This window comes from Gobius niger, assembly GCF_951799975.1.
Source record: "Gobius niger genome assembly, contig: SCAFFOLD_50, whole genome shotgun sequence".
In the NCBI taxonomy this organism is placed as follows: Eukaryota; Metazoa; Chordata; class Actinopteri; order Gobiiformes; family Gobiidae; genus Gobius; species Gobius niger.
The window spans coordinates 46,020-116,717 of NW_027639073.1; the positions used below are offsets into that span (position 1 = coordinate 46,020).

At 48.5% G+C, this 70,698-nt stretch overlaps 3 protein-coding genes across 3 annotated transcripts in view; 2 read left to right on the forward strand and 1 right to left on the reverse strand.

The window, feature by feature from the left end:
- The window catches only part of LOC306982936 (dual specificity phosphatase 21), a gene marked incomplete at both ends in the record, with an annotated part of 807 nt that extends 560 nt beyond the window's left edge, over positions 1-247 (forward strand). Inside the window, one exon of the mRNA XM_079583381.1 lies at positions 1-247. This exon is cut by the window's left edge and continues 560 nt beyond it. Within this exon, the coding sequence (XP_079439507.1) occupies positions 1-247 (247 nt within the window).
- A 2,038-nt stretch (positions 248-2,285) lies between these two features.
- sft2d3 (SFT2 domain containing 3) lies at positions 2,286-7,957 on the forward strand (the record flags this gene model as incomplete). The annotated part of the gene is made up of 3 exons (XM_079583370.1): positions 2,286-2,553; positions 5,808-6,115; positions 7,832-7,957. Exons 1-3 carry the CDS (start codon positions 2,319-2,321, stop codon positions 7,955-7,957), a joined length of 669 nt encoding a protein of 222 aa, XP_079439496.1. The 5' UTR covers positions 2,286-2,318.
- A 3,657-nt stretch (positions 7,958-11,614) lies between these two features.
- On the reverse strand, positions 11,615-55,692 carry wdr33 (WD repeat domain 33). Its single transcript, XM_079583377.1, has 19 exons — positions 55,450-55,692; positions 32,549-32,617; positions 32,374-32,478; positions 32,210-32,305; positions 31,983-32,134; positions 29,466-29,563; positions 29,197-29,323; positions 28,966-29,120; positions 26,893-26,971; positions 24,335-24,445; positions 24,113-24,207; positions 23,951-24,037; positions 23,272-23,408; positions 21,314-21,463; positions 17,776-18,219; positions 17,250-17,322; positions 16,830-17,147; positions 15,580-15,720; positions 11,615-11,853 (listed from the first exon to the last, which is right to left on the reverse strand). The coding sequence occupies exons 1-19, from the start codon at positions 55,651-55,653 to the stop codon at positions 11,738-11,740; spliced, it is 2,757 nt and encodes a 918-aa protein (XP_079439503.1). The 5' UTR covers positions 55,654-55,692; the 3' UTR covers positions 11,615-11,737.
- Positions 55,693-70,698: the final 15,006 nt, after the last annotated feature.

The following is a 70,698-nucleotide window of genomic DNA, read 5'->3' on the forward strand; positions in this document are numbered from 1 at the left end:
AGGGCCGAGCTTCACACAGCCCCGCCCACAGACCGGCAACGGACCAATGAGAGGGCCGAGCTTCACACAGCCCCGCCCACAGACCGCTCCAGTGCCGCCGCTGACGCCCGCGCTCAGGAGGGCGGAGCCTAAAGACAACAGGAAGTGCCTGACTCAGGTCCCCAAGTCTCCGCTGACCAGACGCCGCGCCGCCGCAGTGCATTCTGGGAGCGCGGCCGGAGCTCGACACGTTTTAATCAGGAAGTGACTTCAGAATAAACGGAAACAAGTGTTTTTTCTACAGAGACTCAGGCTGTATCCGAATGTCCACACTATCCCCTAACCCCTCATTCACTACATAGGCCCGCACTATACAGTCACTATTTAGTCACTGATTCTGTTGGCGATTCGGACACAAGACACGACTTTCTCAGCGCTGCGTGACGTCACGCGCGCTGCGGCTGCAGATATGTTTTTGTTTTGTTTTTTTATCTGAATTTATTTATTGGCGTGAGCTCAGAGACCCGAAAGTAGGTCACAACCCGGTGTCTGAAGCGCCAGCAGATTGAGTGACTACATCTGCTAAAAGTTCGCGAAACTCCGGGAATAAAGTATTTCTACGATAAAAACCAAACAGACTCATGAGACAGTGGAATATTTATGATAAATATGAGTCAGATACGCTTTTACTTCACATGGATTTTACGTGAATGGCTTGGATTATTCCAGAGGAAGCTGTTGGTCATTTAACAGTTCAAGCTAAAGGTTAGCAGCTAACGTTAGCATGAAGCTGTCGGTCATTTAACAGCTCCAGCTAAAGGTTAGCAGCTAACGTTAGCATGAAGCTATCGGTCATTTAACAGCGCAAGCTAAAGGTAAGCAGCTAACGTTAGCATGAAGCTATCGGTCATTTAACAGCGCAAGCTAAAGGTTAGCAGCTAACGTTAGCATGAAGCTATCGGTCATTTAACAGCGCAAGCTAAAGGTAAGCAGCTAACGTTAGCATGAAGCTGTCAGTCATTTAACAGCTCCAGCTAAAGGTTAGCAGCTAACGTTAGCATGAAGCTATCGGTCATTTAACAGCGCAAGCTAAAGGTAAGCAGCTAACGTTAGCATCTTTTCACCGCAACCGGTTATATTTTGGTCGTTTATTCATGACAAATACGCAACACTCGACTGAAACAGCTGATTTACTTCAGTCGTGTTTAGTTCACAGACCTGTCTCTGTCAGGCTCTTTTCCGACTCTCGCAATGCATTGTGGGAAATATTGACCCGTTTAGTGACCATCGATGCTCACTACTTTTCCAGATGCATTGTGGGAAATTTCGAGTGCACTACTTTTTCTCTCTGGACATTCGGACACGCCTACAACATGTGACCACTATATAGTCACTATATAGGGAATAGTGTGGACATTCGGATACAGCCACAGTTACGGAGGAGGAGGCCATGTGATCCAGGCGAATTTCCGACTCTGAGATCATTACGTCACTCTGACACGTGTTTGAACAGTTAAGGCTCCGCCCTCCAGTGGCGGACAGTGGAACTGCTCATGACTGAACCTGTTTTTGTGACTTCATTAAGCATTTTTGTATAAAATCGATCACTTTAACGCCGTGTTCACGACTGATCTTTAATCCACTGTTTTATACCAGCGCCGTGAACGTCCAGCTGTTGTTATTATTATTATTATTATTATTATTATTATTATCATTATTCACGGCCCATGTTCTCGATGATCCGTCAAACACTAAAAGGAGAAACATTTACTTTTCACACGTAGCTCGTTTATTTATAATTTAAACAACATCTATAATCAAGTTAAATCTTCTGTTCTCTGTAGCTGAAGTGTCGAACGTTTCGCCTCCTCATCTAAAACACTTCATCTTAAAACGTTTATACAAAAACAAAATGACAGAAACTCAGATTTCTGTCAGTCTCTCTGTAAAAGGCCAGCAGGGGGCGGTGTGTCTCCCCAAACACAGGAAACTTGTGTAAAAGTTTCTTGGCCGCCGTGAAGAAGAGCCACTTCCGCCCCGTTAGCCTTTAGCTCTGGTTAGCCTGTTGTTTACATCGGTGGCGGAGTGGTTAGCGGCACATATCTGCTCCAAAACTCAACAGACCTGCCGTTAACCGCGGTCACAGGTTTGCTTTAGAGTCTGGGTCAGTTCCCGGGCTTTGGGAGAGTGGTTAGCCCATGTTAGCTCCCGTATTAGCCCCCGTTAGCCTCTGTTAGCTCCCCGTTAGCCTCTGTTAGCTCCCCGTTAGCCTGTTAGCTCCCCGTTAGCCTGTTAGCTCCCCGTTAGCCTCTGTTAGCTCCCCGTTAGCCTCCGCGGTGATGACGGAGCTGAACCGGCAGCTGCAGCAGTACTTGGCCCAGTCCAAGGCCGGCAGGAGCGCGGTGCCCTCGGGCTCCAGCACCGCCCTGGACCTCGGGGACGTGGGGGAAGAGGAGCCGGCCTCACGGGGCTGGTTCGGCCGCTGGTCCAGTCCCTTCAAGCGGCAGCAGGAGGCGCCGAGCTCCGCCGGATCCTCCTGGCTTTGGTCCTCAGACCCGGACCCGTGTTTAGGAGGTCAGTACTTCACTTTACTGCAGTACTTTATACTTCACTTTACTGTAGTACTTTATACTTCACTTTACTGTAGTATACTTCACTTTACTGCAGTACTTTATACTTCACTTTACTGCAGTACTTTATACTTCACTTTACTGTAGTATACTTCACTTTACTGTAGTACTTTATACTTCACTTTACTGTAGTATACTTCACTTTACTGTAGTACTTTATACTTCACTTTACTGTAGTATACTTCACTTTACTGTAGTATACTTCACTTTACTGTAGTACTTTATACTTCACTTTACTGTAGTATACTTCACTTTACTGTAGTACTTTATACTTCACTTTACTGTAGTATACTTCACTTTACTGTAGTATACTTCACTTTACTGTAGTACTTTATACTTCACTTTACTGTAGTACTTTATACTTCACTTTACTGTAGTATACTTAAGTTTACTGCAGTACTTTATATTTCACTTTACTGTAGTATACTTCACTTTACTGTAGTACTTTATACTTCACTTTACTGTAGTACTTTATACTTCACTTTACTGTAGTACTTTATACTTCACTTTACTGTAGTACTTTATACTTCACTTTACTGTAGTACTTTATACTTCACTTTACTGTAGTATACTTCACTTTACTGTAGTACTTTATACTTCACTTTACTGTAGTACTTTATACTTCACTTAACTGTAGTACTTTATACTTCACTTTACTGTAGTACTTTATACTTCACTTTACTGCAGTACTTTATACTTCACTTTACTGTAGTACTTTATACTTCACTTTACTGTAGTATACTTCACTTTACTGTAGTACTTTATACTTCACTTTACTGCAGTACTTTATACTTCACTTTACTGTAGTACTTTATACTTCACTTTACTGCAGTACTTTATACTTCACTTTACTGCAGTACTTTATACTTCACTTTACTGTAGTATACTTCACTTTACTGTAGTACTTTATACTTCACTTTACTGTAGTACTTTATACTTCACTTTACTGCAGTACTTTATACTTCACTTTACTGTAGTACTTTATACTTCACTTTACTGCAGTACTTTTTAGTACTTTACTGTCATGTTTTTAAAATACACTTTGTAACAAAAACTTATTCAAATATTTCAAATATGGAAACAGTGACGTCACGAATCGCCCGATGTCAGACACGTCCTGAGGGTACCTGTGTACTCTTACTGCAGTATTGTGTGTGTTCCAGGTCTGAGTCGGGGGCAGCGTCTCGCCGCCTGTGGCGTGTGCTCGCTCTTCTCCGTGTGTACTTGTGTGTACTTGTGTGTACTTGTGTGTACTTGTGTACTCTTACTGCAGTATTGTGTGTACTTGTGTACTCTTACTGCAGTATTGTGTGTATTCCAGGTCTGAGTCGGGGGCAGCGCCTCGCCGCCTGTGGCGTGTGCTCGCTCTTCTCCGTGTGTACCTGTGTACTCTTACTGCAGTATTGTGTGTACTTGTGTACTCTTACTGCAGTATTGTGTGTACTTGTGTACTCTTACTGCAGTATTGTGTGTACTTGTGTTCCAGGTCTGAGTCGGGGGCAGCGTCTCGCCGCCTGTGGCGTGTGCTCGCTCTTCTCCGTGTGTACCTGTGTACTCTTACTGCAGTATTGTGTGTACTTGTGTACTCTTACTGCAGTATTGTGTGTACTTGTGTACTCTTACTGCAGTATTGTGTGTACTTGTGTTCCAGGTCTGAGTCGGGGGCAGCGTCTGGCCGCCTGTGGCGTGTGCTCGCTCTTCTCCGTGTGTACTTGTGTACTCTTACTGCAGTACTTATGTGTACTTGTGTGTACTTGTGTTCCAGGTCTGAGTCGGGGGCAGCGTCTCGCCGCCTGTGGCGTGTGCTCGCTCTTCTCCGTGTGTACTTGTGTGTACTTGTGTACTCTTACTGTAGTACTTGTGTTCCAGGTCTGAGTCGGGGGCAGCGTCTCGCCGCCTGTGGCGTGTGCTCGCTCTTCTCCGTGTGTACTTGTGTACTCTTACTGCAGTATTGTGTGTACTTGTGTGTACTTGTATTGCAGGTCTGAGTCGGGGGCAGCGTCTCGCCGCCTGTGGCGTGTGCTCGCTCTTCTCCGTGTGTACTTGTGTGTACTTGTGTACTCTTACTGCAGTATTGTGTGTACCTGTGTACTCTTACTGCAGTACTTGTGTGTGTTCCAGGTCTGAGTCGGGGGCAGCGCCTCGCCGCCTGTGGCGTGTGCTCGCTCTTCTCCGTGTGTACTTGTGTACTCTTACTGCAGTACTTATGTGTACTTGTGTGTACTTGTATTCCAGGTCTGAGTCGGGGGCAGCGTCTGGCCGCCTGTGGCGTGTGCTCGCTCTTCTCCGTGTGTACTTGTGTACTCTTACTGCAGTATTGTGTGTACTTGTGTTCCAGGTCTGAGTCGGGGGCAGCGTCTCGCCGCCTGTGGCGTGTGCTCGCTCTTCTCCGTGTGTACTTGTGTGTACTTGTGTGTACTCTTCCTGCAGTAATGCAGTACTTGTGTGTACTTGTGTACTCTTACTGCAGTATTGTGTGTACTTGTGTTCCAGGTCTGAGTCGGGGGCAGCGTCTCGCCGCCTGTGGCGTGTGCTCGCTCTTCTCCCTGTGTACTTGTGTGTACTCTTACTGTAGTACTTGTATTATAGGTCTGAGTCGGGGGCAGCGCCTCGCCGCCTGTGGCGTGTGCTCGCTCTTCTCCGTGTGTACTTGTGTGTACTTGTGTGTACTCTTCCTGCAGTAATGCAGTACTTGTGTGTACTTGTGTACTCTTACTGCAGTATTGTGTGTGTTCCAGGTCTGAGTCGGGGGCAGCGTCTGGCCGCCTGTGGCGTGTGCTCGCTCTTCTCCCTGTGTACTTGTGTACTCTTACTGTAGTACTTGTGTTCCAGGTCTGAGTCGGGGGCAGCGTCTCGCCGCCTGTGGCGTGTGCTCGCTCTTCTCCGTGTGTACTTGTGTGTACTCTTACTGTAGTACTTGTGTTCCAGGTCTGAGTCGGGGGCAGCGTCTCGCCGCCTGTGGCGTGTGCTCGCTCTTCCTGCAGTAATGCAGTACTTGTGTGTACTTGTGTTCCAGGTCTGAGTCGGGGGCAGCGTCTCGCCGCCTGTGGCGTGTGCTCGCTCTTCCTGCAGTAATGCAGTACTTGTGTGTACTTGTGTTCCAGGTCTGAGTCGGGGGCAGCGTCTCGCCGCCTGTGGCGTGTGCTCGCTCTTCTCCGTGTGTACTTGTGTACTCTTACTGTAGTACTTGTGTTCCAGGTCTGAGTCGGGGGCAGCGTCTCGCCGCCTGTGGCGTGTGCTCGCTCTTCTCCGCCCTGTGCTTCGCGCTCGCGGCGCTTTACGCTCCGCTGCTGCTTCTTTACGCTCGGAAGTTCGCTCTGCTGTGGTCATTGGGTTCTGTGTTCGCCATCGCTGCCGTGGCGACGCTCAGAGGCCCCGTCAAACTGCTGTACGGCCTCCCCACGTCCCCCGCCGCCGCCGCCTACCTCACCGCGCTGTGTGGGACGCTGTACGCCGCCCTGAGCCTGCAGAGCACCGCCCTCACCGCGCTGGGGGCCGCCGTGCAGGTGAGTGACCCCAGGTGGACGGGCCGCCTCTGGCCCCCGGGCCGTAGTTCCTGGTAGAGCCCTGCACTCCCGCGGGACTCGCGGGACCCAACGCAAAACAGTGCGGCGCGGGACACATTTTTAAAGCTCATTGCGGGCGCGGGAGGGGGCGGGTGGGACGATAAACTGCTGTCCCGCAAACTAAATCATTTTTCATTTTCATTTCATTTGTTCATTCTATTTTGATAACGAGAGCGTTAGTACCGCAGAATCACTGTGTTCAGGCTCAACAGTGATACAGTTTTAGGCTCCAGTCACTGCGTAACACGGACAAGCGCAGACTGGATCTGTCAAACACATAACAACAAACGCACGCGCAATGAGTTAGTGCAACATGGCATTCAGCCAGACTTTACTGCACAGAATAAGCATAAAAACACTCACTGTGCACTCCATCTTCTGGGATCCGTCGTAGAACTTGCTGCTCTTCACCTTTTTATCCAATGATTCTCTCTTGTCGTGTCGTCATTAGCGCCATTTGGAAAAACTTCTTTTGCATAATCCACAAAACATCACCGCCATCACCGCTTGTTTTACATGTCAAAAGTTGTAAATAAGCCTTATTATCCCTGGTGTGGATCCTGTAACCACGCGCTGTTGTTGTTGTTGTGCGAGGCAGTGTGAGAGATGCGTTCAGGGACCGTAAGAAGTGCGCACTTCTGCCGCTGCTCCTCCGGTGCTGAAGTTTCTTTTCCTCCTCCTGTGGTCGTTCCTCCTGATGTTTGGGAGCCAGTCCCTGCCACCCCTATTGCCCCCCCTGCTGGAGAACCCCACTGTTATATATTTGTCCCGATTTCCCCCGCGTTTGTGGGGAAAAAGGGACCGTGAGAAGTGCGCCTTTCCCGCACTTCTCACGGTCCCTGAATGCATCTCCCACGCTGCCTCCACTGACCAAAACAACAGCGCGTGGTTACAGTAGCTTCATCATGGAGAAGTTCAGGCTTATTTACAACTTTTGACATGTGAAACAAGCGGCGATGGCAGGTGGAGACAGGCCTGTGTTTGTGGATTATAAAGTTTTTCCATCTGGAGCTGAGGACTGACCCAGAAGATCGAGTGCACAGTGAGTGTAGTGTTTTTATGTTTATTCTGTGGAGTAAAGTCGGCCCTTAATGTGCGGCTGTTACACTGACTTATCTGACATGAAGCGCGTGCGTTTGTTGGTGTGTTTGTCTTGGTAGATTCTGTGTTTGATGCTACACAGTGACAGGAGCATAGCTTAGTTTGGGGTTGAACTGGTGTGACTGTCCCATACACCGTGACAAACCTCTATTATACACAAGGCTGTATGGACAGGCCAGAGCTGATTTGCTTTTTGTGTAACCGGATTTGGCAAGAGCCCAATGAGTCAGGGGAGAGCAGGGCGGAGCGAGACGTCTCTGCTCTGCCCCGTGTGCCCGGCCCGAGGTCTGTCCACACGTCTTCCTGCACTGGTCATGACTCCTGCAGGGCAAACGTCCCCATTTTGCATACTGCGGGATTTTTGCGGGCGGGAGCGGGAATAAAAATTACAATCCTTTGCGGGATGCGGGCGGGAGCGGTACTGCACCATGCGGGGGCGGGACTGAAAAATCGGTACCGCGCAGACCTCTAGTTCCTGGTCGCTGTGACACCATGTGCAGACCCAGTGTAACGCCCCCTCTCTCCTGCAGGTGTAATACCTCCTCTCTCCTGCAGGTGGCGGTGATCCTCGGGGCTGTGGTGTCGCTGTTACCAGGAGGAGCCGCCGGGATGCGCTTCATGGGCGGGTTAGCGGCGTCGGCCTTAAAGAGGAGCGTCAGGGGCGGAGCCATGCCCATCTGAGGGGCGGAGCCATGCCCGTCTGAGGGGCGGAGCCATGGACCTGAGGCCGCGGCCGGACCATGAGCCTCTGGGGAAATGGGCGGAGCCAAAGGAGCTTTGTTAAAGTGAACATTTGGTGTCGGGGCATCTGGAGTAAATCAAGCTTTACTGACTCGAGTCTAACGATGTGAAGATGTAGTTTTAAATCAGAGTAATAATAATGACTGCCTGTAGGTGGCGCTGTTTGCACATTCCAGACCAATGTTTCTCTGTAGTTATGAAGCCGCTGAAACAGGTTTAAAGTGTGGCCCGCGGGCCCAGAGCGGCCGCACAGAGCACTTTTGGCTAGCTGCTAACTTCCTGTTGGCCAGTGAAGGGTAACGCCCACTTCCTGTTGGCCAGTGAAGGGTAACGCCCACTTCCTGTTGGCCAGTGAAGGGTAACGCCCACTTCCTGTCCACACGTGTCTCGTGGATCTGAAATTCGACGTAACATAAATCGTATTTAATGTTTCTAAAGTCCCGCCCTTTGTGGACTTCGACCAATGAGACAAGTTTCCTGTGAACCAGCTGGTCCAATCAGGAGGAGGGGGAGGAGTTAACAGTCCAGACGGTGGCGCCAAGTTTGAACATGTGACGGTTTCTTTCAGGTCGACTTCATTTGTGCCAAAACCAAGGCCTTAAATGTCTTTAAAGGGAAGTTCCCGTCATTGAGTTAAATCTAAAACATTTACATCAGTTTCACACATTTGTTTGAACAACTTTGAACAGAATCAGTTTGTCATGTTGGACTCTCCACAGGCCTGGACAGGAAGTGAGCGTTCCTGGACAGGAAGTGAGCGTTCTGTAGTTAAATCCTTTGGCCGATATTTTTACATCGGAGCCTCATTGAATAAATCAAAGTTTTGAAATGGTTTGTTTCAGCCTCGTTTGTTTGTGATGAAACTAAAGCCTCTTTATTAAAGGTTTTTACCCAAATCTCATTTGAAAGCCAAGACCTTTCATACCTTCTTTCTCACTTGTCATGTTTCGTGCTTTTTGTTGCTTTTAGATTTGGGTAAAGCTGAACTTCAGGTGAAAGAAGTTTCATTAAAGGTAAAGTTCAGTTTGACGTCACCTGGTCGTCACGGCAACAGTTAAAACGGTTTCTGTGTCACTTCCTGTCCGTGTGTCCAATAACAAGTGGAAACAAACTGTTAAATGTTTTGAAGCTGTCGCCTGGACTGAAGTGGGACAAAGAGTTTAGGATTAAATAAGACTCATCACTGTGGCCTGTAGCGCCCCCTGCAGGCGCATCTTTAACCTCTGACCTCCGCCTGAGCTCAGCACATTTTCTACAGTTCGTCTTTACCCAAATCTAGAAACTAAAACAGTCCAAAGAGCGACAGAGACGAGACTAAACCAGGATAAAAACGCCAAACGGTGTTTCTGCTTCATGGACTTTTCGGTGCAGTTTTAGTAACGAAAACGACGAAAAAGTTCAATCACGTGACCACGACGTGAAGTTACTCTGACCTTTTAGATTTGGGTAAAGCTGAACCGGGGACAATGCTCTGGGTTTAAGAGGTTAATAACAGAAAACCAGTGATGTTCATGAACGCGTTCACATTTCGGCCGAACGTGAACTTGAACGCACAGGATTACGGTCTGAAACCATGAACGTGTTCATCCTGTGTCTGTGAACGGCATTTCCCGTTCTTTTTACGGTCTTTCATTCTGGAGCCAGATTCTTATATCTGTGATTTAAGACCGTGGATCAGTGATTATAAAACCCCGACGAGCCGTCAAGTTTACCAGCGGTTCTAAACTCCGGGTCTATGGTGTAGCTCCGCCCCCGCGCCCACGGCCCGACTGTGTCCAGTTCTGTGGCGGTGACTCTGCTGTTTATGGCCCCGGCACAGGCCCTGGCACAGGCCCCGGCACAGGCCCTGGCACACAGGCCCCCACACAGGCCCCGGCACACAGGCCCCGGCACACAGGCCCTGGCACAGGCCCCGGCACAGGCCCCGGTACAGGCCCTGGCACAGGCCCTGGCACAGGCCCCGGTGCAGGCCCTGGCACACAGGCCCTGGCACACAGGCCCCCACACAGGCCCCGGCACACAGGCCCCGGCACACAGGCCCTGGCACAGGCCCCGGCACAGGCCCCGGTACAGGCCCTGGCACAGGCCCTGGCACAGGCCCCGGTGCAGGCCCTGGCACACAGGCCCTGGCACACAGGCCCCCACACAGGCCCCGGCACACAGGCCCCGGCACACAGGCCCTGGCACAGGCCCCGGCACAGGCCCTGGCACACAGGCCCTGGCACAGGCCCCGGTGCAGGCCCTGGCACACAGGCCCTGGCACACAGGCCCCCACACAGGCCCCGGCACACAGGCCCCGGCACACAGGCCCTGGCACAGGCCCCGGCACAGGCCCTGGCACACAGGCCCTGGCACAGGCCCCGGTGCAGGCCCTGGCACACAGGCCCTGGCACACAGGCCCCCACACAGGCCCTGGCACACAGGCCCGGGCACACCGGTCACCAGCAGCTCCTCACTGTGCCGCAGCAGCCAGTGTGAGGCTATGAAGCGAGTTTCTCTTGTGTAACGTCTGTCTCTGCTCCTCACGGTGCCGCTCATTTACATAAAGACACAATGTGGAGTTTTTTAACTAAAAATGAGCTCCTAAAACAATCTTATTCACATGATTCATTTACAAATTAACACAAATGCAATTGAATATCTGTAGCTTCATTTTCCACTAAGAATTTAGTAATAAAATAATAAAATAAAATAAAATATGATTAGCAAAGATTTCCAAAATCCACTCTGAAACAGTGACATAAAGAGCTTTAACACTAAGTGAGGCCGTGATGTGTTTGACTCGTGGCTGAACTTTCTCCAGCTCTGCCAAGGTCGGCAAGAATGCATCTCAAAATACCTCAGATTGTTGCTTTAAGACATGGAATATAAAGATATTTCCCTGAGAGGAGAAATAAACTTCTCACCTATTTCACCCTGACCCGTTTTCATGCCTGAATAACAGCTCACAGCAAAAAAAACAAAAAAACAACTATGAACGAACTATTAACTATAAACAATTATGAACAATGAATGAACTGGTTCATTTTGAAATGTGTGAACTGAACTTTGAACTAGTTCATGTAGAAAAACACTGCAGAAACTCACCTGTGACAAAACAAGACACGTTTGAATAAATCCATGTTTCCTGGATCTCTGCTCTGATTGGTCCACGGTCACAGCGGCTGAAAAAGGAGCTGCGCTGTGATTGGCTGCAGTGGGAGGGGCTGCGCTGTGATTGGCTGCGGTGGGAGGAGCTGCGCTGTGATTGGCTGCAGTGGGAGGAGCTGCGCTGTGATTGGCTGCGGTGGGAGGAGCTGCGCTGTGATTGGCTGCGGTGGGAGGAGCTGCGCTGTGATTGGCTGCAGTGGGAGGAGCTGCGCTGTGATTGGCTGCAGTGGGAGGAGCTGCGCTGTGATTGGCTGCGGTGGGAGGAGCTGCGCTGTGATTGGCTGCGGTGGGAGGAGCTGCGCTGTGATTGGCTGCGGTGGGAGGAGCTGCGCTGTGATTGGCTGCGGTGGGAGGGGCTGCACTGTGATTGGCTGCGGTGGGAGGGGCTGCACTGTGATTGGCTGCAGTGGGAGGAGCTGCGCTGTGATTGGCTGCAGGAGTCGCGTGTGGATCATGTGACACAGGTTTATTTTACAAAAAAAAAAACATCTAAACTTTACACGGTTCATTTCATGAGTCTCTGTTTCAGTCTCTGCTCAGTCACGGCCCCAGAGTCCGGGGCCCAGGGCACTACCGGCCCCGGCCTCTGGGGGGCCCTCTCATGGGGGGCCCTCCTCTGCCTCCTCTGGGGCCCCAACCGCGGCCTCGTCCCGGGGGCCCGAAGCCTCCGTCTTCTCTGGGGCGACCTGAGGAAACAGTTCAGCGTCAGAAACAACGACAAACCGGACACAGCAGAGGATTTAAGGATTTAAGGATTTTTAAGGGTTTTTAATGGTTTCTTTTCTTTGTCATGGATAAAGAACAGCTTCAACTTTACACAGAATCACCAGGTCTTCCACATGTCGATGGCCCATCATTAAAACCTCAAACATCTGGGCAAAGAAAGACCATTTCCTTCAAACACCGATATTCCAGAAACTATTCCCTTCTGATCTGCGTTGGAAAACATTCTCCGCTCAAACCTGAAGTTTAGTCGATGGATTTGAGTACGACATGTCGACGCTGCAGCGTTTCTCTGCCTGAAAACGGCTTTGTTTTCGTGGAGTGACTGGTTTTATGTGGATTCTCCTGCTCCATGTTACACATAGGAGAAAAGGGGCGGGACCAATTCATGGCGACGCCCACACGAACCTCTGGAATATTTATTTATTATTTTTTATCATTGACCCACTGAGATTAACCGGAGGAAACCTACACAGACACGGGGAGAACATGCAAACTCCACACAGAACGGCCCGTCCAGGTGGGAATCGAACCCGGGACCTTCTTGCTGTGAGGCGTGAGTGCTAACTGCTGCGCCACCGTGCCGCCCATAACAAGGTGAATAGTTCTTTGTTTTCCTGTAGTGACTGACTTTATCTGGACTCCAGACCCATAAAGGAACAGGGGACTGTTTCTCCAGACATGTTCTTACCTTAGACGAGTTCATGTGTACCTGTCTGGTCTTCACGCGTGTGCTCAGTCACGTAAACACAGACAGCGTTAGCATTTAGCCCCTGCTCCTCTATAGCGTTAGCATTTAGCCTCTGCTCCTCTATAGCGTTAGCATTAGCCTCTGCTCCTCTATAGCGTTAGCATTAGCCTCTGCTCCTCTATAGCGTTAGCGTTATCCTCTGCTCCTCTATAGCGTTAGCATTAGCCTCTCCCAGTATGTTCCTATGGCTCCAATACCAGGAGTAGTTCTACGTCCGCGCTGTAAAGTGAAGATATTACCGCGCAGACGTAGAACTACTCCTGTATTATTACGCCTTACAATATAGTTCCCCTTTTGGAAGAGCTCGGCAGCTTCTGTCTGCACCTGGTTTGGAGCCATAGGAATATACTGGGAGAGGCTAATGCTAACGCTAGAGAGGAGCAGAGGCTAACGCTAACGCTATAGAGGAGCAGAGGCTAATGGTAACGCTATAGAAGAGAGGTTAATGCTAACGCTATAGAGGAGCAGAGGCTAATGCTAACGCTATAGAGGAGCAGAGGCTAACGCTAACGCTATAGAGGAGCAGAGGCTAACGCTAACGCAATAGAGGAGCAGAGGCTAATGCTAATGCTATAGAGGAGCAGAGGCTAACGCTAACGCTATAGAGGAGCAGAGGCTAACGCTAACGCTATAGAGGAGCAGAGGCTAACGCTAACGCTATAGAGGAGCAGAGGCTAATGCTAACGCAATAGAGGAGCAGAGACTAACGCTAACGCTATAGAGGAGCAGAGGATAATGCTAACGCTATAGAGGAGCAGAGGCTAATGCTAACGCTATAGAGGAGCAGAGGCTAATGCTAACGCTATAGAGGAGCAGAGGCTAACGCTAACGCTATAGAGGAGCAGAGGATAATGCTAACGCTATAGAGGAGCAGAGGCTAACGCTAACGCTATAGAGGAGCAGAGGCTAACGCTAACGCTACAGAGGAGCAGAGGCTAACGCTAACGCTACAGAGGAGCAGAGGCTAACGCTAACGCTATAGAGGAGCAGAGGCTAATGCTAACGCTATAGAGGAGCAGAGGCTAACGCTATAGAGGAGCAGAGGCTAATGCTAACGCTATAGAGGAGCAGACGCTAACGCTAACGCTATAGAGGAGCAGAGGCTAATGCTAACGCTATAGAGGAGCAGAGGCTAACGCTATAGAGGAGCAGAGGCTAATGCTAACGCTATAGAGGAGCAGAGGCTAACGCTAACGCTATAGAGGAGCAGAGGCTAACGCTATAGAGGAGCAGAGGCTAACGCTAACGCTATAGAGGAGCAGAGGCTAACGCTATAGAGGAGCAGAGGCTAACGCTAACGCTATAGAGGAGCAGAGGCTAACGCTAACGCTATAGAGGAGCAGAGGATAATGCTAACGCTATAAAGGAGCAGAGGCTAACGCTAACGCTATAGAGGAGGAGAGGCTAATGCTAACGCTATAGAGGAGCAGAGGCTAATGCTAACGCTATAGAGGAGGAGAGGCTAATGCTAACGCTATAGAGGAGCAGAGGCTAATGCTAACGCTATAGAGGAGCAGAGGCTAACGCTAACGCTATAGAGGAGGAGAGGCTAACGCTAACGCTATAGAGGAGCAGAGGCTAACGCTAACGCTATAGAGGAGGAGAGGCTAACGCTAACGCTATAGAGGAGCAGAGGCTAATGCTAACGCTATAGAGGAGCAGAGGCTAATGCTAACGCTATAGAGGAGCAGAGGCTAATGCTAACGCTATAGAGGAGCAGAGGCTAACGCTAACGCTATAGAGGAGCAGAGGCTAACGCTAACGCTATAGAGGAGCAGAGGCTAACGCTAACGCTATAGAGGAGCAGAGGCTAATGCTAACGCTATAGAGGAGCAGAGGCTAATGCTAACGCTATAGAGGAGCAGAGGCTAACGCTAACGCTATAGAGGAGCAGAGGCTAACGCTAACGCTATAGAGGAGCAGAGGCTAACGCTAACGCTATAGAGGAGGAGAGGCTAATGCTAACGCTATAGAGGAGCAGAGGCTAACGCTAACGCTATAGAGGAGCAGAGGCTAACGCTAACGCTATAGAGGAGCAGAGGCTAACGCTAACGCTATAGAGGAGGAGAGGCTAACGCTAACGCTATAGAGGAGCAGAGGCTAACGCTATAGAGGAGCAGAGGCTAACGCTATAGAGGAGCAGAGGCTAACGCTAACGCTATAGAGGAGAGGCTAATGCTAACGCTATAGAGGAGCAGAGGCTAACGCTAACGCTATAGAGGAGCAGAGGCTAATATTAACGCTATAGAGGAGCAGAGGCTAATATTAACGCTATAGAGGAGCAGAGGCTAATGCTAACGCTATAGAGGAGCAGAGGCTAATGCTAACGCTATAGAGGAGCAGAGGCTAATGCTAACGCTATAGAGGAGCAGAGCCTAATACTAACGCTATAGAGGAGCAGAGGCTAATGCTAACGCTATAGAGGAGCAGAGGCTAATGCTAACGCTATAGAGGAGCAGAGGATAATGCTAACGCTATAGAGGAGCAGAGGCTAATGCTAACGCTATAGAGGAGCAGAGGCTAACGCTAACGCTATAGAGGAGCAGAGGCTAACGCTAACGCTATAGAGGAGCAGAGGCTAATATTAACGCTATAGAGGAGCAGAGGCTAACGCTAACGCTATAGAGGAGCAGAGGCTAATATTAACGCTATAGAGGAGCAGAGGCTAATGCTAACGCTATAGAGGAGCAGAGGCTAATGCTAACGCTGTCTGTGTTTCCGTGACTGAGGACACGCGTGAGGACCAGACAGGTAAGATCACATATGTAAAAATGCTGTTTTGTTTTCTGCCGTCACAAACACGTGTGCCGATACAGCCATTTTCCGATATATCGCCATATTTTGCGGGACGATACGATACTTTTGATGACATCATGCATATTAATGAGGCAGCAGAGCCCCCCCCCCTTAAATAACACAAACACACTGTGACATTCACCTTCAGGGCCCTCCATGGCCTCGTTCCCGGGGCCGTCCTGCCAGGGCCGTTTCCTGGGGGGCAGAGAGGCCATGTCCATGCCCTGTAGTGAGCCCCCTCGGCCCCCTCCGTCCATCATGGGCCCCTGGAAGCCCTCGTGCCCTGCAGACGCAGAGGTTAGTCTCTGACACATATACATAAGAGCTCTGAAGTTTACACACCCTGATCCTGGCCCCACCCACAGGAAAACACGGAGCCGGATCATGTTTATTCCTACAGTAAAACACGGAGCCGGATCATGCTTATTCCTACAGTAAAACACGGAGCCGGATCATGTTTACTCCCACAGTAAAACACGGAGCCGGATCATGTTTACTCCCACAGGAAAACACGGAGCCGGATCTGGCTTATTCCTACAGTAAAACACGGAGCCGGATCATGTTTATTCCTACAGTAAAACACGGAGCCGGATCATGTTTATTCCCACAGGAAAACACGGAGCCGGATCATGTTTATTCCCACAGGAAAACACGGAGCCGGATCATGTTTATTCCTACAGTAAAACACGGAGCCGGATCATGTTTATTCCTACAGGAAAACACGGAGCCGGATCATGTTTATTCCTACAGGAAAACACGGAGCCGGATCATGTTTATTCCCACAGTAAAACACGGAGCCGGATCATGTTTATTCCCACAGTAAAACACGGAGCCGGATCATGTTTATTCCTACAGGAAAACACGGAGCCGGATCATGTTTATTCCCACAGTAAAACACGGAGCCGGATCATGTTTATTCCTACAATAAAACACGGAGCCGGATCATGCTTATTCCTACAGTAAAACACGGAGCCGGATCATGCTTATTCCCACAGTAAAACACGGAGCCGGATCTGGCTTATTCCTACAGTAAAACACGGAGCCGGATCATGCTTATTCCTACAGTAAAACACGGAGCCGGATCTGGCTTATTCCTACAGTAAAACACGGAGCCGGATCATGTTTATTCCTACAGTAAAACACGGAGCCGGATCTGGCTTATTCCTACAGTAAAACACGGAGCCGGATCATGTTTATTCCTACAGTAAAACACGGAGCTGGATCATGCTTATTCCCACAGTAAAACACGGAGCCGGATCATGTTTACTGCCACAGTAAAACGCGGAGCCGGATCGTTGAACTTGACACAAACACTAACTGAGTGAAAATGGCCGACAAACTCAGGGTGTGTAAACTTTACAACTGTAAGTGCTACAGGGCCGTATCACTGACCTCCTCCTCTGGGGGGCCCGCCTCCTCTGGGGGGCCTCCCTCTGCTGTTGTCCCAGCCTCGGCCCATGTCCTCCGACCCGTCGTAACCTTCGTCCTGACCCCCGAAGTCCTCCTGAAAGCCTCTGTTGGGGCCCCCACCGCGGGGCCCTCCTCTGAAGCCGCGGTTCCCCCAGTTTCCGTTGCCCCTGTGGCCTCGGCCCCTGAAGCCGGGGCCCCCCCAGTTCTCCTGGAAGTCCTGGCCCCCGTCGTAGTCCTGGTTCTCCCAGTACTGATCCTGAGGGGGGCCCATGTGGTGGTTGGGCGGGGGGCCCCTGGGGTCTGCAACATGAGCCGGTTAGAACTTTACACTTAAAGAGACTGACGGTGCGTTCAGGAAACTGGGAACTTTACACGTTCTTTAAGAAAGTCACAGACTCTTACCTTTGTTAGGCCCCTGGGGGCCCATGTTTCCCTGGGGGCCCATTCCGTGCATTATGGGCCCCGAGTTCTGGCCCTGGAAGAGAAGGACAGTTATTAATGTGGGTTCAGTTTCTTCACAATAAAAGCTCCAGAATACAACTAAACAGGGATTTTCACAATAAAAGCACTATAATACCACACAAGGGGGATTTTCACAATAAAAGCACTATAATGCAACGTAAGGGGGATTTTCACAATAAAAGCACTATAATACAACGCAAGGGGGATTTTCACAATAAAAGCACTATAATACAACGCAAGGGGGATTTTCACAATAAAAGCACTATAATGCAACGTAAGGGGGATTTTCACAATAAAAGCACTATAATACAACGCAAGGGGGATTTTCACAATAAAAGCACTATAATACCACACAAGGGGGATTTTCACAATAAAAGCTCCAGAATACAACGTAAGGGGGATTTTCACAATAAAAGCACTATGATAATCCCTGCGGTCGATGAGATAAGACACAACACTGACTCACCTGGTGCATGAAGGGCCCCTGAGGGCCCATGTTTCCCTGAGGGCCCATGTTTCCCTGAGGCCCCATGTTTCCTTGGGGGCCCATGTTTCCGGGGGGGCCCTGCATGTAGTTGTTGGGGCCATGGTTCCTGGGGGGCCCCATCATGTTTCCCTGGGGGCCCATCTGGGGGTCGTGTGGGCCCATGCCTCTGGGAGGGTGGCCCATCATGCCCCTGGGGGGGCCCATGCCGTGCGGCCCCTGGGGGCCCATGCCCCTCGGTGGCCCGGGGTGGCGCTGCATGTCCGGGGGCCCCATCGGCCCTGGGCCCATGAAGGGAGGGCCCCCAGGGCCCATGTTGGGGTTGAAGCCCTGCGGAGGCCCCCCAGGACCAGGGCCTCCTGGAAACTGTCCCATGGGCCCCCCAGGGCCTGGAGGAGGCCCCATGTCCGGGTTCATCTTCATCTGCTGCAGAGACAGAGTGTTATGTTCACACAGAATTATGTTTTACAGAATTATGTTTTTACAGAATTATGTTTTTACAGATTTATGTTTTTACAGATTTATGTTTTTACTGAATTATGTTTTTACAGATTTATGTTTTTACAGATTTATGTTTTTACAGAATTATGTTTTTACTGATTTATGTTTTTACAGATTTATGTTTTTACAGATTTATGTTTTTACAGATTTATGTTTTTACAGATTTATGTTTTTACAGATTTATGTTTTTACAGAATTATGTTTTTACAGAAGTATGTTTTTACAGATTTATGTTTTTACAGATTTATGTTTTTACAGATTTATGTTTTTACAGAATTATGTTTTTACAGAAGTATGTTTTTTACAGAAGTATGTTTTTACAGAATTATGTTTTTACAGAATTATGTTTTTACAGAATTATGTTTTTACAGAATTCATCCACTTCAGTTCTGCTCAAAACTGTATTATATAAATACCAAAACATTAAAGTATTTTGATAAATATAAAATATTTAAAATTTTTATTCACAACATCAAAAACACAAAATGGCTCATTTTCCAAATCAGTGAGTTTGGGCAGAAACGTGATTCACATTTGAAAACGGTCAAACATCAGAAACTAGTTTGATTTAAAGAGTTTTTAGCTTTTTTGTTTTTCTCCCAAACGTCACGTTAGACTCACTACAAATAACCGGACTTTATCATCTCTGACGTCACCCTACAAATATACACACATATATATATATATATACATATACATGTACACATATATATATATGTATATGTATACATATATATATATATATACATATACATGTACACATATATATATATGTATATGTATACATATATATATATATATATACATATACATGTACACATATATATATATATATATGTATACATATATATATATATATACATATACATATACATGTACACATATATATGTATATATATGTATACATATACATATATATATGTGTACATGTATATGTATATATATATATATATGTATATACGTATATATATATATATGTGTGTATACATATATATATATATATATGTATACATATATATATATGTATACATGTATATGTATATATATATATGTATATACGTATATATATATATATGTGTGTATACATATATATATATATATATATGTATACATATATATGTATATATATGCAGTAGTACTGTAGTACCTGTAGTAGTCCTGGGTTCATGTACTGCAGAGATGCAGTAGTATTGTAGTACCTGTAGTAGTCCTGGGTTCGTGTACTGCAGAGATGCAGTAGTATTGTAGTACCTGTAGTAGTCCTGGGTTGGTGTACTGCAGAGATGCAGTAGTACTGTAGTACCTGTAGTAGTCCTGGGTTCATGTACTGCAGAGATGCAGTAGTACTGTAGTACCTGTAGTAGTCCTGGGTTCGTGTACTGCAGAGATGCAGTAGTACTGTAGTACCTGTAGTAGTCCTGGGTTGGTGTACTGCAGAGATGCAGTAGTACTGTAGTACCTGTAGTAGTCCTGGGTTGGTGTACTGCAGAGATGCAGTAGTACTGTAGTACCTGTAGTAGTCCTGGGTTGGTGTACTGCAGAGATGCAGTAGTATTGTAGTACCTGTAGTAGTCCTGGGTTCGTGTACTGCAGAGATGCAGTAGTACTGTAGTACCTGTAGTAGTCCTGGGTTGGTGTACTGCAGAGATGCAGTAGTACTGTAGTACCTGTAGTAGTCCTGGGTTGGTGTACTGCAGAGATGCAGTAGTACTGTAGTACCTGTAGTAGTCCTGGGTTGGTGTACTGCAGAGATGCAGTAGTACTGTAGCACCTGTAGTAGTCCTGGGTTGGTGTACTGCAGAGATGCAGTAGTACTGTAGTACCTGTAGTAGTCCTGGGTTCATGTACTGCAGAGATGCAGTAGTACTGTAGTACCTGTAGTAGTCCTGGGTTCGTGTACTGCAGAGATGCAGTAGTACTGTAGTACCTGTAGTAGTCCTGGGTTCATGTACTGCAGAGATGCAGTAGTACTGTAGTACCTGTAGTAGTCCTGGGTTGGTGTACTGCAGAGATGCAGTAGTACTGTAGTACCTGTAGTAGTCCTGGGTTCATGTACTGCAGAGATGCAGTAGTACTGTAGTACCTGTAGTAGTCCTGGGTTCGTGTACTGCAGAGATGCAGTAGTACTGTAGTACCTGTAGTAGTCCTGGGTTGGTGTACTGCAGAGATGCAGTAGTACTGTAGTACCTGTAGTAGTCCTGGGTTCATGTACTGCAGAGATGCAGTAGTACTGTAGTACCTGTAGTAGTCCTGGGTTCGTGTACTGCAGAGATGCAGTAGTACTGTAGTACCTGTAGTAGTCCTGGGTTCGTGTACTGCAGAGATGCAGTAGTACTGTAGTACCTGTAGTAGTCCTGGGTTGGTGTACTGCAGAGATGCAGTAGTACTGTAGTACCTGTAGTAGTCCTGGGTTGGTGTACTGCAGAGATGCAGTAGTACTGTAGTACCTGTAGTAGTCCTGGGTTCATGTACTGCAGAGATGCAGTAGTACTGTAGTACCTGTAGTAGTGCTGGGTTGGTGTACTGCAGAGATGCAGTAGTACTGTAGTACCTGTAGTAGTCCTGGGTTGGTGTACTGCAGAGATGCAGTAGTACTGTAGTACCTGTAGTAGTCCTGGGTTGGTGTACTGCAGAGATGCAGTAGTACTGTAGTACCTGTAGTAGTCCTGGGTTGGTGTACTGCAGAGATGCAGTAGTATTGTAGTACCTGTAGTAGTCCTGGGTTGGTGTACTGCAGAGATGCAGTAGTATTGTAGTACCTGTAGTAGTCCTGGGTTGGTGTACTGCAGAGATGCAGTAGTATTGTAGTACCTGTAGTAGTCCTGGGTTGGTGTACTGCAGAGATGCAGTAGTACTGTAGTACCTGTAGTAGTCCTGGGTTGGTGTACTGCAGAGATGCAGTAGTATTGTAGTACCTGTAGTAGTCCTGGGTTGGTGTACTGCAGAGATGCAGTAGTATTGTAGTACCTGTAGTAGTCCTGGGTTGGTGTACTGCAGAGATGCAGTAGTACTGTAGTACCTGTAGTAGTCCTGGGTTGGTGTACTGCAGAGATGCCATGTCCTGGTCGAGCTCTGATTGGTTCCTCTTGGGGCCCGGTCCTTGGTCCAGGGGCCGCTCCATGTTCATGTCTGAAGGGGGCGCCAGAGGGACTTTGTTCTCGGCCCAGGCCTGAGGGAGAGAGAGGTAACTATAGCAACGGGTTTCTGGTAAATCTGTCTGGCCCGCACTGTAGTCGACTATCACTAAAGGATCAGGAGAAACTGTTTGTAGAGACTGACCTGTAGGGGGTGGTTAGTAGAGACTGTCCTGTAGGGGGTGGTTAGTAGGGACTGTCCTGTAGGGGGTGGTTAGTAGGGACTGTCCTGCTGGGGGTGGTTAGTAGGGACTGACCTGTAGGGGGTGGTTAGTAGAGACTGTCCTGTAGGGGGTGGTTAGTAGAGACTGTCCTGTAGGGGGTGGTTAGTAGGGACTGTCCTGTAGGGGGTGGTTAGTAGAGACTGTCCTGTAGGGGGTGGTTAGTAGGGACTGTCCTGTAGGGGGTGGTTAGTAGGGACTGTCCTGTTGGGGGTGGTTAGTAGAGACTGTCCTGTTGGGGGTGGTTAGTAGGGACTGACCTGTAGGGGGTGGTTAGTAGAGACTGTCCTGTAGGGGGTGGTTAGTAGGGACTGACCTGTAGGGGGTGGTTAGTAGAGACTGTCCTGTAGGGGGTGGTTAGTAGGGACTGTCCTGTAGGGGGTGGTTAGTAGAGACTGTCCTGTTGGGGGTGGTTAGTAGGGACTGTCCTGTAGGGGGTGGTTAGTAGGGACTGTCCTGTTGGGGGTGGTTAGTAGAGACTGTCCTGTTGGGGGTGGTTAGTAGGGACTGTCCTGTAGGGGGTGGTTAGTAGGGACTGACCTGTAGGGGGTGGTTAGTAGAGACTGTCCTGTAGGGGGTGGTTAGTAGAGACTGTCCTGTAGGGGGTGGTTAGTAGGGACTGACCTGTAGGGGGTGGTTAGTAGAGACTGTCCTGTAGGGGGTGGTTAGTAGGGACTGTCCTGTTGGGGGTGGTTAGTAGAGACTGTCCTGTTGGGGGTGGTTAGTAGGGACTGTCCTGTAGGGGGTGGTTAGTAGAGACTGTCCTGTTGGGGGTGGTTAGTAGGGACTGTCCTGTAGGGGGTGGTTAGTAGGGACTGTCCTGTTGGGGGTGGTTAGTAGAGACTGTCCTGTTGGGGGTGGTTAGTAGGGACTGTCCTGTAGGGGGTGGTTAGTAGGGACTGACCTGTAGGGGGTGGTTAGTAGAGACTGTCCTGTAGGGGGTGGTTAGTAGAGACTGTCCTGTAGGGGGTGGTTAGTAGGGACTGACCTGTAGGGGGTGGTTAGTAGAGACTGTCCTGTAGGGGGTGGTTAGTAGAGACTGTCCTGTAGGGGGTGGTTAGTAGGGACTGTCCTGTAGGGGGTGGTTAGTAGAGACTGTCCTGTAGGGGGTGGTTAGTAGGGACTGTCCTGTAGGGGGTGGTTAGTAGAGACTGTCCTGTAGGGGGTGGTTAGTAGAGACTGTCCTGTAGGGGGTGGTTAGTAGGGACTGACCTGTAGGGGGTGGTTAGTAGGGACTGTCCTGTTGGGGGTGGTTAGTAGGGACTGACCTGTAGGGGGTGGTTAGTAGGGACTGTCCTGTAGGGGGTGGTTAGTAGGGACTGACCTGTAGGGGGTGGTTAGTAGGGACTGTCCTGTAGGGGGTGGTTAGTAGGGACTGACCTGTAGGGGGTGGTTAGTAGGGACTGTCCTGTAGGGGGTGGTTAGTAAGGACTGACCTGTAGGGGGTGGTTAGTAGGGACTGTCCTGTAGGGGGTGGTTAGTAGGGACTGTCCTGTAGGGGGTGGTTAGTAAGGACTGACCTGTAGGGGGTGGTTAGTAGGGACTGTCCTGTAGGGGGTGGTTAGTAGAGACTGTCCTGTAGGGGGTGGTTAGTAGGGCTTGTAGGGCTCGTAGGCACTGACCTGCTGGAACTGCGCGGGGATGGGTTTGGCGTACGGGACCTTCTTCATCGGGACTTTCTTGCAGTCTTTGCCCATGACCTCGTCCATGCCCCAGTCCAGGCCCGGGATGGACATCTCCAGATCCGCCTCGTCTTTATCTGACGGAGACACCACGCAGAGGTTTTTATTCTGTGCCCCTAGAGGCCATAAGCGCCACTGCAGGTGTCGTACATGTCGTGTTTTTTACTCATTTATTGTGAGTGAGAGTAAATCCTACGCTGACAGAAAAGACAAAGGGACAGAGGGATATTGTTCATCCAATGACACAATGGAGATGATTTGTTTCACTCAGCTGTAAATACTGTTAAAGTGGAGCTAGCTCGCAGTTAGCTTTGCCCGCTAGCCTGTTAGCTTCTTCGTGATTCCATTAGTGTGTATTGGTGACTCCGACTGGTGCAGGGAAAGCTGCATTTGTGTTTTTCTGAACAGAGACCCCAGGGGGAGAGGAAAGACCCCCAATCATCCCACTAACACTTGTATCACCCCCACAGGGACTATTCAAAAGCAAATGGGAAACAGTGGAGAACTTTAGAGCAAGAAAAAACCTGCAGCTGAATGACTTTGAGACCCTGATATTTGTATTTTTGACATGAGTATATAAGTATAGGTATGAGTAGGTCATTGGTCTGGGGAGACTCACTGCTCTGCTCCTGCTCCATGGCCGCCTTCAGCTGCTCTGGGATTCCCATCCCGGGGATCGCGGCCAAACTGTTGGGCTCCAGGTCGTCTGCACAAACACAAACACAGCAGTTCATTTACCCGCCTGAAGGTGGCGCCGCGGAGACCCTGACCCGAGGCTCACCGTACTCATTCCCGTCCTCAGACATCCCCGGCAGCAGGTTCAGGTTATAACGGTCCCTCATCTTATCACCTGGACGGTTCCGGGTCCAGAACTTACTGCAACGAGAACCAGAGGAAAACAAGACTAACACCAGACTAAAGCTGGAAGGGAACGAGACTTAAACTAAAGCGAAAGTCATGACAGAGACATGTGTGAATGTAGAAACGTGAGGATGAACCAGACCTGGTGTGGTCGTTGGAGCCTGAACACAGGATGTGTCCCAGAGGATGCCAGGCCAGACTCCAGATCATCCCCTCGTGAGCCATTTCCATACCGCCGACCTCCTTCTCCACCCTGAGGAGACACCGCTCAAACGTCATCCAAACATCGTCCAAACCTCGTCCAAACATCGTCTAAACATCGCCCAAACATCGTCTAAACATCGCCCGAACATCGTCCAAACATCGTCTAAACATCGTCTAAACATCGCCCGAACATCGTCTAAACATCGTCTAAACATCGTCCAAACATCGTCCAAACATCGTCCAAACATCGTCCAAACATCGCCCAAACATCGTCCAAACATCGTCCAAACATCGTCTAAACATCGTCCAAACATCGTCCAAACATCGTCCAAACATCGTCTAAACATCGTCCAAACATCGTCTAGACATCGTCCAAACATCGTCCAAACATCGTCCAAACATCGTCCAAACATCGTCTAAACATCGTCTAGACATCGTCTAGACATCGTCCAAACATCGTCCAAACATCGTCCAAACATCGTCCAAACATCGTCTAAACATCGTCTAAACATCGTCCAAACATCGTCTAGACATCGTCCAAACATCGTCCAAACATCGTCCAAACATCGTCAAAACATCGTCTAAACATCGTCAAAACATCGTCCAAACATCGGACAAGAATCGTCCAAACATCCTCTAAACATCGTCCAAACATCGTCTAAACATCCTCTAAACATCACCCGAACATCGTCTAAACATCGTCCAAACATCGTCTAAACATCGTCTAAACATCGTCTAAACATCGTCCAAACATCGTCCAAACATCGTCCAAACATCATCCAAACATCGTCTAAACATAGTCCAAACATCGTCCAAACATCGTCCAAACATCGTCCAAACATCGTCTAAACATCGTCCAAACATCGTCCAAACATCACCCGAACATCATCTAAACATCGTCTAAACATCGTCCAAACATCGTCCAAACATCGTCCAAACATCGTCTAAACATCGTCCAAACATCGTCCAAACATCACCCGAACATCATCTAAACATCGTCCAAACATCGTCCAAACATCGTCCAAACATCGTCTAAACATCGTCTAAACATCGTCTAAACATCGTCCAAACATCGTCCAAACATCACCCGAACATCGTCCAAACATCGTCCAAACATCGTCTAAACATCGTCCAAACATCGTCCAAACATCGTCCAAACATCGTCTAAACATCGTCTAAACATCGTCTAAACATCGTCCAAACATCGTCCGAACATCACCCGAACATCGTCCAAACATCGTCCAAACATCGTCTAAACATTGTCCAAACATCGTCCAAACATCGTCCAAACATCGTCTAAACATCGTCTAAACATCGTCCAAACATCGTCCGAACATCACCCGAACATCGTCCAAACATCGTCCAAACATCGTCCAAACATCGTCCAAACATCGTCCAAACATCGTCCGAACATCACCCGAACATCGTCTAAACATAGTCCAAACATCGTCTTAACATCGTCCAAACATCGTCTAAACATCGTCCAAACATCGTCTAAACATTGTCTAAACATCGTCTAAACATCGTCTAAACATCGTCTAAACATCGTCCAAACATCGTCTAAACATCGTCTAAACATCGTCTAAACATCGTCTAAACATCGTCTAAACATCGTCCAAACATCGTCTAAACATCGTCTAAACATCGTCCAAACATCGTCTAAACATCGTCTAAACATCGTCCAAACATCGTCCGAACATCGTCCGAACATCGTCCGAACATCGTCCGAACATCGTCCGAACATCGTCTAAACATCATCTAAACATCGTCTAAACATCGTCTAAACATCGTCCGAACATCGTCCGAACATCGTCTAAACATCGTCTAAACATCGTCCGAACATCGTCCGAACATCGTCCGAACATCGTCTAAACATCGTCTAAACATCATCTAAACATCGTCTAAACATCGTCTAAACATCGTCCGAACATCGTCTAAACATCGTCTAAACATCGTCCAAACATCGTCCAAACATCGTCCAAACATCGTCCAAACATCGTCCAAACATCATCCAAACATCGTCCAAACATCGTCCAAACATCGTCTAAACATCGTCTAAACATCGTCTAAACATCGTCTAAACATAGTCCAAACATCGTCTAAACATCGTCTAAACATCGTCTAAACATCGTCTAAACATCATCCAAACATCGTCCAAACATCGTCTAAACATCGTCCAAACATCGTCCAAACATCGTCCAAACATCGTCCAAACATCGTCTAAACATGGTCTAATTATCGTCTAATTATCGTCTAATTATCGTCCCCTTAATCACATGCAGATCATAATCTTCTTCTCGAGCTTCATCTTCAATCCGTTGCTTCAGACCTTTGAGCTTCTCTGAGCAGCAGGTTTGAAGACGGGCCGAGGTTTTCTATGGTTCATGACTGACTGTCCCGTGTTTCTGATATGGCTTTGTTTAATCAAACCCGTGTGTGACTAAGTGCTGGTTATATTCTGGATGTAAATGATCCTCCCCGGTCTCTCCGTCTTACCCAGTGTGCCAGAACAGCAGCGAGCCGTCAGAGCCTCCGCTGGCGAACAGACCCTCGTGCACCGGATGCCACGCCACAGCTGCACACACACACACACACACACACATCAGGGAATGAGGAGGTCAGTGCTGCCCTGTTACGGACAGGTTTCATGTACAGTTTTCTCTTTATGTAACAATATTTTACATTTCTGAAGTTTGTCATTGAGCTTTTTGGTCCAATCAGGAGGAAATTGATTGTTCATTTTCACATTTCCATCTCACTCTCTCCTACTCTGTGATATTACAGACCGTCACGTTAACTCTGTGTGGATGTTATAAATACATTTTACATATTCCGTTCTGAAATACATTTTCAAAGTGTCCCCCACAACCACAACGGGGCTGAAACGAGTCTCTAAAGACCACGCCACGATCTACTGTATGTACTCGCCTCGTCACGTATGGACTCTGCCCAGTACACGCGTGTGTTCCCACTACACAACTCTACCTCAGGTGTTGGGGGTGGCGCCCCCACGATGTGCCCTGTACAAGGCGTCATTAAAGGTTTTCAGATCTGCGGTGATCTGGGTTCATGAAATCAAATATGAGAGGAAGGAAGCTAAAATACAACTATGCAGGTAAGCTACATGCTAATGTTAAGCTAACACCAGCTAATGTCGTGCTAACACCAGCTAATGTCATGATAACACCAGCTAATGTCGTGCTAACACCAGCTAATGTCGTGCTAACACCAGCTAATGTCGTGCTAACACCAGCTAATGTCGTGCTAACACCAGCTAATGTCGTGATAACACCAGCTAATGTCATGATAACACCAGCTAATGTTGTGCTAACACTAGCTAATGTGCTAAAACCAACTAATGTTGTGCTAACACTAGCTAATGTGCTAAAACCAACTAATGTTGTGCTAACACTAGCTAATGTGCTAAAACCAGCTTAAGTTATGCTGAGACCATCTAACGTTTTTTTTGGCCCCTGTATTTACCTGTAGCCTCCATCTTGTGGCCCCTGTATTTACCTGTAGCCTCCATCTTGTGGCCCCTGTGTTTACCTGTAGCCTCCATCTTGTGGCCCCTGTGTTTACCTGTAGCCTCCTTCTTGTGGCCCCGGTGTTTACCTGTAGCCTCCATCTTGTGGCCCCTGTGTTTACCTGTAGCCTCCATCTTGTGGCCCCTGTATTTACCTGTAGCCTCCATCTTGTGGCCCCTGTGTTTACCTGTAGCCTCCATCTTGTGGCCCCTGTGTTTACCTGTAGCCTCCTTCTTGTGGCCCCGGTGTTTACCTGTAGCCTCCATCTTGTGGCCCCTGTGTTTACCTGTAGCCTTCTTGTGGCCCCTGTAGTTACCTGTAGCCTCCATCTTGTGGCCCCTGTGTTTACCTGTAGCCTCCTTCTTGTGGCCCCTGTAGTTACCTGTAGCCTCCATCTTGTGGCCCCTGTATTTACCTGTAGCCTCCATCTTGTGGCCCCTGTGTTTACCTGTAGCCTCCATCTTGTGGCCCCTGTGTTTACCTGTAGCCTCCTTCTTGTGGCCCCTGTGTTTACCTGTAGCCTCCATCTTGTGGCCCCTGTGTTTACCTGTAGCCTCCTTCTTGTGGCCCCTGTAGTTACCTGTAGCCTCCATCTTGTGGCCCCTGTATTTACCTGTAGCCTCCATCTTGTGGCCCCTGTGTTTACCTGTAGCCTCCATCTTGTGGCCCCTGTGTTTACCTGTAGCCTCCTTCTTGTGGCCCCTGTGTTTACCTGTAGCCTCCTTCTTGTGGCCCCGGTGTTTACCTGTAGCCTCCTTCTTGTGGCCCCTGTGTTTACCTGTAGCCTCCTTCTTGTGGCCCCGGTGTTTACCTGTAGCCTCCTTCTTGTGGCCCCTGTGTTTACCTGTAGCCTCCTTCTTGTGGCCCCGGTGTTTACCTGTAGCCTCCTTCTTGTGGCCCCTGTGTTTACCTGTAGCCTCCTTCTTGTGGCCCCGGTGTTTACCTGTAGCCTCCTTCTTGTGGCCCCTGTGTTTACCTGTAGCCTCCTTCTTGTGGCCCCTGTGTTTACCTGTAGCCTCCTTCTTGTGGCCCCTGTAGTTACCTGTAGCCTCCTTCTTGTGGCCCCGGAACACCTGCAGCTCCTCCTTCAGGTTGCGGATGTCGAAGAGTTTGCAGAGATGATCTCGAGACGCCGTGAGGAGCCAGTTCCCGTTCAGGTTCCACTTCACCTCCATCACCGTGTTCTTATGGGCGTGGCTAAGAAAACACACACTCATCATTTTCTCATTTTCTCCCCCTGACTCCTCCCCCTAACTCCTCCCCCGTCACTCACAGCGTGGCGAGGCTCTGGCCCGTTTTGGGGTCCCAAAACTTGATGGGCTGTTGGGAATCCTTACTGCCTGACACCACCAGGCCTTTGGTCGGGTGCCAGTCCACACACTTCACATCCGCGCCGTGACCTGGAGACAAGAGCCACACCCGTAACTACACCCGTAACCACACCTGTAACCACACCTGTAACCACACCTATATGTGGACGTTGTTGTTAGTCCTACACAGATATCACTATTGTCATTGTGGGTTCAGCTCAGCGTGACGTACCTCGGAGGATGCGCTCCTCGTGGCAGCGCAGGAAGTCCCAGATCCGGACGGTGCCGTCGTCAGAGCAGGTGGCGAACTTGTTATCAGTCGGAGAAAAGCTGCGGACACAGAACGAGGAGCTGAGGTCAGACACACGTACCTGACCTCTCTGATGACCTCTTTATAGACCTGTAAGGGTGTGAGACACGTACCTGACCTCTCTGATGGCCTCTTTATGCGCCTGTAAGGGTGTGAGACACGTACCTGACCTCTCTGATGGCCTCTTTATAGACCTGTATGGGTGTGAGACATGTACCTGACCTCTCTGATGGCCTCTTTATAGACCTGTATGGGTGTAACACACGTACCTGACCTCTCTGATGGCCTCTTTATAGACCTGTATGGGTGTGAGACATGTACCTGACCTCTCTGATGGCCTCTTTATAGACCTGTATGGGTGTAACACACGTACCTGACCTCTCTGATGGCCTCTTTATAGACCTGTATGGGTGTGAGACACGTACCTGACCTCTCTGATGACCTCTTTATAGACCTGTATGGGTGTGGGACACGTACCTGACCTCTCTGATGACCTCTTTATAGACCTGTATGGGTGTGAGACACGTACCTGACCTCTCTGATGGCCTCTTTATAGACCTGTATGGGTGTGAGACACGTACCTGACCTCTCTGATGGCCTCTTTATAGACCTGTAAGGGTGTGAGACACGTACCTGACCTCTCTGATGACCTCTTTATAGACCTGTAAGGGTGTGGGACACGTACCTGACCTCTCTGATGGCCTCTTTATAGACCTGTATGGGTGTGAGACACGTACCTGACCTCTTTATAGACCTGTATGGGTGTGAGACACGTACCTGACCTCTCTGATGGCCTCTTTATAGACCTGTAAGGGTGTGAGACACGTACCTGACCTCTCTGATGGACCTGTATGGGTGTGACACACGTACCTGACCTCTCTGATGGACCTGTATGGGTGTGAGACACGTACCTGACCTCTCTGATGGCCTCTTTATAGACCTGTATGGGTGTGAGACACGTACCTGACCTCTCTGATGGCCTCTTTATAGACCTGTATGGGTGTGGGACACGTACCTGACCTCTCTGATGGCCTCTTTATGGACCTGTATGGGTGTGAGACACGTACCTGACCTCTTTATAGACCTGTATGGGTGTGAGACACGTACCTGACCTCTCTGATGGCCTCTTTATAGACCTGTAAGGGTGTGAGACACGTACCTGACCTCTCTGATGGACCTGTATGGGTGTGACACACGTACCTGACCTCTCTGATGGACCTGTATGGGTGTGAGACACGTACCTGACCTCTCTGATGGCCTCTTTATAGACCTGTATGGGTGTGAGACACGTACCTGACCTCTCTGATGGCCTCTTTATAGACCTGTATGGGTGTGGGACACGTACCTGACCTCTCTGATGGCCTCTTTATGGACCTGTATGGGTGTGAGACACGTACCTGGCCTCTTTATAGACCTGTAAGGGTGTGAGACACGTACCTGACCTCTTTATAGACCTGTATGGGTGTGAGACACGTACCTGACCTCTCTGATGGCCTCTTTATGGACCTGTATGGGTGTGAGACACGTACCTGACCTCTCTGATGGCCTCTTTATGGACCTGTATGGGTGTGAGACACGTACCTGACCTCTTTATAGACCTGTATGGGTGTGAGACACGTACCTGACCTCTCTGATGGCCTCTTTATAGACCTGTATGGGTGTGAGACACGTACCTGACCTCTCTGATGGCCTCTTTATGGACCTGTATGGGTGTGAGACACGTACCTGACCTCTCTGATGGCCTCTTTATAGACCTGTAAGGGTGTGACACACGTACCTGACCTCTCTGATGGCCTCTTTATAGACCTGTAAGGGTGTGGGACACGTACCTGACCTCTCTGATGGCCTCTTTATAGACCTGTAAGGGTGTGACACACGTACCTGACCTCTCTGATGGCCTCTTTATAGACCTGTAAGGGTGTGAGACACGTACCTGACCTCTCTGATGGCCTCTTTATAGACCTGTATGGGTGTGAGACACGTACCTGACCTCTTTATAGACCTGTATGGGTGTGAGACACGTACCTGACCTCTCTGATGGCCTCTTTATGGACCTGTATGGGTGTGACACACGTACCTGACCTCTCTGATGGCCTCTTTATAGACCTGTAAGGGTGTGACACACGTACCTGACCTCTCTGATGGCCTCTTTATAGACCTGTATGGGTGTGAGACACGTACCTGACCTCTCTGATGGCCTCTTTATAGACCTGTAAGGGTGTGACACACGTACCTGACCTCTCTGATGGCCTCTTTATAGACCTGTATGGGTGTGGGACACGTACCTGACCTCTCTGATGGCCTCTTTATAGACCTGTATGGGTGTGAGACACGTACCTGACCTCTCTGATGGCCTCTTTATAGACCTGTAAGGGTGTGACACGTACCTGACCTCTCTGATGGCCTCTTTATAGACCTGTAAGGGTGTGACACACGTACCTGACCTCTCTGATGGCCTCTTTATGCGCCTGGAACATCTTCACGTTGTTCATGTTGCTCTGCCAGTACTTCACGTATCCTCCGTGATCCGCCGTCAGCATCCACATGTCGTTATGGGACCAGGTCATGGCTCGCACCGGGCTGTCGTGGGCCTAAAAACAAAACCGCACTGAGACCAGGTCCGCTGTCTTCTCTTAGATTTGGGTAAAGCGGTTAAGCGTCAGTACCTGCAGGATGGTCTCGAAGTTGAAGGTGAGGCCGTTCCACAGAGTGAACTCTCCGCTGGAGGCCCCCGTGACGAGGCGCCGGCCCTCGGGGGTCCACTAGGGGGCAGAGCGCGGTCAGTTTACAGAGGAGAGACTCTCAGCACAGGCGCAGAGGAGGCACTCACCCGGATGACGAACACCGGACACTTGACTTTGTTGGTGGAGGTGCGGACGAACTTGGTGGTGACGGCGTTCATGGGGTTACTGAGCATGCCCAGAGGCGGCACGAGCTGCAGGGGGCGCCAGAGTCACACCGGGAGTACATTACAGACATATACATACAAACACATGAAGACTGACCTCGTTGTAGCAGGCGGCGTCCGGCTGGATGGCCCGGTGGTCACGGTGGTCCCTCTGCCACAGGCGGTTCTGCAGGACAGAGGGAAGACACGCTCAGAACCTCCGGAGGATGTGTGGACTTAAATCAAGAGCTGTGGGGTTGTAGGTGGTTGTAGCGTGTTGTAGGAAGTGTGTTTCTCTTACCTCGAAGTAGGGGAGCACAGTAGGGTTGTAGGTAGCGTGTAGCGTGTTTACCTCGAGGTAGCGGATGACGGTGGGGTTGTAGGGAGCGTGTTGTAGGGAGCGTGTAGCATGTTTACCTCGAGGTAGCGGATCACAGTGGGGTTGTAGGGAGCGTGTAGCGTGTTTACCTCGAGGTAGCGGATGACGGTGGGGTTGTAGGTAGCGTGTAGCGTGTTGACCTCGAGGTAGCGGATGACAGTGGGGTTGTAGGGAGCGTGTAGCATGTTTACCTCTAAGTAGCGGATGACAGTGGGGTTGTAGGGAGCGTGTTGTAGGGAGCGTGTAGCGTGTTTACCTCGAGGTAGCGGATGACAGTGGGGTTGTAGGGAGCGTGTAGCGTGTTTACCTCGAGGTAGCGGATGACAGTGGGGTTGTAGGTAGCGTGTAGCATGTTTACCTCTAAGTAGCGGATCACAGTGGGGTTGTAGGTAGCGTGTAGCATGTTTACCTCGAGGTAGCGGATGACAGTGGGGTTGTAGGTGGCGTGTAGCGTGTTTACCTCGAGGTAGCGGATGACAGTGGGGTTGTAGGGAGCGTGTAGCGTGTTTACCTCTAAGTAGCGGATGACAGTGGGGTTGTAGGTAGCATGTAGCATGTTTACCTCGAGGTAGCGGATGACAGTGGGGTTGTAGGGAGCGTGTAGCATGTTTACCTCTAAGTAGCCGATGACAGTGGGGTTGTAGGTAGCATGTAGCATGTTTACCTCGAGGTAGCGGATGACAGTGGGGTTGTAGGGAGCGTGTAGCATGTTTACCTCTAAGTAGCGGATGACAGTGGGGTTGTAGTTAGCGTGTAGCATGTTTACCTCTAAGTAGCGGATCACAGTGGGGTTGTAGGGAGCGTGTAGCGTGTTTACCTCTAAGTAGCGGATGACAGTGGGGTTGTAGGGAGCGTGTAGCGTGTTTACCTCTAAGTAGCGGATGACAGTGGGGTTGTAGGGAGCGTGTAGCGTGTTTACCTCTAAGTAGTGGATCACAGTGGGGTTGTAGGGAGCGTGTAGCGTGTTTACCTCTAAGTAGTGGATGACAGTGGGGTTGTAGGGAGCGTGTAGCGTGTTTACCTCTAAGTAGCGGATGACGGTGGGGTTGTAGGGAGCGTGTAGCGTGTTTACCTCGAGGTAGCAGATGACAGTGGGGTTGTAGGTAGCGTGTAGCATGTTTACCTCTAAGTAGCGGATGACAGTGGGGTTGTAGGGAGCGTGTAGCATGTTTACCTCTAAGTAGCGGATGACAGTGGGGTTGTAGGGAGCGTGTAGCGTGTTTAACTCTAAGTAGCGGATGACAGTGGGGTTGTAGGTAGCGTGTAGCGTGTTTACCTCTAAGTAGCGGATGACAGTGGGGTTGTAGGGAGCGTGTAGCGTGTTTACCTCTAAGTAGCGGATGACAGTGGGGTTGTAGGGAGCGTGTAGCGTGTTTACCTCTAAGTAGCGGATGACAGTGGGGTTGTAGGTAGCGTGTAGCATGTTTACCTCTAAGTAGCGGATGACAGTGGGGTTGTAGGTAGCGTGTTTACCTCTAAGTAGCGGATGACGGTGGGGTTGTAGTTAGCGTGTAGCGTGTTTACCTCTAAGTAGCGGATGACAGTGGGGTTGTAGGGAGCGTGTAGCGTGTTTACCTCTAAGTAGCGGATGACAGTGGGGTTGTAGGGAGCGTGTAGCGTGTTTACCTCTAAGTAGCGGATGACGGTGGGGTTGTAGTTAGCGTGTAGCATGTTTACCTCTAAGTAGCGGATGACAGTGGGGTTGTAGTTAGCGTGTAGCGTGTTTACCTCTAAGTAGCGGATGACGGTCTGGTTGTAGGGAGCGTGTAGCGTGTTTACCTCTAAGTAGCGGATGACAGTGGGGTTGTAGGGAGCGTGTAGCGTGTTTACCTCTAAGTAGCGGATGACGGTGGGGTTGTAGTTAGCGTGTAGCGTGTTTACCTCTAAGTAGCGGATGACGGTCTGGTTGTAGGGAGCGTGTAGCGTGTTTACCTCTAAGTAGCGGATGACAGTGGGGTTGTAGGTAGCGTGTTTACCTCTAAGTAGCGGATGACGGTGGGGTTGTAGTTAGCGTGTAGCGTGTTTACCTCTAAGTAGCGGATGACGGTGGGGTTGTAGTTAGCGTGTAGCGTGTTTACCTCTAAGTAGCGGATGACGGTGGGGTTGTAGTTAGCGTGTAGCGTGTTTACCTCTAAGTAGCGGATGACGGTCTGGTTGTAGTTAGCGTGTAGCGTGTTTACCTCTAAGTAGCGGATGACGGTGGGGTTGTAGTTAGCGTGTAGCGTGTTTACCTCTAAGTAGCGGATGACGGTCTGGTTGTAGGGAGCGTGTAGCGTGTTTACCTCTAAGTAGCGGATGACAGTGGGGTTGTAGGTAGCGTGTAGCATGTTTACCTCTAAGTAGCGGATGACAGTGGGGTTGTAGGTAGCGTGTAGCGTGTTTACCTCTAAGTAGCGGATGAGAGTGGGGTTGTAGGTAGCGTGTAGCGTGTTTACCTCTAAGTAGCGGATGACAGTGGGGTTGTAGTTAGCGTGTAGCATGTTTACCTCTATGTAGCGGATGACAGTGGGGTTGTAGTTAGCGTGTAGCGTGTTTACCTCTAAGTAGCGGATGACGGTGGGGTTGTAGGGAGCGTGTAGCGTGTTTACCTCGAGGTAGCGGATGACAGTGGGGTTGTAGGTAGCGTGTAGCGTGTTTACCTCTAAGTAGCGGATGACAGTGGGGTTGTAGTTAGCGTGTAGCGTGTTTACCTCTAAGTAGCGGATGACAGTGGGGTTGTAGGTAGCGTGTAGCATGTTTACCTCTAAGTAGCGGATGACAGTGGGGTTGTAGGGAGCGTGTAGCATGTTTACCTCTAAGTAGCGGATGACAGTGGGGTTGTAGTTAGCGTGTAGCGTGTTTACCTCTAAGTAGCGGATGACAGTGGGGTTGTAGGGAGCGTGCAGCATGTTTACCTCTAAGTAGCGGATGACAGTGGGGTTGTAGTTAGCGTGTAGCATGTTTACCTCTAAGTAGCGGATGACAGTGGGGTTGTAGGGAGCGTGTAGCGTGTTTACCTCTAAGTAGCGGATGACAGTGGGGTTGTAGGGAGCGTGTAGCGTGTTTACCTCTAAGTAGCGGATGACAGTGGGGTTGTAGGGAGCATGTAGCGTGTTTACCTCTAAGTAGCGGATGACAGTGGGGTTGTAGTTAGCGTGTAGCATGTTTACCTCTAAGTAGCGGATGACAGTGGGGTTGTAGTTAGCGTGTAGCCTGTTTACCTCTAAGTAGCAGATGACAGTGGGGTTGTAGGTAGCGTGTAGCATGTTTACCTCTAAGTAGCGGATGACAGTGGGGTTGTAGTTAGCGTGTAGCGTGTTTACCTCTAAGTAGCGGATGACAGTGGGGTTGTAGTTAGCGTGTAGCGTGTTTACCTCTAAGTAGCGGATGACAGTGGGGTTGTAGGGAGCATGTAGCGCGTTTACCTCTAAGTAGCGGATGACAGTAGGGTTGTAGTTAGCGTGTAGCGTGTTTACCTCTAAGTAGCGGATGACAGTGGGGTTGTAGGGAGCATGTAGCGCGTTTACCTCTAAGTAGCGGATGACAGTGGGGTTGTAGGGAGCGTGTAGCGTGTTTACCTCTAAGTAGCGGATGACAGTGGGGTTGTAGGGAGCATGTAGCGTGTTTACCTCGAGGTAGCGGATGACAGTGGGGTTGTAGGTAGCATGTAGCGTGTTTACCTCTAAGTAGCGGATGACGGTGGGGTTGTAGGGAGCGTGTAGCGTGTTTACCTCTAAGTAGCGGATGACAGTGGGGTTGTAGGGAGCGTGTAGCGTGTTTACCTCTAAGTAGCAGATGACAGTGGGGTTGTAGGGAGCGTGTAGCGTGTTTACCTCTAAGTAGCGGATGACAGTGGGGTTGTAGGTGGCGTGTAGCGTGTTTACCTCTAAGTAGCGGATGACAGTGGGGTTGTAGGGAGCATGTAGCGTGTTTACCTCTAAGTAGCGGATGACAGTGGGGTTGTAGGGAGCGTGTAGCGTGTTTACCTCTAAGTAGCGGATGACAGTGGGGTTGTAGTTAGCGTGTAGCGTGTTTACCTCGAGGTAGCGGATGACAGTGGGGTTGTAGGGAGCGTGTAGCATGTTTACCTCTAAGTAGCGGATGACAGTGGGGTTGTAGGGAGCGTGTAGCGTGTTCACCTCGAGGTAGCGGATGACAGTGGGGTTGTAGGGAGCGTGTAGCATGTTTACCTCTAAGTAGCGGATGACAGTGGGGTTGTAGGGAGCGTGTAGCATGTTTACCTCTAAGTAGCGGATGACAGTGGGGTTGTAGGGAGCGTGTAGCGTGTTTACCTCTAAGTAGCGGATGACAGTGGGGTTGTAGGTGGCGTGTAGCGTGTTTACCTCGAGGTAGCGGATGACAGTGGGGTTGTAGGTAGCATGTAGCATGTTTACCTCGAGGTAGCGGATGACAGTGGGGTTGTAGGGAGCATGTAGCGTGTTTACCTCTAAGTAGCGGATGACAGTGGGGTTGTAGGTAGCGTGTAGCGTGTTTACCTCGAGGTAGCGGATGACAGTAGGGGTTGTAGGGAGCGTGTAGCGTGTTTACCTCTAAGTAGCGGATGACAGTGGGGTTGTAGGTAGCGTGTAGCGTGTTTACCTCGAGGTAGCGGATGACAGTAGGGGTTGTAGGGAGCGTGTAGCGTGTTTACCTCTAAGTAGCGGATGACAGTGGGGTTGTAGGTTGTAGGTAGCGTGTAGCATGTTTACCTCTAAGTAGCGGATGACAGTGGGGTTGTAGGGAGCGTGTAGCGTGTTTACCTCTAAGTAGCGGATGACAGTGGGGTTGTAGGTAGCGTGTAGCGTGTTTACCTCTAAGTAGCGGATGACAGTGGGGTTGTAGGGAGCGTGTAGCGTGTTTACCTCTAAGTAGCGGATGACGGTGGGGTTGTAGGGAGCGTGTAGCGTGTTTACCTCTAAGTAGCGGATGACAGTGGGGTTGTAGGGAGCGTGTAGCGTGTTTACCTCTAAGTAGCGGATGACAGTGGGGTTGTAGGGAGCGTGTAGCGTGTTTACCTCTAAGTAGCGGATGACAGTGGGGTTGTAGGGAGCGTGTAGCGTGTTTACCTCTAAGTAGCGGATGACGGTGGGGTTGTAGGGAGCGTGTAGCATGTTTACCTCTAAGTAGCGGATGACAGTGGGGTTGTAGGTAGCGTGTAGCATGTTTACCTCTAAGTAGCGGATGACAGTGGGGTTGTAGGGAGCGTGTAGCATGTTTACCTCTAAGTAGCGGATGACGGTGGGGTTGTAGGGAGCATGTAGCGTGTTTACCTCTAAGTAGCGGATGACAGTGGGGTTGTAGGTAGCGTGTAGCATGTTTACCTCTAAGTAGCGGATGACAGTGGGGTTGTAGGGAGCGTGTAGCATGTTTACCTCTAAGTAGCGGATGACAGTGGGGTTGTAGGGAGCGTGTAGCGTGTTTACCTCTAAGTAGCGGATGACAGTGGGGTTGTAGGGAGCGTGTAGCATGTTTACCTCTAAGTAGCGGATGACAGTGGGGTTGTAGGGAGCATGTAGCGTGTTTACCTCTAAGTAGCGGATGACAGTGGGGTTGTAGTTAGCGTGTAGCGTGTTTACCTCGAGGTAGCGGATGACAGTGGGGTTGTAGGTAGCGCGTAGCGTGTTTACCTCGAGGTAGCGGATGACGGTGGGGTTGTAGGTAGCGCGTAGCGTGTTTACCTCGAGGTAGCGGATGACGGTGGGGTTGTAGGTAGCGTGTAGCGTGTTTACCTCTAAGTAGCGGATGACAGTGGGGTTGTAGGGAGCGTGTAGCATGTTTACCTCTAAGTAGCGGATGACAGTGGGGTTGTAGGGAGCGTGTAGCATGTTTACCTCTAAGTAGCGGATGACAGTGGGGTTGTAGGGAGCGTGTAGCGTGTTTAACTCTAAGTAGCGGATGACAGTGGGGTTGTAGGTAGCGTGTAGCGTGTTTACCTCTAAGTAGCGGATGACAGTGGGGTTGTAGGGAGCGTGTAGCGTGTTTACCTCTAAGTAGCGGATGACAGTGGGGTTGTAGGTAGCGTGTAGCATGTTTACCTCTAAGTAGCGGATGACAGTGGGGTTGTAGGTAGCGTGTTTACCTCTAAGTAGCGGATGACGGTGGGGTTGTAGTTAGCGTGTAGCGTGTTTACCTCTAAGTAGCGGATGACAGTGGGGTTGTAGGGAGCGTGTAGCGTGTTTACCTCTAAGTAGCGGATGACAGTGGGGTTGTAGGGAGCGTGTAGCGTGTTTACCTCTAAGTAGCGGATGACGGTCTGGTTGTAGGGAGCGTGTAGCGTGTTTACCTCTAAGTAGCGGATGACGGTGGGGTTGTAGTTAGCGTGTAGCGTGTTTACCTCTAAGTAGCGGATGACGGTCTGGTTGTAGGGAGCGTGTAGCGTGTTTACCTCTAAGTAGCGGATGACAGTGGGGTTGTAGGTAGCGTGTTTACCTCTAAGTAGCGGATGACGGTGGGGTTGTAGTTAGCGTGTAGCGTGTTTACCTCTAAGTAGCGGATGACGGTGGGGTTGTAGTTAGCGTGTAGCGTGTTTACCTCTAAGTAGCGGATGACGGTGGGGTTGTAGTTAGCGTGTAGCGTGTTTACCTCTAAGTAGCGGATGACGGTCTGGTTGTAGTTAGCGTGTAGCGTGTTTACCTCTAAGTAGCGGATGACGGTGGGGTTGTAGTTAGCGTGTAGCGTGTTTACCTCTAAGTAGCGGATGACGGTCTGGTTGTAGGGAGCGTGTAGCGTGTTTACCTCTAAGTAGCGGATGACAGTGGGGTTGTAGGTAGCGTGTAGCATGTTTACCTCTAAGTAGCGGATGACAGTGGGGTTGTAGGGAGCGTGTAGCATGTTTACCTCTAAGTAGCGGATGACAGTGGGGTTGTAGGGAGCGTGTAGCGTGTTTACCTCTAAGTAGCGGATGAGAGTGGGGTTGTAGGTAGCGTGTAGCGTGTTTACCTCTAAGTAGCGGATGACAGTGGGGTTGTAGTTAGCGTGTAGCATGTTTACCTCTAAGTAGCGGATGACAGTGGGGTTGTAGTTAGCGTGTAGCGTGTTTAACTCTAAGTAGCGGATGACGGTGGGGTTGTAGGGAGCGTGTAGCGTGTTTACCTCGAGGTAGCGGATGACAGTGGGGTTGTAGGTAGCGTGTAGCGTGTTTACCTCTAAGTAGCGGATGACAGTGGGGTTGTAGTTAGCGTGTAGCGTGTTTACCTCTAAGTAGCGGATGACAGTGGGGTTGTAGGGAGCGTGTAGCATGTTTACCTCTAAGTAGCGGATGACAGTGGGGTTGTAGTTAGCGTGTAGCGTGTTTACCTCTAAGTAGCGGATGACAGTGGGGTTGTAGGGAGCGTGTAGCATGTTTACCTCTAAGTAGCGGATGACAGTGGGGTTGTAGTTAGCGTGTAGCATGTTTACCTCTAAGTAGCGGATGACAGTGGGGTTGTAGGGAGCGTGTAGCGTGTTTACCTCTAAGTAGCGGATGACAGTGGGGTTGTAGGGAGCGTGTAGCGTGTTTACCTCTAAGTAGCGGATGACAGTGGGGTTGTAGTTAGCGTGTAGCGTGTTTACCTCGAGGTAGCGGATGACAGTGGGGTTGTAGGGAGCGTGTAGCGTGTTTACCTCTAAGTAGCGGATGACAGTGGGGTTGTAGGGAGCGTGTAGCGTGTTTACCTCTAAGTAGCGGATGACAGTGGGGTTGTAGGGAGCGTGTAGCATGTTTACCTCTAAGTAGCGGATGACAGTGGGGTTGTAGTTAGCGTGTAGCATGTTTACCTCTAAGTAGCGGATGACAGTGGGGTTGTAGGGAGCGTGTAGCGTGTTTACCTCTAAGTAGCGGATGACAGTGGGGTTGTAGGGAGCGTGTAGCGTGTTTACCTCTAAGTAGCGGATGACAGTGGGGTTGTAGGGAGCATGTAGCGTGTTTACCTCTAAGTAGCGGATGACAGTGGGGTTGTAGTTAGCGTGTAGCCTGTTTACCTCTAAGTAGCAGATGACAGTGGGGTTGTAGGTAGCGTGTAGCATGTTTACCTCTAAGTAGCGGATGACAGTGGGGTTGTAGTTAGCGTGTAGCGTGTTTACCTCTAAGTAGCGGATGACAGTGGGGTTGTAGTTAGCGTGTAGCGTGTTTACCTCTAAGTAGCGGATGACAGTGGGGTTGTAGGGAGCATGTAGCGCGTTTACCTCTAAGTAGCGGATGACAGTGGGGTTGTAGGGAGCGTGTAGCGTGTTTACCTCTAAGTAGCGGATGACAGTGGGGTTGTAGGGAGCATGTAGCGTGTTTACCTCTAAGTAGCGGATGACAGTGGGGTTGTAGGTAGCGTGTAGCGTGTTTACCTCGAGGTAGCGGATGACAGTGGGGTTGTAGGTAGCATGTAGCGTGTTTACCTCTAAGTAGCGGATGACGGTGGGGTTGTAGGGAGCGTGTAGCGTGTTTACCTCTAAGTAGCGGATGACAGTGGGGTTGTAGTTAGCGTGTAGCATGTTTACCTCTAAGTAGCGGATGACAGTGGTGTTGTAGGGAGCGTGTAGCATGTTTACCTCTAAGTAGCGGATGACAGTGGTGTTGTAGGGAGCGTGTAGCGTGTTTACCTCTAAGTAGCGGATGACAGTGGGGTTGTAGGGAGCGTGTAGCATGTTTACCTCTAAGTAGCGGATGACAGTGGGGTTGTAGTTAGCGTGTAGCGTGTTTACCTCTAAGTAGCGGATGACAGTGGGGTTGTAGGGAGCGTGTAGCATGTTTACCTCTAAGTAGCGGATGACAGTGGTGTTGTAGGGAGCGTGTAGCATGTTTACCTCTAAGTAGCGGATGACAGTGGGGTTGTAGGGAGCGTGTAGCGTGTTTACCTCTAAGTAGCAGATGACAGTGGGGTTGTAGGGAGCGTGTAGCGTGTTTACCTCTAAGTAGCGGATGACAGTGGGGTTGTAGGTGGCGTGTAGCGTGTTTACCTCTAAGTAGCGGATGACAGTGGGGTTGTAGGGAGCATGTAGCGTGTTTACCTCTAAGTAGCGGATGACAGTGGGGTTGTAGGGAGCGTGTAGCGTGTTTACCTCTAAGTAGCGGATGACAGTGGGGTTGTAGGTGGCGTGTAGCGTGTTTACCTCGAGGTAGCGGATGACAGTGGGGTTGTAGGTAGCATGTAGCATGTTTACCTCGAGGTAGCGGATGACAGTGGGGTTGTAGGGAGCATGTAGCGTGTTTACCTCTAAGTAGCGGATGACAGTGGGGTTGTAGGTAGCGTGTAGCGTGTTTACCTCGAGGTAGCGGATGACAGTAGGGGTTGTAGGGAGCGTGTAGCGTGTTTACCTCTAAGTAGCGGATGACAGTGGGGTTGTAGGTAGCGTGTAGCGTGTTTACCTCGAGGTAGCGGATGACAGTAGGGGTTGTAGGGAGCGTGTAGCGTGTTTACCTCTAAGTAGCGGATGACAGTGGGGTTGTAGGTTGTAGGTAGCGTGTAGCATGTTTACCTCTAAGTAGCGGATGACAGTGGGTTGTAGGGAGCATGTAGCGTGTTTACCTCTAAGTAGCGGATGACAGTGGGGTTGTAGGTAGCGTGTAGCGTGTTTACCTCTAAGTAGCGGATGACAGTGGGGTTGTAGGGAGCGTGTAGCATGTTTACCTCTAAGTAGCGGATGACAGTGGTGTTGTAGTTAGCGTGTAGCATGTTTACCTCTAAGTAGCGGATGACGGTGGGGTTGTAGGTAGCGTGTAGCATGTTTACCTCTAAGTAGCGGATGACAGTGGGGTTGTAGGTAGCGTGTAGCGTGTTTACCTCTAAGTAGCGGATGACAGTGGGGTTGTAGGGAGCGTGTAGCATGTTTACCTCTAAGTAGCGGATGACAGTGGTGTTGTAGTTAGCGTGTAGCATGTTTACCTCTAAGTAGCGGATGACGGTGGGGTTGTAGGGAGCGTGTAGCATGTTTACCTCTAAGTAGCGGATGACGGTGGGGTTGTAGGTAGCGTGTAGCGTGTTTACCTCTAAGTAGCGGATGACAGTGGGGTTGTAGGGAGCATGTAGCGTGTTTACCTCTAAGTAGCGGATGACAGTGGGGTTGTAGTTAGCGTGTAGCGTGTTTACCTCGAGGTAGCGGATGACAGTGGGGTTGTAGGTAGCGCGTAGCGTGTTTACCTCGAGGTAGCGGATGACGGTGGGGTTGTAGGTAGCGCGTAGCGTGTTTACCTCGAGGTAGCGGATGACGGTGGGGTTGTAGGTAGCGTGTAGCGTGTTTACCTCTAAGTAGCGGATGACAGTGGGGTTGTAGGGAGCGTGTAGCATGTTTACCTCTAAGTAGCGGATGACGGTGGGGTTGTAGGTAGCGTGTAGCATGTTTACCTCTAAGTAGCGGATGACAGTGGGGTTGTAGGGAGCGTGTAGCATGTTTACCTCTAAGTAGCGGATGACGGTGGGGTTGTAGGTAGCGTGTAGCATGTTTACCTCTAAGTAGCAGATGACAGTGGGGTTGTAGGGAGCGTGTAGCATGTTTACCTCTAAGTAGCGGATGACGGTGGGGTTGTAGGTAGCGTGTAGCGTGTTTACCTCTAAGTAGCGGATGACAGTGGGGTTGTAGTTAGCGTGTAGCGTGTTTACCTCTAAGTAGCGGATGACAGTGGGGTTGTAGTTAGCGTGTAGCATGTTTACCTCTAAGTAGCGGATGACAGTGGGGTTGTAGGGAGCGTGTAGCGTGTTTACCTCTAAGTAGCGGATGACAGTGGGGTTGTAGGTAGCGTGTAGCATGTTTACCTCTAAGTAGCGGATGACAGTGGGGTTGTAGGGAGCGTGTAGCGTGTTTACCTCTAAGTAGCGGATGACAGTGGGGTTGTAGGGAGCGTGTAGCGTGTTTACCTCTAAGTAGCGGATGACAGTGGGGTTGTAGTTAGCGTGTAGCGTGTTTACCTCTAAGTAGCGGATGACAGTGGGGTTGTAGTTAGCGTGTAGCATGTTTACCTCTAAGTAGCGGATGACGGTGGGGTTGTAGGGAGCGTGTAGCGTGTTTACCTCTAAGTAGCGGATGACGGTGGGGTTGTAGGGAGCGTGTAGCGTGTTTACCTCTAAGTAGCAGATTACAGTGGGGTTGTAGTTAGCGTGTAGCATGTTTACCTCTAAGTAGCGGATGACGGTGGGGTTGTAGGGAGCGTGTAGCGTGTTTACCTCTAAGTAGCGGATGACAGTGGGGTTGTAGGGAGCGTGTAGCGTGTTTACCTCTAAGTAGCGGATGACGGTGGGGTTGTAGGGAGCGTGTAGCGTGTTTACCTCTAAGTAGCAGATGACAGTGGGGTTGTAGGTAGCGTGTAGCATGTTTACCTCTAAGTAGCGGATGACGGTGGGGTTGTAGTTAGCGTGTAGCATGTTTACCTCTAAGTAGCGGATGACAGTGGGGTTGTAGGTAGCGTGTAGCGTGTTTACCTCTAAGTAGCGGATGACAGTGGGGTTGTAGGGAGCGTGTAGCATGTTTACCTCTAAGTAGCGGATGACGGTGGGGTTGTAGGGAGCGTGTAGCGTGTTTACCTCTAAGTAGCGGATGACAGTGGGGTTGTAGTTAGCGTGTAGCGTGTTTACCTCTAAGTAGCGGATGACGGTGGGGTTGTAGTTAGCGTGTAGCATGTTTACCTCTAAGTAGCGGATGACAGTGGGGTTGTAGGGAGCGTGTAGCGTGTTTACCTCTAAGTAGCGGATGACAGTGGGGTTGTAGGGAGCGTGTAGCGTGTTTACCTCTAAGTAGCGGATGACAGTGGGGTTGTAGGGAGCGTGTAGCGTGTTTACCTCTAAGTAGCGGATGACGGTGGGGTTGTAGTTAGCGTGTAGCATGTTTACCTCTAAGTAGCGGATGACAGTGGGGTTGTAGGGAGCGTGTAGCATGTTTACCTCTAAGTAGCGGATGACAGTGGGGTTGTAGGGAGCGTGTAGCGTGTTTACCTCTAAGTAGCGGATGACAGTGGGGTTGTAGTTAGCGTGTAGCGTGTTTACCTCTAAGTAGCGGATGACAGTGGGGTTGTAGGGAGCGTGTAGCATGTTTACCTCTAAGTAGCGGATGACAGTGGGGTTGTAGTTAGCGTGTAGCATGTTTACCTCTAAGTAGCGGATGACGGTGGGGTTGTAGTTAGCGTGTAGCGTGTTTACCTCTAAGTAGCGGATGACAGTGGGGTTGTAGGGAGCGTGTAGCATGTTTACCTCGAGGTAGCGGATGACAGTGGGGTTGTAGGGAGCGTGTAGCATGTTTACCTCGAGGTAGCGGATGACAGTGGGGTTGTAGGGAGCGTGTAGCGTGTTTACCTCTAAGTAGCGGATGACAGTGGGGTTGTAGGGAGCGTGTAGCGTGTTTACCTCTAAGTAGTGGATGACAGTGGGGTTGTAGGGAGCGTGTAGCGTGTTTACCTCTAAGTAGCGGATGACAGTGGGGTTGTAGGGAGCGTGTAGCGTGTTTACCTCTAAGTAGCGGATGACAGTGGGGTTGTAGGGAGCGTGTAGCGTGTTTACCTCTAAGTAGCGGATGACAGTGGGGTTGTAGGGAGCGTGTAGCGTGTTTACCTCGAGGTAGCGGATGACAGTGGGGTTGTAGGTAGCGTGTAGCATGTTTACCTCTAAGTAGCGGATGACAGTGGGGTTGTAGGGAGCGTGTAGCATGTTTACCTCTAAGTAGCGGATGACAGTGGGGTTGTAGGGAGCGTGTAGCATGTTTACCTCTAAGTAGCGGATGACAGTGGGGTTGTAGGGAGCGTGTAGCGTGTTTACCTCTAAGTAGCGGATGACAGTGGGGTTGTAGGGAGCGTGTAGCGTGTTTACCTCTAAGTAGCGGATGACAGTGGGGTTGTAGGGAGCGTGTAGCGTGTTTACCTCGAGGTAGCAGATGACAGTGGGGTTGTAGGGAGCGTGTAGCATGTTTACCTCTAAGTAGCGGATGACAGTGGGGTTGTAGGTAGCGTGTAGCATGTTTACCTCGAGGTAGCGGATGACAGTGGGGTTGTAGGTAGCGTGTAGCGTGTTTACCTCTAAGTAGCGGATGACGGTGGGGTTGTAGGGAGCGTGTAGCATGTTTACCTCTAAGTAGCGGATGACAGTGGGGTTGTAGTTAGCGTGTAGCATGTTTACCTCTAAGTAGCGGATGACGGTGGGGTTGTAGGGAGCGTGTAGCGTGTTTACCTCTAAGTAGCGGATGACAGTGGGGTTGTAGGGAGCGTGTAGCGTGTTTACCTCTAAGTAGCGGATGACAGTGGGGTTGTAGTTAGCGTGTAGCATGTTTACCTCTAAGTAGCGGATGACGGTGGGGTTGTAGGGAGCGTGTAGCGTGTTTACCTCTAAGTAGCGGATGACAGTGGGGTTGTAGGGAGCGTGTAGCATGTTTACCTCGAGGTAGCGGATGACGGTGGGGTTGTAGGGAGCGTGTAGCGTGTTTACCTCTAAGTAGCGGATGACAGTGGGGTTGTAGGGAGCGTGTAGCGTGTTTACCTCTAAGTAGCGGATGACAGTGGGGTTGTAGGGAGCGTGTAGCGTGTTTACCTCTAAGTAGCGGATGAGAGTGGGGTTGTAGGGAGCGTGTAGCGTGTTTACCTCTAAGTAGCGGATGACAGTGGGGTTGTAGGGAGCGTGTAGCGTGTTTACCTCTAAGTAGCGGATGACAGTGGGGTTGTAGGGAGCGTGTAGCGTGTTTACCTCTAAGTAGCGGATGACAGTGGGGTTGTAGGGAGCGTGTAGCATGTTTACCTCGAGGTAGCGGATGACAGTGGGGTTGTAGTTAGCGTGTAGCATGTTTACCTCGAGGTAGCGGATGACAGTGGGGTTGTAGTTAGCGTGTAGCGTGTTTACCTCTAAGTAGTGGATGACGGTGGGGTTGTAGTTAGCGTGTAGCGTGTTTACCTCTAAGTAGCGGATGACAGTGGGGTTGTAGGTAGCGTGTAGCATGTTTACCTCTAAGTAGCGGATGACAGTGGGGTTGTAGTTAGCGTGTAGCATGTTTACCTCTAAGTAGTGGATGACGGTGGGGTTGTAGTTAGCGTGTAGCGTGTTTACCTCTAAGTAGCGGATGACAGTGGGGTTGTAGGTAGCGTGTAGCATGTTTACCTCTAAGTAGCGGATGACAGTGGGGTTGTAGTTAGCGTGTAGCATGTTTACCTCTAAGTAGCAGATGACAGTGGGGTTGTAGGTAGCGTGTAGCATGTTTACCTCTAAGTAGCGGATGACAGTGGGGTTGTAGTTAGCGTGTAGCATGTTTACCTCTAAGTAGCGGATGACAGTGGGGTTGTAGTTAGCGTGTAGCGTGTTTACCTCGAGGTAGCGGATGACAGTGGGGTTGTAGGGAGCGTGTAGCATGTTTACCTCTAAGTAGCGGATGACGGTGGGGTTGTAGGGAGCGTGTAGCATGTTTACCTCTAAGTAGCGGATGACGGTGGGGTTGTAGGGAGCGTGTAGCGTGTTTACCTCTAAGTAGCGGATGACAGTGGGGTTGTAGGGAGCGTGTAGCGTGTTTACCTCTAAGTAGCGGATGACAGTGGGGTTGTAGGGAGCGTGTAGCATGTTTACCTCTAAGTAGCGGATGACGGTGGGGTTGTAGGGAGCGTGTAGCGTGTTTACCTCTAAGTAGCGGATGACAGTGGGGTTGTAGGGAGCGTGTAGCGTGTTTACCTCTAAGTAGCGGATGACAGTGGGGTTGTAGGGAGCGTGTAGCGTGTTTACCTCTAAGTAGCGGATGACGGTGGGGTTTTAGGGAGCGTGTAGCATGTTTACCTCGAGGTAGCGGATGACAGTGGGGTTGTAGGGAGCGTGTAGCGTGTTTACCTCTAAGTAGCGGATGACAGTGGGGTTGTAGGTAGCGTGTAGCGTGTTTACCTTGAGGTAGCGGATGACAGTGGGGTTGTAGGTAGCGTGTAGCATGTTTACCTCTAAGTAGCGGATGACAGTGGGGTTGTAGGTAGCGTGTAGCGTGTTTACCTTGAGGTAGCGGATGACAGTGGGGTTGTAGGGAGCGTGTAGCGTGTTTACCTCTAAGTAGCGGATGACAGTGGGGTTGTAGTTAGCGTGTAGCATGTTTACCTCTAAGTAGCGGATGACAGTGGGGTTGTAGTTAGCGTGTAGCATGTTTACCTCTAAGTAGTGGATGACAGTGGGGTTGTAGGGAGCGTGTAGCGTGTTTACCTCGAGGTAGCGGATGACAGTGGGGTTGTAGGGAGCGTGTAGCGTGTTTACCTCTAAGTAGCGGATGACAGTGGGGTTGTAGTTAGCGTGTAGCATGTTTACCTCTAAGTAGCGGATGACAGTGGGGTTGTAGGGAGCGTGTAGCGTGTTTACCTCTAAGTAGCGGATGACAGTGGGGTTGTAGGGAGCGTGTAGCGTGTTTACCTCTAAGTAGCGGATGACAGTGGGGTTGTAGGGAGCGTGTAGCATGTTTACCTCTAAGTAGCGGATGACAGTGGGGTTGTAGGGAGCGTGTAGCGTGTTTACCTCTAAGTAGCGGATGACAGTGGGGTTGTAGGGAGCGTGTAGCATGTTTACCTCGAGGTAGCGGATGACAGTGGGGTTGTAGGTGGCGTGTAGCGTGTTTACCTCGAGGTAGCGGATGACAGTGGGGTTGTAGGTAGCGTGTAGCGTGTTTACCTCTAAGTAGCGGATGACAGTGGGGTTGTAGGTAGCGTGTAGCATGTTTACCTCTAAGTAGCGGATGACAGTGGGGTTGTAGGGAGCGTGTAGCGTGTTTACCTCTAAGTAGCGGATGACAGTGGGGTTGTAGGGAGCGTGTAGCATGTTTACCTCTAAGTAGCGGATGACAGTGGGGTTGTAGGGAGCGTGTAGCGTGTTTACCTCTAAGTAGCGGATGACGGTGGGGTTGTAGGTAGCGTGTAGCGTGTTTACCTCTAAGTAGCGGATGACAGTGGGGTTGTAGGGAGCGTGTAGCATGTTTACCTCTAAGTAGCGGATGACAGTGGGGTTGTAGGGAGCGTGTAGCATGTTTACCTCTAAGTAGCGGATGACAGTGGGGTTGTAGGGAGCGTGTAGCGTGTTTACCTCTAAGTAGCGGATGACAGTGGGGTTGTAGGGAGCGTGTAGCGTGTTTACCTCTAAGTAGCGGATGACAGTGGGGTTGTAGGGAGCGTGTAGCGTGTTTACCTCGAGGTAGCGGATGACAGTGGGGTTGTAGGTAGCGTGTAGCATGTTTACCTCTAAGTAGCGGATGACAGTGGGGTTGTAGGGAGCGTGTAGCATGTTTACCTCTAAGTAGCGGATGACAGTGGGGTTGTAGGGAGCGTGTAGCATGTTTACCTCTAAGTAGCGGATGACAGTGGGGTTGTAGGGAGCGTGTAGCGTGTTTACCTCTAAGTAGCGGATGACAGTGGGGTTGTAGGGAGCGTGTAGCGTGTTTACCTCTAAGTAGCGGATGACAGTGGGGTTGTAGGGAGCGTGTAGCGTGTTTACCTCGAGGTAGCAGATGACAGTGGGGTTGTAGGGAGCGTGTAGCATGTTTACCTCTAAGTAGCGGATGACAGTGGGGTTGTAGGTAGCGTGTAGCATGTTTACCTCGAGGTAGCGGATGACAGTGGGGTTGTAGGTAGCGTGTAGCGTGTTTACCTCTAAGTAGCGGATGACGGTGGGGTTGTAGGGAGCGTGTAGCATGTTTACCTCTAAGTAGCGGATGACAGTGGGGTTGTAGTTAGCGTGTAGCATGTTTACCTCTAAGTAGCGGATGACGGTGGGGTTGTAGGGAGCGTGTAGCGTGTTTACCTCTAAGTAGCGGATGACAGTGGGGTTGTAGGGAGCGTGTAGCGTGTTTACCTCTAAGTAGCGGATGACAGTGGGGTTGTAGTTAGCGTGTAGCATGTTTACCTCTAAGTAGCGGATGACGGTGGGGTTGTAGGGAGCGTGTAGCGTGTTTACCTCTAAGTAGCGGATGACAGTGGGGTTGTAGGGAGCGTGTAGCATGTTTACCTCGAGGTAGCGGATGACGGTGGGGTTGTAGGGAGCGTGTAGCGTGTTTACCTCTAAGTAGCGGATGACAGTGGGGTTGTAGGGAGCGTGTAGCGTGTTTACCTCTAAGTAGCGGATGACAGTGGGGTTGTAGGGAGCGTGTAGCGTGTTTACCTCTAAGTAGCGGATGAGAGTGGGGTTGTAGGGAGCGTGTAGCGTGTTTACCTCTAAGTAGCGGATGACAGTGGGGTTGTAGGGAGCGTGTAGCGTGTTTACCTCTAAGTAGCGGATGACAGTGGGGTTGTAGGGAGCGTGTAGCGTGTTTACCTCTAAGTAGCGGATGACAGTGGGGTTGTAGGGAGCGTGTAGCATGTTTACCTCGAGGTAGCGGATGACAGTGGGGTTGTAGTTAGCGTGTAGCATGTTTACCTCGAGGTAGCGGATGACAGTGGGGTTGTAGTTAGCGTGTAGCGTGTTTACCTCTAAGTAGTGGATGACGGTGGGGTTGTAGTTAGCGTGTAGCGTGTTTACCTCTAAGTAGCGGATGACAGTGGGGTTGTAGGTAGCGTGTAGCATGTTTACCTCTAAGTAGCGGATGACAGTGGGGTTGTAGTTAGCGTGTAGCATGTTTACCTCTAAGTAGTGGATGACGGTGGGGTTGTAGTTAGCGTGTAGCGTGTTTACCTCTAAGTAGCGGATGACAGTGGGGTTGTAGGTAGCGTGTAGCATGTTTACCTCTAAGTAGCGGATGACAGTGGGGTTGTAGTTAGCGTGTAGCATGTTTACCTCTAAGTAGCAGATGACAGTGGGGTTGTAGGTAGCGTGTAGCATGTTTACCTCTAAGTAGCGGATGACAGTGGGGTTGTAGTTAGCGTGTAGCATGTTTACCTCTAAGTAGCGGATGACAGTGGGGTTGTAGTTAGCGTGTAGCGTGTTTACCTCGAGGTAGCGGATGACAGTGGGGTTGTAGGGAGCGTGTAGCATGTTTACCTCTAAGTAGCGGATGACGGTGGGGTTGTAGGGAGCGTGTAGCATGTTTACCTCTAAGTAGCGGATGACGGTGGGGTTGTAGGGAGCGTGTAGCGTGTTTACCTCTAAGTAGCGGATGACAGTGGGGTTGTAGGGAGCGTGTAGCGTGTTTACCTCTAAGTAGCGGATGACAGTGGGGTTGTAGGGAGCGTGTAGCATGTTTACCTCTAAGTAGCGGATGACGGTGGGGTTGTAGGGAGCGTGTAGCGTGTTTACCTCTAAGTAGCGGATGACAGTGGGGTTGTAGGGAGCGTGTAGCGTGTTTACCTCTAAGTAGCGGATGACAGTGGGGTTGTAGGGAGCGTGTAGCGTGTTTACCTCTAAGTAGCGGATGACGGTGGGGTTTTAGGGAGCGTGTAGCATGTTTACCTCGAGGTAGCGGATGACAGTGGGGTTGTAGGGAGCGTGTAGCGTGTTTACCTCTAAGTAGCGGATGACAGTGGGGTTGTAGGTAGCGTGTAGCGTGTTTACCTTGAGGTAGCGGATGACAGTGGGGTTGTAGGTAGCGTGTAGCATGTTTACCTCTAAGTAGCGGATGACAGTGGGGTTGTAGGTAGCGTGTAGCGTGTTTACCTTGAGGTAGCGGATGACAGTGGGGTTGTAGGGAGCGTGTAGCGTGTTTACCTCTAAGTAGCGGATGACAGTGGGGTTGTAGTTAGCGTGTAGCATGTTTACCTCTAAGTAGCGGATGACAGTGGGGTTGTAGTTAGCGTGTAGCATGTTTACCTCTAAGTAGTGGATGACAGTGGGGTTGTAGGGAGCGTGTAGCGTGTTTACCTCGAGGTAGCGGATGACAGTGGGGTTGTAGGGAGCGTGTAGCGTGTTTACCTCTAAGTAGCGGATGACAGTGGGGTTGTAGTTAGCGTGTAGCATGTTTACCTCTAAGTAGCGGATGACAGTGGGGTTGTAGGGAGCGTGTAGCGTGTTTACCTCTAAGTAGCGGATGACAGTGGGGTTGTAGGGAGCGTGTAGCGTGTTTACCTCTAAGTAGCGGATGACAGTGGGGTTGTAGGGAGCGTGTAGCATGTTTACCTCTAAGTAGCGGATGACAGTGGGGTTGTAGGGAGCGTGTAGCGTGTTTACCTCTAAGTAGCGGATGACAGTGGGGTTGTAGGGAGCGTGTAGCATGTTTACCTCGAGGTAGCGGATGACAGTGGGGTTGTAGGTGGCGTGTAGCGTGTTTACCTCGAGGTAGCGGATGACAGTGGGGTTGTAGGTAGCGTGTAGCGTGTTTACCTCTAAGTAGCGGATGACAGTGGGGTTGTAGGTAGCGTGTAGCATGTTTACCTCGAGGTAGCGGATGACAGTGGGGTTGTAGGGAGCGTGTAGCGTGTTTACCTCGAGGTAGCGGATGACAGTGGGGTTGTAGGTAGCGTGTAGCGTGTTTACCTCTAAGTAGCGGATGACAGTGGGGTTGTAGGGAGCGTGTAGCGTGTTTACCTCTAAGTAGCGGATGACAGTGGGGTTGTAGGGAGCGTGTAGCATGTTTACCTCTAAGTAGCGGATGACAGTGGGGTTGTAGGGAGCGTGTAGCATGTTTACCTCTAAGTAGCGGATCACAGTGGGGTTGTAGTTAGCGTGTAGCGTGTTTACCTCTAAGTAGCGGATGACAGTGGGGTTGTAGGGAGCGTGTAGCGTGTTTACCTCTAAGTAGCGGATGACGGTGGGGTTGTAGGTAGCGTGTAGCGTGTTTACCTCTAAGTAGCGGATGACGGTGGGGTTGTAGGTAGCGTGTAGCGTGTTTACCTCTAAGTAGCGGATGACAGTGGGGTTGTAGGGAGCGTGTAGCGTGTTTACCTCTAAGTAGCGGATGACAGTGGGGTTGTAGGGAGCGTGTAGCATGTTTACCTCTAAGTAGCGGATGACAGTGGGGTTGTAGGGAGCGTGTAGCATGTTTACCTCTAAGTAGCGGATGACAGTGGGGTTGTAGGTAGCATGTTTACCTCTAAGTAGCGGATGACAGTGGGGTTGTAGGTAGCGTGTAGCATGTTTACCTCTAAGTAGCGGATGACAGTGGGGTTGTAGGGAGCGTGTAGCGCGTTTACCTCTAAGTAGCGGATGACAGTGGGGTTGTAGGGAGCGTGTAGCGTGTTTACCTCTAAGTAGCGGATGACAGTGGGGTTGTAGGGAGTGTGTAGCGTGTTTACCTCTAAGTAGCGGATGACAGTGGGGTTGTAGGGAGCGTGTAGCATGTTTACCTCTAAGTAGCGGATGACGGTGGGGTTGTAGTTAGCGTGTAGCATGTTTACCTCTAAGTAGCGGATGACAGTGGGGTTGTAGGTAGCGTGTTGTAGGTGGCGTGTAGCGTGTTTACCTCGAGGTAGCGGATGACGGTGGGGTTGTAGGGAGCGTGTAGCGTGTTTACCTCGAGGTAGCGGATGACAGTGGGGTTGTAGGTAGCGTGTTGTAGGTGGCGTGTAGCGTGTTTACCTCTAAGTAGCGGATGACAGTGGGGTTGTAGGGAGCGTGTAGCGTGTTTACCTCGAGGTAGCGGATGACAGTGGGGTTGTAGGTAGCGTGTAGCGTGTTTACCTCTAAGTAGCGGATGACGGTGGGGTTGTAGGGAGCGTGTAGCGTGTTTACCTCCAAGTAGCGGATGACAGTGGGGTTGTAGGGAGCGTGTAGCATGTTTACCTCTAAGTAGCGGATGACAGTGGGGTTGTAGGGAGCGTGTAGCGTGTTTACCTCGAGGTAGCGGATGACAGTGGGGTTGTAGGGAGCGTGTAGCGTGTTTACCTCGAGGTAGCGGATGACGGTGGGGTTGTAGGGAGCGTGTAGCGTGTTTACCTCTAAGTAGCGGATGACGGTGGGGTTGTAGGGAGCGTGTAGCGTGTTTACCTCTAAGTAGCGGATGACGGTGGGGTTGTAGTTAGCGTGTAGCATGTTTACCTCTAAGTAGCGGATGACGGTGGGGTTGTAGGTAGCGTGTAGCGTGTTGTAGGTGGCGTGTAGCATGTTTACCTCGAGGTAGCGGATGACAGTGGGGTTGTAGTTAGCGTGTAGCATGTTTACCTCTAAGTAGCGGATGACAGTGGGGTTGTAGGTAGCGTGTAGCGTGTTGTAGGTGGCGTGTAGCATGTTTACCTCTAAGTAGCGGATGACAGTGGGGTTGTAGTTAGCGTGTAGCGTGTTTACCTCTAAGTAGCGGATGACAGTGGGGTTGTAGGTAGCGTGTAGCGTGTTGTAGGGAGCGTGTAGCGTGTTTACCTCTAAGTAGCGGATGACAGTGGGGTTGTAGTTAGCGTGTAGCGTGTTTACCTCTAAGTAGCGGATGACAGTGGGGTTGTAGGGAGCGTGCAGCGTGTTTACCTCTAAGTAGCGGATGACAGTGGGGTTGTAGTTAGCGTGTAGCGTGTTTACCTCTAAGTAGCGGATGACAGTGGGGTTGTAGTTAGCGTGTAGCGTGTTTACCTCTAAGTAGCGGATGACAGTGGGGTTGTAGTTAGCGTGTAGCATGTTTACCTCTAAGTAGCGGATGACAGTGGGGTTGTAGGTAGCGTGTAGCGTGTTGTAGGTGGCGTGTAGCATGTTTACCTCTAAGTAGCGGATGACAGTGGGGTTGTAGTTAGCGTGTAGCGTGTTTACCTCTAAGTAGCGGATGACAGTGGGGTTGTAGGTAGCGTGTAGCGTGTTGTAGGGAGCGTGTAGCGTGTTTACCTCTAAGTAGCGGATGACAGTGGGGTTGTAGTTAGCGTGTAGCGTGTTTACCTCTAAGTAGCGGATGACAGTGGGGTTGTAGGTAGCGTGTAGCGTGTTGTAGGTGGCGTGTAGCATGTTTACCTCGAGGTAGCGGATGACGGTGGGGTTGTAGTTAGCGTGTAGCATGTTTACCTCGAGGTAGCGGATGACGGTGGGGTTGTAGTCGATGGTCTTCCTGTTCACCGCCTTCCTCATGCGCTTGCCGTCGAAGGTCAGCTGCTGCATGGCTGTGTAGTGTGTGGGGCTGTAGGTAGCGTGTTGTAGGTGGCGTGTAGCGTGTTTACCTCGAGGTAGCGGATGACGGTGGGGTTGTAGGGAGCGTGTAGCGTGTTTACCTCTAAGTAGCGGATGACAGTGGGGTTGTAGGTAGCGTGTAGCGTGTTTACCTCTAAGTAGCGGATGACAGTGGGGTTGTAGGTTGCGTGTAGCGTGTTTACCTCTAAGTAGCGGATGACAGTGGGGTTGTAGTTAGCGTGTAGCGTGTTTACCTCTAAGTAGCGGATGACAGTGGTGTTGTAGTTAGCGTGTAGCGTGTTTACCTCTAAGTAGCGGATGACAGTGGTGTTGTAGTTAGCGTGTAGCGTGTTTACCTCGAGGTAGCGGATGACAGTGGGGTTGTAGTCGATGGTCTTCCTGTTCACCGCCTTCCTCATGCGCTTGCCGTCGAAGGTCAGCTGCTGCATGGCTGTGTAGTGTGTGGGGTTGTAGGTAGCGTGTTGTAGGTGGCGTGTAGCGTGTTTACCTCGAGGTAGCGGATGACGGTGGGGTTGTAGGTAGCGTGTTGTAGGTGGCGTGTAGCGTGTTTACCTCGAGGTAGCGGATGACAGTGGGGTTGTAGGGAGCGTGTAGCATGTTTACCTCGAGGTAGCGGATGACAGTGGGGTTGTAGGGAGCGTGTAGCATGTTTACCTCGAGGTAGCGGATGACAGTGGGGTTGTAGGGAGCGTGTAGCATGTTTACCTCGAGGTAGCGGATGACAGTGGGGTTGTAGGGAGCGTGTAGCATGTTTACCTCTAAGTAGCGGATGACAGTGGGGTTGTAGGTAGCGTGTAGCGTGTTTACCTCGAGGTAGCGGATGACGGTGGGGTTGTAGTCGATGGTCTTCCTGTTCACCGCCTTCCTCATGCGCTTGCCGTCGAAGGTCAGCTGCTGCATGGCCTGCTGCTGAGCGAAGTCGGGCCGTTTGTAGAAGACCTGCCGCGGCGCCTGGTGCTGGAAACGCGGCATGTGGAAGAACCGCTGCGGCGAGCCCAGGTCGGACGCCATGGCGACCGTGGGGAGGGGGCGGGGTCAGCGGCGGCGAGGGGGCGGGACCCGTTACACCTGCAGAGACACGGACGCTTTATTCAAAAACATGTTCATTAAAGTGACACTTCTAGTTTTATCTTCCTGGATAAACCCTGACCCGTTATTTATCGGTTTAAAGCAGCACAAACCGGACCGGAGTCACCAATACACACTAATGGAATCAGGAAGAAGAAGCTAACATGCTAACTGTGGGCTAGCTCCACTTAAACAGTATTTACAGATAATAAATGATCTGCATTGTGTAACTGGATGAACGATATCCCTCTGACCCTTTGAGAACAAACATGTACACTAGGGGAACAAACATGTACACTAGGGGACCAAACATGTACACTAGGGGACCAAACATGTACACTAGGGGACCAAACATGTACACTAGGAGAACAAACATGTACACTAGGGGAACAAACATGTACACTAGGGGAACAAACATGTACACTAGGGGAACAAACATGTACACTAGAGGACCAAACATGTACACTAGGGGAACAAACATGTACACTAGGAGAACAAACATGTACACTAGGGGAACAAACATGTACACTAGGGGAACACACATGTACACTAGGAGACCAAACATGTACACTAGGGGAACAAACATGTACACTAGGGGAACACACATGTACACTAGGGGAACACACATGTACACTAGGGGACCAAACATGTACACTAGGGGACCAAACATGTACACTAGGGGAACAAACATGTACACTAGGGGACCAAACATGTACACTAGGGGAACAAACATGTACACTAGGGGAACAAACATGTACACTAGGGGAACAAACATGTACACTAGGGGACCAAACATGTACACTAGGGTTTGTGCTCATTAGTGCAGCAGCACCGTCGGCCTCTGGGGGCAAAAAAACACTCATTCAAAATAAGAAATAAATTAAAAAATCTAAAAAAAAAATATTTCCAAAAAATCAATAAAAATTCTTAAATAAAAATTCTTAATAAAATAAAATAAAATTGGATTTGACCGACTAACTCGGTTTTTCCGCAGCCCAAACGAGTGCAGATCCATCACCGGCCGATATTTGCCGATATTCGAGCTGCAAGATATTGAAGTAACTGCGATATTCGATACGGCGGTGAAGTAACGATATTACTGCGATATTTCACGAGTAAACCTGAAGGACATGTTTGACCTCTGACCCCAGCGCGTTTCCTCCAGCTCGGCTTTACCCAAATCTAAAACGCAACAAAGCAGGCGGAAAACATGACAACGAGAAAGTGACGATAACGAGAGGGAAACAGATCAGGCCTTAGCTTTCAAATCTGGCGTCACACTGGCCTGTGGGCGGAGCTTTGTAGATTTGGGTACAATATATATTTACTATATTAATATAGTGATTACAGTGATTATAGTGAATATAGTGAATATAGTGATTATAGTGATTATAGTGATTATAGTGAATATAGTGATTATAGTGAATATAGTGAATATAGTGATTATAGTTAATATAGTGATTATAGTGAATATAGTGATTATAGAGAATATAGTGATTATAGTGATAATAGTGATAATAGTGATTATAGAGAATATAGTGATTATAGTGATAATAGTGATAATAGTGATTATAGTGATAATAGTGAATATAGTGATTATAGTGTATATAGTGAATATAGTGATTATAGTGAATATAGTGATTATAGTGATTATAGTGAATATAGTGATTATAGTGATTATAGTGAATATAGTGATTATAGAGATTATAGTGAATATAGTGATTATAGTGATTATAGTGAATATAGTGATTATAGTGAATATAGTGATTATAGTGATTATAGTGAATATAGTGATTATAGTGAATATAGTGATTATAGTGATTATAGTGATTATAGTGATTATAGTGAATATAGTGATTATAGTGATTATAGTGATTATAGTGATTATAGTGAATATAGTGATTATAGTGAATATAGTGAATATAGTGATTATAGTGATTATAGTGTTTATAGTGATAATAGTGAATATAGCGAATATAGTGATTATAGTGAATATAGTGATTATAGCGAATATAGTGATTATAGTGAATATAGTGATTATAGCGAATATAGTGATTATAGCGAATATAGTGATTATAGCGAATATAGTGATTATAGAGAATATAGTGATTATAGTGAATATAGTGATTATAGTGAATATAGTGATTATAGCGAATATAGTGATTATAGTGAATATAGTGATTACAGTGTTTATAGTTAATATAGTGATTATAGTGAATATAGTGATTATAGTGAATATAGTGATTATAGCGAATATAGTGATTATAGTGAATATAGTGATTATAGTGAATATAGTGATTATAGTGAATATAGTGATTACAGTGTTTATAGTTAATATAGTGTTTATAGTTAATATAGTGAATAAAGGGAATATAGTGAATATAGAGAATATAGTGATAATAGTGAATATAGTGATTATAGTGAATATAGTGATTATAGAGAATATAGTGATTATAGTGATTATAGCGAATATAGTGAATAAAGGGAATATAGTGAATATAGAGAATATAGTGATAATAGTGAATATAGTGATTATAGTGAATATAGTGATTATAGTGTATATAGAGATTATAGTGATTATAGTGAATACAGTGAATATAGTGATTATAGTGAGCAAACATGTACACTAGGGGAACAAACATGTACACTAGGGGAACAAACATGTACACTAGGGGAACAAACATGTACACTAGGGGTTATCACTTTAAATCAAAAGGTCAGAAAAACATTGTCATTGCACTAAATCTGTAAACATTTAAAGAGTAAATTCATAAATATAAATATAATCATGTATTGGCCAAAGTGCAGAATACTGTGAGTTATTTAAACTATAAATATGTGAAGAGTCACCTGTGTCTGTGAGGTCTTTAATAACTTCATCATCAACACTACAGGACGTCACACACTGCCCCCTACAGGCTACAACAAGCTCCATCTGTGAGAAACCCACAGGCCAGAGGCAGCAGAGACCTGATCCCCCCCCAGACCCACTGCCGTCACACAGTGTACTTCATTCAGTACAATGTAATGAGCTCTGTAACCATGTGTAATGACCCTGTGTAATAACCATGTGTAATAACTTGTACCTGTGGGTCTATCTTGACCTGTTTTGGAGCTATAGAGGAGAGAGGGAGAGGCTAAATGCTAACGCCGTCTGCGCTGTGTTTACGTGACTGAAGATCAGACAGGTCCTAAAGAACTCGTCACAGCTCAGGTAAGAACATATCTCAGTATGTGGAAAAACACTGGCCTGTTCCTTTAAGGCCGTGTAAAGTCATTGTACTTCTTAGAGTAGGTTTTAGATACAGTACTTTATACTCCTACTTGAGTCAAACGATAATGAAGCCTCTGTTATTTACTCGAGACTTTTTCAGGTTTTGAGCTAAATTCTAACATTAAACTTTCAGCTGGAAACAAATCCCTGAACTTCACAAAAGCCGAGAAATCAAGACCAAATCATGATTCTGTCACTGGTTCAAGTTTCACACATTTATTTGGGAAACTTTTATTTCAAGAACCGTTTTCTCCAAAAGCTTTTCTCTCAGACTTTACCCGGTCGTCTCTGTTCTCAGAGGAATGCGAGGAAACATATCGTCCCAGACTCGTTTCTAGCTCTCAGACCCTCCTGTGTTCAGAATGTTCAAAGACTGTAATAACGTTTGACAGCCGTGAATACAGCAGTGAGGGGGGGGGGGGCGTGAGGGGGGGGCTGTGTTTACATCACACTCTGACGTGGTAAAAACACATGTTTACTACAACAACAAAACATCAGCTTCAACATTCAAGTTTTCAATTTAAAAAAACAACAACAAATGTGAATAATGAACATGTTTAAACTGAACCAGATCCAAATCCAACATAAAACATTTAGACCTGGCTCTGAACATGTAACACAAACATGTGACACGTGTAACACGTTTGTCTCGTGTTCATGTCTCTGCAGCTTCAGTCTGACCACTCCCTGTTTACAGGAACACGTATGTTCAATCCTCTGAACACGGGTGACACGTGTCAGGTCGGACATATTAACGACAGAATAATAATAATGAGTTAAAGACACGGGTCAGTCGTGTTCGTTGCGTGAGCTGCATGTATGATTTAAAGTGAAGCTCCTTTACCGTGTTCATGTATGACTTGTATGTTTAGAATCATCTGTAAACGCCCAAACCCACATAAATCAACTTTAAAACAGACGCCGTCAACAATGATTTACTCTCAGTACTCGAGTAACATGTCCGAGGTAATGGGACCGGGTTTAGGTCTGGGCGATATATCGATATTTAAGATGATATAATATATTGTTGGATATGGAGTCAGACCGTATGGTGCAGATCTGGATGTTTCAAATGCAGATGAGCTGTTAAGTTAACAAAAAGAAACGGCTCATCTGGTTTATCTTTATTTAGTTTTCTCTTATATGTAAATGCTGCCTCAGAAAAAGATTGACCTGTTTTAGTATTTGTTTATTTGGCTTTGTTACACAGCAGGGATGTGACCTTCTACATCTCTGCACTCGTTCTGAAGAGGCTGAAGGCTGTGAACATCTGGGTCTCACAGTCCACAGAAGTGCTGCTGTTCTGGTGTAAAAGAGGCCCCCCGGGTACAAAAGGTTGGAGACCCCGTTACTGTGTTCACGCTTTAGAGTTTTCAATAAAACTTTGACCTGACATTTCATTTCACAGCTCACACTTGTGGAAAATATATCAAAAACTGTATTTATTTCATCACATAAAGCTGAAGTGGCGCCGCTTGAGGACGTGTTGGAGTAAACTTAAAGTGAATGTTTAGGCTCTAATTCTGCTTCTGAAATGTACAAAGTAAAAACACTGACTTTAAAGGGGGGTATTCTGCTAAATGGACTTTTTCCAGCTTTCCATCCTGTTATTCTGTCACTCCCTCATTAAAAACATGGCTGAAGTGTTGCCTTGGCACATTCACGTATTTCTGAGTAATCTGTAAAAACTCTGATGGCGGCCATTTTAGGGATAGGTTTGCCTGAGTCCTCCTAGGAACGCCCCCACCTCCTGGAGACGCCTCCGAGCTGGTGACCAACCACTGCTCCTCAGCAGAGCCCCCTCCCCACTGATGCCACAGACAGCGTGTGGAGGGGGCGTGTCTAAAGGCTCAGAGGTTCTTAAAGAGACAGAGGCCTATTTCAAGACATTCACTACAGCCATTTTGAGAGAGACATTTTATACAAGGCAGTTATTCTAATTTACTGCATTTACAGACCAGCAGAAGGTTTGTCATCATTGTAGTGAGATATAGACTGGTGCTATGGGACTGACAAAAGCAGAACACCCCCTCTTTAAAGCAGAACACCCCCTCTTTAAGGCAGAACACGCCCTCTTTAAAAACAAAATGTCATTTCTGCTTTATATGAGTCTGTGTGATTAATCGATTACTAAGAAGCTGTAAAACTATTTGATTAATGGATTAGTCGTTCAGACCCACTGATGTCGTTAAGTCAAACTAAAGTCAAACATGTGTGAAAAGGAACACGGACTCAAATACCTGGGTCCAAATGTGTTTGAACACTTTAGTGGCACAGACTAAAGCTCCTCCGGGTCCGTCAGGGGCAGAGGACTAAAGCTCCTCCGGGTCCGTCAGGGGCAGAGGGCGTCCGGCTGAGGAGCTCCTCCCTCTGGGCGCTGCGCTGCGGTCGCCCAGCTCTCCTGAAACTGACCTCTGTGGCCAGGACGGGTCAAACGCTACGGACACAAAATAAGAGTCTACATGTACCAGATCTATCAGAGTCAGAGTGTCCTTCATGTGGAGCTGCACAGGGGGGGGGGGGCAGGGCTGGACACAGGGGGGGGGGCAGGGCTGGACACGCTCACTCACACCACACCACTCATTATCTACAACCAGGCAGCGCCCAGCCCTGAGAAACATCATCATAGAACGTGAGGATTGATTCTAATGTGAATGTGTGCGGCTCTAAGCCCCTCCCACTTCCACCAACTTTATTTTATTCTTTTACTTTATTATTTTCCTTTATTCAACTTTTATTGACAATTTCCCAAAATCCAAAAAGGGCAAATGTCACGTTTTATTCCACAAAAAAAGTTCATTCAGACGAAATAGAAAGAGAATCACAGCAGTGGATAAAGTTTACAACAACAATCATCACAAATCAGCATCGACACAGTGACAACAGCGTCAGTAACACAGCAGTTCACACAATATCAAAGGATTCAGCACAAACCTGGCCTGAGCGCGAACCTGAGACCTGCAGTGAGGACACGGGGAGACCTGACCTGTTAGCGCTAGATCGTCTGCTCCGGAGGGACAATCTGCTGAGATTTTGTATAGATCTATGAGTTGGTTTGTCTAAAAAAACAAATAACCCTAATCCTTAGAATTAACCCCTTAACTCCCGCCTGAACCGAGCACATTTTCTCCAGTTTGGCTTTACCCCAATCCAAAAGCTTCTGGAAAAAAGGTGTGAGAATAGCAACAAAACTGAGACGAAAACAATGATGGAAATGTGAGAAAAAAAGTGACGAAAAATTGGCAAAATGTCACAAGAAATTGACATTAAATTGACGAAAAAATGACAAAAATGTGACAAAAAAATTGATTAAAAATTGACGAAAAAAATGACAAAAATGTGACAAAATGTAACAAAAAATTGACGGAAAAATGACAAAAATGTGACAAAAAATTCATTAAAAATTGACGAAAAAATGACAAAAATGTGACAAAAAATTCATTAAAAATTGACGAAAAAATGACAAAAATGTGACAAAAAATTCATTAAAAATTGACGAAAAAATGACAAAAATGTGACAAAATGTGACAATTTGTTTTTTACAAAAATGTGATAAAAAATGACCAAAAAGTTACAAAAATGAGTTGAATACCCAACAAAAAAAATGTTGGAAAAAAAATGTGATGACGTGAGGAAAAAGATCCTCTGGGTTCAGGCGGGAGTTAAGAGGTTATAACCATTTCCCTGGCCCTATCCTTAATTTGTGTCATCTCACGTTTTCGCAGCAGACTGTCCCTCCGGCGCATACGATCTAGCACTAACCGACCTGACCTGTCCTAGAGTCACCTGACCTACATGTCCTAAAGTCACCTGTCCTAAATCTGATTAGCTTCGTCTGCTAACGGGTCGGCCACAGTCAAAGCGTCTCCAGTTTCCTACAGATATGATTAACCTCTAACCTCGCCGTAACAAACAGCTCGGCTTTACTCAAATCAAAATGTTGACAGCCTATAATCCAGAGTAACGCCTCATTTGAAAGCTAAGCGTAGATTTTATTGTGGCGTTTCTGCTCCTTTCATCATCACTTTTTCCTGCTTTTTAACAGTGTTTTTGTTGCTTTTCTGGCTTGTTTCTGTCACTCTTTTATTGCTTCTTTGTCATATTTTCATCCTCGTCGCCTTTTTGAGACAGCTTTTAGATTTGGGTAAAGCCAAACTGGTCAAAACGCGCTCAGTTCAGGCGGGGTTTAAAGGCCTATACGTTTGTTACGTGTGACGCCACGACTTCCGCCTCCGGGTCCGAGCAGACCGGTAAATATACAAGAAAAAAACAGAAGAACTATTTGTGAAACTCAGCGAGAGTGACTGAACCGACTTCTCAGACTCATCAGCTCAAAATGCTGAACCTGCGGCTAAAAAGTCATATTTACTAAAGTCACTACTTCCGGGTTAGCGTAGCTGCGGCGCCGTTAGCATTGATCTCCGCTATGAAAGTAGATCTGACTTTAACAGCAGCAGGTTCATGTTTGGCTCATGGTTCTGATACATAAGTCTGTTCAGTAACTCTCTGTTGAGTTTCACACATATTGATTGTGGTTTAAAGGAGTTTTTTGTAGTTTCTCGAACATCTGCGAACCCGGAAGTCGAGCTGTGACGTCACCGCTTAAATGTACAGAGTTCGGGATTGTGACGTCATATCGCTAAGCATTATGGGATGAGCAGCTATTGTAAACTAAAGCAGATTTTAAAAGTTAAAATACTGGAGTTATTGCTCACATTAAACACTTGGACACCACAGTGAGTTAGAGGTTTGCACCAGCAGTGACTCCACACACTGTTTTTAAGCTAATGCTAGTCAAAGGAAATGTATGCTAACAGCTGCAAAGATGGCGGATCTCCATGGTAACTGTGGAATTTCCCGAACTTTATCGATACAGACGCATCTCGTCCTAGAAGGGGGCGTGGCTTCACCGAGGGGGAAAATAGAATCTTTAGAGAAACACAATTTTTCCCTCTTTTTTGCCGTTTTCTGGTGGAATATGAACTTATTTATCACATAAATAAAGTCCAGTGTAAATCGGGTCCATATGGATATTTTCTCACAGCAGATTGTTCAGTAGAAGTGAAAAAACAGCAGTTGTAGCTGGCGCGAGCTAACCGTTAGCATTAGCCCGATGCTAACATGTAGCATCAAGTTAGCATTCTCCGTTATTCATGTATTTATGGGCTGTTGAACCACTTTGCTCCTCCCCATGTCTTTGTATCATTATTTAATAGAAACTATTTTCATAATTCAGCGTTTGTTACAGTAGTTTTTGAATAATTAGAGAAAGTTTATTTTGTTTTCCCCCTTAACTGTTTTCAAACATGACCATATATGGGCGAGTCCAGAGATGCGTCTGTATCTACACATGAATAACGGAGAATGCTAACTTGATGCTACATGTTAGCATCGGGCTAATACTAACGGTTAGCTAGCGCTAGCTACAACTGCTGTTTTTTCACTTCTACAGAACAATCTGCTGTGAGAAAATATCCATATGGACCTGATTTACACTGGACTTTATTTGTATGTGATAAATGAGTTGATTTTCCAAATTGTGTTTCTCTAAAGACTCTTTCACTCACTTTCCCCCTCGGCGAAGCCACGCCCCCTTCTATGACGAGATGCTGTCTGTATCTATACCTGATTTCTTTATTTACAACAATGAAAGAAGTCACTAAATAAACATGCTAGTTGTGGTTTAAATTCCTAACTTTGCTAACATATTTGTAGCATGTGTTGCAGGGTCACAGAAATGCTACAAACTCGCCTGCAGACTCGTGACATTTATTTAAACCATTCTAACTGCACATCTTTCCCCCAAATGTCTTGAGTTTTCACTATAGGCGGACAGCATACATTTCGTTCCATTGCTTGAAAAAAAAGCAGTGATTTTATTTTATTTTTTTTAAGTGACAACATGTGGAAAGTGGTCCACTTATATTAGTTTTGTAGATTTGGGTAAAGCTGAACTAGAGCTCGGTTCAGGTGAGGATTAAGAGGTTATAAACAGGCAAACCCTGAACACATTTATTTGGTCCGTAACGACCGTTTAGCTCATAACATGGGCACTGTGTGTGTTTATCACGGCTCCAAACTTAAACTGCACATTCTAAACGCCAATGAAACAATAAAATTTCATTAAAAGAGGGTTGTTTTTTCAGTACGAGCACATTATTTGACTCTCTGACAGTGGCCGAGCCGTCAACATCCTTCTAACTGCGCTCAGTCGCTGGAATAATAACATTGTCCTCACGTTGTAGCCGACCTGCTAAAGCTAATGCTAACACAAAGCTAAACGGAGCTAAACCTGAACAAACTGCTCTTTTCTAAAGCGGGTTAAACTGGCAGGTCGGATTAAAAAGCGACTGACGCCTACACTCTACAGTCTGATCCAGATACTTTGTCCGCTGGGGCTTTAATCGAGACTCTGGGCTGAAACGCGGCCTGCTAACAGCGCTAGCCCCGGCTGAAGCTAACGGCGCTAACCCTGGCTGAGGCTAACCCTGCCCGGGGGAGACACTCACCGACAGTCCGCTGCAGAGTAACTATCTAGCGGTCATTAACTGGCTAGATGCTCCGTAACGCGTCCCTCCGCTGAAACATTGCTTTATTAGAGCGGTTTATTTCAGAGTTTATGTGTTTCATCCGCCGCACGCCGAGTCCATCTCCGGAGCCAGATCTGCGGCACTAATGCACTCTGGGAAACGGAGTGCGGCGCGAGCGGGAGGGGGCGTCACCGCGCGGGGAGGGATGGGAAAGTGAGTTTTTATCGAAAAGGAAAAGGAAAGGATGAAAATAGACAAATAGGGAAAATATTATAAGGGTTAACACCTATTAACCCCCGCCGGAGCCGAGCACATTTTCTCCAGTTTGGCCGTTAGCATTAGCCTGATCAATGTATTTTTCCCATAGCCCTTAGCATTAGCCTGGACGAAATAAAATTAAATAAATAATCACAAATTTTGACTTAACCTCTTAACTTCCGCCTGAACCAAGAGGATATTTTTCCTCACGTCATCAGATTCATATTCAACTCATTTTATATATATTTCAACTTTTTTGTCATTTTTTTGTCACATTTTTTTCGTCAATTTTTATCACATTTTTGTCACATTTTTGTAATTTTTTTGTCACATTTTTTAATTTTTTCGTCAATTTTTTATCAAATTTCTGTCATTTTTTGTCACATTCTTTCGTCAATTTTTTGTCAATTTCTTGTGACATTTTTGCCACTTTTTCATCAATTTTTCGTCACTTTTTTGTCACGTTTCCATAATTGTTTTCGTCTCAGTTTTGTTGCTATTTTCACACCTTTTATCCAGAAGCTTTTGGATTGGAGTAAAGCCAAACTGGAGAAAATGTGCTCGGTTCAGGCGGGAGTTAAGGGGTTAATTTTGACTATTGAAAATGATACAAAATTCAGCAAAAATATCTAACTTTAATTCAAAGTCAAGGTTCATATGTTTTAGTGTAAAACTACTGTAAGGAAATCATTAATAAAATGTATATGTATAATTAATTTAAATAAAAAATAAAAGCGTACAGTTGTAAACTTGGCCGCGCGTGGAGGCCAGCGCCGCCGCCAGCCAATCAGAGAGCGCAGAGAGCGAGCTCGTGCCGCAGCCTGTGTTCAACGGCCGGGTAAGTCTCATCAAACTCACTTTTCTCCCGAAATACTTGATAATTTCTCCCTTTGTGTCGCTGTTCAGACTAATATTCACCAAACACGACTATAGTGGCTGTTACGGTCGAGTTTTAACCGTGTTTTATGTGACTTTAGCGTGATTTCTGACGGCTAACAGTGGCTAACTGCTGCTAACTGCGTCAACCGTCAGGGAGCAGCTGCTAAAAGTTGCTGAAACGCCGCTTTTTGGGCCATTCAGGCGAGATTTGTCCATTTAGTTTGACCTAAATGTGACTTAAGACATTTCAGTAACATGTTATACAGTCTGAGCTGCTCCAAAAGCGAGTGAAGTGTAAATACTGCTGATTTAGCGTGGTTAAATAGCTGTTAACTTAATCATTTAGGTTGGTTAACCTCATAGCCCCCACCTGAACCAAGCACATTATCTCCAGTTTGGCTTAAAGTGAGTAAAAAGATCAGTTTAGATCAGTTTTATAGGTCTTAGCTTTCAAATGAGGCGTTAACACTGACCTATAGTAATCTCCAGTCCAGAAGCTTAAGATTTGGGTAAAGCTGACCTGGAGAAAATACACTCTGTTAAAACCTCCTGAGACCCGAGAGTTTGTCTGGTGTGCATTTTATAATTGTTGTTGCTATTGGGGATCAGTATAAGTAATATATAATAATATAATAAGTCTAATAACTAAAATGTCATGTCGTGCAGGAAGTAGTTCTTGCAGAGAATGATGTCGTCCTGTGAGGACAGTGGGTCTGTCAGAACCTCATGAAATATAGTTTGCTGTTAAAGCAGTACTAAATAACTCTTCCCCCTAGAGGCCATAAGCGCAACTGCAGGTGTCGTAGCAAGTTACGATTTTTTAACTTATTAATTGTCTTGGAGAGTAAATACTACGCTGACAGGAAAGGCGAAGGGAGAGAGAGTTACTGTGCATCCAATTATACAATGGAAATAATCTTTTTCACTCAAACTTGGCTGTAAATACTGTTTAAAGTGACGCTAGCCGCAGTTAGCTTTGCCCGTTAGCATGTTAGCTTCTTCTTCGTGATTACATTAGTGTGTATTGGTGGCTCCGGACCGGTGGCAGTGAAGTTGCAAACATGGTTTTCTGGCCAGAGACACTAGGGGGCGATGAAAGACCCTCCACTCATCCCTAAACACTTGTATTGCCCCCACAGGGACTACGGGGAGGGTTTATTAAGGTAAACACGTTTTGACATTAGTCAAAATTCAAAATGACAGCTTAATATAATAAGTAGTTAAGGTTAAGCTGTTAAATCTGAATTCTCCAGGTTCAGAATGATCTGCCGCCCATATTCACTTAGATTTAGTAAAAGTTGTGTTTTTCAGGCGATGAGAGCCAAAACTGGTATCGGTTCAGTATCGGATATCTGTAGCCAATACCCAATATCAGATTTTTCCCAGTGTTCAGTATCGGATCGTGAAAAAAATAAAAATATACAAAAAATAAAGTAAACTCTACATCTGAGACAGATGGCTATAGAGGCGGGGCTAAATAGGCGAGCTACCTAGCACGCTAGCTATATCGTTTATTTCTACGGCAATTTAGTATTTTAGTATAAGATTTACACCTGTACAACATGACTCTGCAAATGTGCCACTTACAATAACTATTTACAACTGTAAACCGTCTAAACAGTCCCAGGTTTAACCTCATGTAGAATAAATAACTTTATATCGTCCCAGTGCTTCACAGTCACTGATGTCCTCGCGGCTACAGTTACTAAAATATGTGAAACTTTAATCCCCACATGACGAAGAGACAGCGTTGGACATAAATAAACGTCTTTTATTCATATAACTTGGATAGATGTTTTTCCTGGATCATTTTTGTTTGGAGAACTGGTCTAGAAGGATTGTGCTGATGTTCTCGCCATCGTCTTCTCACTCACATTGCTGTAATGTTATGATCTCACCACCAGATGGCGTGGGCAGTGTCCCCACATGTGGCCGACAGCTCAAACTCTCATTGTGTCAAGAGGCAAACATGTGATGTCCTGTGTGAGGTCACAGGGTCTCAGGAGGTCACAGGCAGGGGTCAGAGGTCAATTAACTTGATTATTTAGCTTGGTTAATTCCACAGTTACCATGGAGATCCGCCATCTTTGCAGCTGTTAGCATACATTCCCATTGACTAACATTAGGTAAAACAGTATAAACAGTGGAGAAAAAAGCCATGGAATCCCATAATGCTTAGCGACATGACATCACACTCCTGAACTCTATTCCTGCATGTTATTAGTGTGCCCAGTAAAGCAGCCTTTGGTAACTTGTTATGGATGTGTGGTTTCAGTGTGAGGTCCAGGATGAGCAGCAGGAGTCGTCGAACCTGGTCAGTGCGGTTTGTCTGAAGGCTCTGGCTCTGGTTTGTCCGTTCTCTTTAATAATACTCAATGTTTTTTTTTAAATATGTTTATTCAGTGTGAAGAACCGCTGCTTTGGCCTGAAGAGCTTCGGAGGACGCTTTTCTAAAGGGAAACAGCAGAAACCTGGGTGGACAAAAGACGAGGTAAAACTACAACGTTCAGGAGGAATCGAGACACAAACCAGCGGGTGCACTCAAATGAAAACCACATAAACACACACCCAGTCAGTCACAGACCTGCACACCTACGGCCCTGTTGTACATGTTTTAGCTGCTCGTTCTGTGCTCCTCAGGACGAGAAGCTGAAGCGTTTGGTGAAGGAGCTGGGCCCAAACTGGAGACTGATCTGTCTGAGCTTTAAGGTGAGAGTGTTTACACGCACACGCATGACCCCGTGACCTCTGTGTGCCTCTGTGATGCCTCTGTGACCACAGCAGGGTCAGAGGTCAGAGCTGGACTGTCAGCGCCGATGGCAGCAGGTGAAGAACCCGGAGGTGGTCAAAGGGCCCTGGACTGAGGAGGAGGACCTGAAGGTGACGGAGCTGGTGAGGAAGTACGGGATGAAGCACTGGTCCATCATCGCCAAACAGCTGCAGAGCCGGAACGGGAAGCAGTGCCGCGAGCGCTGGCACAACCACCTCAACCCCGCGGTCAACAAGAGCAGCTGGACCCACGAGGAGGACCTGCTCATCTGCCAGGCCCACCGCCTGCTGGGCAACCGCTGGGCACACATGTCCAAGCTGCTGCCGGGACGGTGAGACACACATGTCCTGCTGCTGCCGGGACGGTGAGACACACATGTCCTGCTGCTGCCGGGACGGTGAGACACACATGTCCTGCTGCTGCCAGGACGGTGAGACACACATGTCCTGCTGCCAGGACGGTGAGACACACATGTCCTGCTGCTGCCGGGACGGTGAGACACACATGTCCTGCTGCTGCCGGGACGGTGAGACACACATGTCCTGCTGCTGCCGGGACGGTGAGACACACATGTCCTGCTGCCAGGACGGTGAGACACACATGTCCAGGACGGTGAGACACACATGTCCAGGACGGTGAGACACACATGTCCAGGACGGTGAGACACACATGTCCTGCTGCTGCCGGGACGGTGAGACACACATGTCCTGCTGCCAGGACGGTGAGACACACATGTCCAGGACGGTGAGACACACATGTCCTGCTGCTGCCGGGACGGTGAGACACACATGTCCTGCTGCCAGGACGGTGAGACACACATGTCCTGCTGCCGGGACGGTGAGACACACATGTCCTGCTGCTGCCGGGACGGTGAGACACACATGTCCTGCTGCTGCCGGGACGGTGAGACACACATGTCCTGCTGCTGCCGGGACGGTGAGACACACATGTCCTGCTGCTGCCGGGACGGTGAGACACACATGTCCTGCTGCTGCCGGGACGGTGAGACACACATGTCCTGCTGCCAGGACGGTGAGACACACATGTCCTGCTGCCGGGACAGTGAGACACACATGTCCTGCTGCTGCCGGGACGGTGAGACACACATGTCCTGCTGCTGCCGGGACGGTGAGACACACATGTCCTGCTGCCGGGACGGTGAGACACACATGTCCTGCTGCTGCCGGGACGGTGAGACACACATGTCCTGCTGCTGCCGGGACGGTGAGACACACATGTCCTGCTGCTGCCGGGACAGTGAGACACACATGTCCTGC

What these genes read in the sequence shown, in the direction of transcription:
- wdr33 (XM_079583377.1), bottom strand. Translation starts at nt 55,653, where the DNA reads ATGGCGTCCGACCTGGGCTCGCCGCAGCGGTTCTTCCACATGCCGCGT. An exon ending in CGAGGAGCGCATCCTCCGAG is followed by an intron (nt 29,324 to 29,465) that starts GTACGTCACGCT and finishes TCTTGTCTCCAG; the next exon opens with GTCACGGCGCGGATGTGAAG. An exon ending in CTGCTGTTCTGGCACACTGG is followed by an intron (nt 24,446 to 26,892) that starts GTAAGACGGAGA and finishes GTGTCTCCTCAG; the next exon opens with GGTGGAGAAGGAGGTCGGCG.